Genomic DNA, 72,089 nt, shown 5'->3' with positions numbered 1-72,089 from the left:
CCACCCCTGTGCTTCACGGTTGGGATGGTGKTCTTCGGCTTGCAAGCCTCCCCCTTTTTCCTCCAAACATAAGAATGGTCATTATGGCCAAACAGTTCTATTTTTGTTTCATCAGACCAGAGGACATTTCTCCAAAAAGTATTTGTCCCCATGTTCNAAAAAGTATTTGTCCCCATGTTCAGTTGCAAACCGTAGTCTGGCTTTTTTATGGCGGTTTTGGAGCAGTGGCTTCTTCCTTGCTGAGCGGCCTTTCAGGTTATGTCAATATAGGACACGTTTTACTGTGGATATAGATACTTTTGTACCTGTTTCCTCCAGCATCTTCACAAGGTCCTTTGCTGTTGTTCTGGGATAGATTTGCACTTTTCGCACCAAAGTACGTTCATCTCTAGGAGACAGAATGCGTCTCCTTCCTGAGCGGTATGACGGCTGCGTGGTCCCATGGTGTTTATACTTGCGTGTTGAACGTGGTTCCTTCATGCGTTTGGAAATTGCTCCCAAGGATGAACCAGACTTGTGGAGGTCTACAATTTCTTTTCTGAGGTCTTGGCCTTGAAATACATCCACAGGTACACCTCCAATTTACTCAGATTATGTAAATTAGCCTATCAGAAGCTTCTAAAGCCATGACATCATTTTCTGGAATTTTCCAAGCTGTTTAAAGGCACAGTCAACTTAATGTATGTTAACCTTTTACCCAAAACTATAGTTTGTTAACAAGAAGTTTGTGGAGTGGTTGAAAAACAAGTTTTAATGACACCTACCTAAGTGTATGCAAACTTCCGACTTCAACTGTAGGTGTATAAACAATTACTTTGTACAATATTAATTAAACAATATGTTTGCCTTGGATTGAATTAGAACATATCATGATGTAAATAAATTTTGTTTTGGGTGCGAGTTAAATTTGCACCACTTCTGTAGAATCACCCATATAAGGATATAATGAACCAAACAGTACACATACATGCGTCTCAGGAGTGAGACTGATCTAAACAAACACATGCAGCTGGCCACCTCCCTGTTGTGTGTGTTGTGTGTAAATATTCACTGTGCCAGATGCACAGCTTGTTGGAGCCCAGCTGCACGGACATGATCAAACACGCACAGACACAGACGCATGCACACACACGCGCACACACACACACACACACACCACACACACACACACACACACCAAACGGACTTGTTGCGGATAATAAAATCTATGTGTGATAATGTAATGAACACAAAATGTTCTTTTTCGCGTACGTTTTCATGTACCGAATAAAAATCGAAAGTTAAATGTGTTTCCAACGTATTTTCAACTCTACCGATAGTTTTGTAACAAAAACTGTTGAGTTAAATAGCAAATGTGCCTCCTCTGGTCTTGGCACATGCGCACTAGCCAACAGCTCACAGACACAGTGTGGGTAGGCTAGTCTACATGATGAGATTGTTATGGATAAGAGCGAGAAAAACGTTATTTGCCAAACGGCAGTCAAGCATCGATAATCAAGTCACCAGAATCAGACCCTTGATATGTATTGGAAAGGAGCATCAAGATCACTGTGCACTTATTGGAAAGGAGCATCAAGATCACTGTGCACTTATTGGAAAGGAGCATCAAGATCACTGTGCACTTATTGGAAAGGAGCATCAAGATCCACTGTGCACGTTATGGAAAGGAGCATCAAGATCACTGTGCACTTATTGGAAAGGAGCATCAAGATCACTGTGCACTTATTGGAAAGGAGCATCAAGATCACTGTGCACTTATTGGAAAGGAGCATCAAGATCACTGTGCACTTATTGGAAAGGAGCATCAAGATCACTGTGCACTTATTGGAAAGGAGCATCAAGATCACTGTGCACTTATTGGAAAGGAGCATCAAGATCACTGTGCACTTTTGGAAAGGAGCATCAAGATCACTGTGCACTTATTGGAAAGGAGCATCAAGATCACTGTGCACTTATTGGAAAGGAGCATCAGATCACTGTGCACTTATTGGAAAGAGCATCAAGATCACTGTGCACTTATTGGAAAGGAGCATCAAGATCACTGTGCACTTATTGGAAAGGAGCATCAAGATCACTGTGCACTTATTGGAAAGGAGCATCAAGATCACTGTGCACTTATTGGAAAGGAGCATCAAGATCACTGTGCACTTATTGGAAAGGAGCATCAAGATCACTGTGCACTTATTGGAAAGGAGCATCAAGATCACTGTGCACTTATTGGAAAGGAGCATCAAGATCACTGTGCACTTATTGGAAAGGAGCATCAAGATCACTGTGCACTTATTGAAAGGAGCATCAAGATCACTGTTGCACTTTATTGATAAAGGAGCATCAAATCACTGTGACTTATGGAAAGGAGCATCAGATTCACTGTGACTATTGGAAAGGAGCATCAAGATACTGTGCACTTAGTTTTGGAAAGAGCATCAAGATCACTGTGCACTTATTGGAAAGGAGCATCAAGTTCACTGTGCACTTATTTGGAAAGGAGCATCAAGATCACTGTGCACTTATTGGAAAGGAGCATCAAGATCACTGTGCACTTATTGGAAAGGAGCATCAAGATCACTGTGCACTTTCACCACCCTGTGAAGTTAATCATAAATTATTTCATCTGTAGCCTAATAAACTGGCTGATTTCCTGAGTCGTAGTGGGAGGACCTCACACCATATCATTGCATGATTCAGTTCACTTCGATATGATGGTCATTATATCAATATTTGTGCATAAAGGCGTTTTCACCGCCATTTCTCGCATAATTCATTTTACCGACACAAAACGATCCTACCATGTCTAACGAATAATGCAAATAGTCCGGGTAGCCATTTGATTAGCTGTTCAGGAGTCTCATGGCTTGGGGGTAAAAGCTGATAAGAAGCCTTTTGGACCTAGTCTTGGCGGTCCGGTACCGCTTGCCGTGTGGTAGCAAAGAGAACAGTCTATGACTAGGGTGGCTGGAGTCTTTGGCAATTTTTAGGGCCTTCCCCTGACATAGAGGAATGCCCTATAGAGGTCCTGGATGGAAGGAAGCTTGGCCCCAGTGATGTACTGGGCCGTACGCACTACCCTCTGTAGTGCCTTGTGATCGGACTCCAAGCAGTTGCCAAACCAGGCGGTGATGCAACCAGTCAGGATGCTCTCGATGGTGCAGCTGTAGGACTTTTTGAGGATCTGAGGACCCATGCCAAATCTTTTCAGTGTCCTGAGGGGGAATAGGCGTTGTCGTGCCCTCTTCACGACTGTCTTGGTGTGTTTGGACCATGATAGTTCGTTGGTGATGTGGACACCAAGGAACTTGAAGCTCTCAACCTGCTCCACTACAGCCCCATCTATGAGAATTGGGGCATGCTTGGTCCTCCTTTTCCACAATCATCTCCTTTGTCTTGATCGCATTGAGGGAGAGGTTGTTATCCTGGCACCACACTGCCAGGTCTCTGACCTCCTCCCTACAGGCTGTCTCATTGTTGTCGGTGTTGTGTCGTCGGCAAACTTAATGATGGTGTTGGAGTCGTGCTTGGCCATGCAGTCATGGGTGAACAGGGAGTACAGGAGCGGACTGAGCACAAACCCCTGAGGGGCCCCTGTGTTGAGGATCAGCGTGGCAGATGTGTTGTTACCTACCCTTACCATCTGGTGGTGGCCCGCCAGGAAGTCCAGGATCCAGTTGCAGAGGGAGGTGTTTAGTCCCAGGGTCCTTAGCTTAGTGATGAGCTTTGAGTGCACTGTGGTGTTGAACGCTGAGCTGTAGTCAATGAATAGCATTCTCACATAGGTGTTCCTTTTGTCCAGGTGTAAAAGGGCAGGGTGGAGTGCAATAGAGATTGCATCATCTGTGGATCTGTTGGGGCGACATGCAAATTGTAGTGGGTCTAGGATTTCTGGGATAATGGTGTTGATGTGAGCCATGACCAGCCTTTCAAAGCACTTCATGGCTACAGACGTGAGTGCTACAGGTCGGTAGTCATTTAGGCAGGTTACCTTAGTGTTCTTGGGCCCAGGCGCTATGGTGGTCTGCTTGAAAAATGTTGGTATTACAGAATCGGTCAGGGACAGGTTGAACATGTCAGTGAAGATACTTGCTAGTTGGTCAGCGCATGCTCGGAGTACACGTCCTGGCAATCCGTCTGGCCCTGCGGCCTTGTGAATGTTGACCTGTTTAAAACTGTGGATGGAAATGTGGTTAGTGTCTGATATAGATGCGTAAATCAAGTGCTTTTGTCCTCCCAATATTCACTTTGATTTTCATTGTGTCTTCAGAGTAAGTAGGTGGAAGAATCCCAGCTGTCGAAGAATCCACTACGTCTGCTCCTCTTCCTCACTGGTTTGTTTGAGTGACACTTCATAGTCAGTGAGGTGTTTGTCAGAATTCTCCTCAAAGAGCTGTGGGCCAACGTTCAGACTAGACACCATCAACACAACAACAGCTGTCCTACATGGATCCAGGTGGACCCCAATGAATGTCTGCTAACATTGTGTTATTGCAATCAGGCTCATGCAGCTCTGGAGTATCTGTGTCCTAGATTCAGAGCACTGCCATGCTCCCTCCCTCCTACTCCTCCCCCTCTCTTCCTCTCCTCCCTCACTTCCCTCACCTCTGACCATCTTTCAGTCCCTCCCCTTGTCTCTTCACACCCTCATCCCTTTTCCTTTAGTCTGGTTGGTTAAATATTCCATACTGCTCTCCTTCTCCCTCCTCCCAGTTACTCTATCCCACCTTTCTGTTGTCCTCTCCTTCTCTCCTCCCTCATTGTCTCACTCCCCCCGATTGGCTTGGACACTAACACTGATTCACCACATCCTCCTCCCCACTGCACAATGTAGCCTGAATCAGCACTATCACTGCGTGTGTGTGTGAGAGAGACAGACAGACAGAGACAGAGGATAATTAAGAAGGAGGCTGGGAAAGACAGTAAAGGAGAGAGAGAGGGAGAGAGAGAGGGCAGTTGTCGGCTGCCAACAGTATCATAAGTCAGAGATTTATGGCAGAAACTGATTACAAATTCCGCACTTTGAGTCCACCAGCCTGTCTGTCTCCTGCTGCCAGAGTCGCCTCACCCCCACACATACAGTGCATTTGGAAAGTATTCAGGCGCCTTAACTTTTTCCACATTTTGTTATGTTACAGCCTTATTCTGAAATGTATTAAATAAAACATTTTCCTAATCAATCTACACAAAATACCCCATAATAAAAAAGTGAAAATAAGTTTAAATTTTTTTTTGCAAATGTATTAAAAATAAAAAACAGAAATATCTTATTTACATAAGTATTCAGACCCTTTGCTATGAGACTCGAAATTGAGCTCAGGTTCATCCTGTTTCCAATGATTATCCTTGAGATGTTTCTACAACTTGATTGGAGTCCACCTGTGGTAAATTCAATCGATTGGACATGATTTGGAAAGGCACACACCTGTCTATATAAGGTCCCAAAGTCAGAGCAAAAACCAAGCCATGAGGTCGAAGGAATTGTCCGTAGAGTTCTGAGACAGGGTTGTGTCGAGGCACAGATCTGGGGAAGGGTACCAAAAAATGTCTGCAGCATTGAAGATCCCCAAGAACACAGTGGCCTCCATCATTCTAAATGGAAGAAGTTTGGAACCACCAAGACTCTTCCTAGAGCTGGCTGCCCGGTCAAACTCAGCGATCGAGAGATAAGGGCCTTGGTCAGGGAGGTGACCAAGAACCCAATGGTCACTCTGACAGAGCTCTAGAGTTCCTCTGTGCAGATGGGAGAACCTTCCAGAAGGACAACCATCTCTGCAGCACTCCACCAATCAGGCCTTTATGGTAGAGTGGCCAAACTTCAGCCACTCCTCAGTAAAAGCCTGCTTGGAGTTTGCCGAAAGGCACCTAAAGACTCTCAGAGTATGAGAAACAAGATTTTCTTGTCTGATGAAACCAAGATTGACCTCTTTGGCCTGAATGCCAAGTGTCACGTCTGGAGGAAACCTGGCACCATCCCTACGGTGAAACATGGTGGTGATAGCATCATGCTGTGAGGATGTTTTTCAGCGGCAGGAACTGGGAGACTAGTCAGGATCGAGGCAAAGATGAACGGAGCAAAGTACAGAGAGATCAGACCGAGGCGAAGGTTCACCTTCCAACAGGAGAACAACCCTAAGGACACAGCCAAGACAACACAGGAGTGGCTTCGGGACAAGTCTCTGAATGTCCTTAAGTGGCCCAGCCAGAGCCCGGACTTGAACCCGATCGAACATCTCTGGAGAGACCTGAAAATAGCTGTGCATCAATGCTCCCCATCCAACCTGACAGAGCTTTAGATCTGCAGAGAAGAATGGGAAAAACTCCCCAAATACAGATTTTCCAAGCTTGTAGCGTCATACCCAAGAAGACTCAATGCTGTAATTGCTGCCAAAGGTGCTTCAACAAAGTACTGAGTAAAGGGGCTGCATGCTTATGTAAATGTTATATTTTTATTTTTTATAAATTAGCAAACATTTCTAAAAACCTGTTTTTGTTTTGTCATTATGGGGTATTGTGTGTAGATTGATGAGGGAAAAAAACAATTTAATACATTTTAGAATAAGACTGTAACGCAACAAAATGTGGAAAAAGTCAAGGAGTCTGAATACCGTCCGAAGGCACTGTATACATGCAAACACACACGCACACACTCAGAGGAGAGGAGGCACTCTAAATCGAACACCCTTTCCACCATCTACCCTCCCCTTCCCACCACCTCTTTCTCACCCTCTCCTTTAATCTGTCTGCCCTCACTGGCCCCTTTCCTCACTTTCTATCTCTTCTATACTCTGTTCTTCCGCAGATGTTTCTTCCTCTCCCACTCTCTGTCCTTCATCGTTCTCCACCTGCTTTAGCTCATACTCTCCCTGTCTGGCCTCGTCTCTTTATCCTTCCTGCTCTGCTCTCCCACCAGCAGCCTTGGAGTCACCATCACAACTCTGGATACTGTGATAGTTCAATGGCATCTCCTGTAGCGCTGCAATTCTTGTATAAAATCCATAGGAGACAGATTCTGCCTTGCCAGATGGGGACAGAGGAGGGTCTTACTCAATAAATCACGCAGGCACGCATGCATGCATGCAGGCATGCAAACACACATACACATACACATGCACACAAACAGAATTTACATAATTGATGCTCCAGCCCTGCTAATCTTTGGCTATTTGTCTGCGAGTCTAGGATTACATGTGTTATTAAATACAGAATTCCAAATGAGCCTTGTTAAATAAGAAAGTACTCCCCTTTTAATGAAGCTAATTTATATGGAAATTACACATAATATGCACAATTCAGAAAAAGATTGATCCTCATTGGATGATAGGGAGGAATTAGAGGAAAAGAGCACGAGAGTGATTACTCCTGTCTTTTTAGGGCTGTAATGTTCAGGCAGAACATTATTTGAGGTGTACACAGGCATAAAGGCATGCAGACAGACACAGACAAACACTCACACACACACAAACACCAGGTTTGGGGGCCATGCTAAGAGCTGTTATACTTCAGCCTGGCATGTTTGATGGAGAGTGTATGTGTGAACTGGTGTCCTCCTGACGACCCTGCAGAGCTACAGTCTGATTGTCTGGTTCCCACTGATCCATCATGCTGTCTGATCACTGAGAAAATCCCCTTCACTCTGAAACAAAGCACCATACTGAGACTCTTTAGAACTGAGGTAGAGGTGTGTTTCTGCTCTTTCTCCTTCCCACTCCTTCTTTCTCCTCTCTCTTTTCTCTTTACCTCTCCCTCCCCCACTCTCTCTTTCCATTTCTGCCCTGCACAGATGTGTAGTGTTGGTTTAACTCTACTCAGATAGACTCTATGTCTGAGAGTGTGTGCTTCTGCGTTTCTGTGGTTGACTGTGTGTGAGTGAGTATGTTACTGTGTGTATGTGGTTGACTGTGTATATGTCTTTCTCTCTTTGAGTGTTGATTTATTAATGCAGGTCTAGCTGCCTGCAGATATCCACTCGCAGACTGCTTCGGCCTCTCAGGTGAGAAACTCATCATTGCCCTCTGGTGGGCTAAAGGGTGTAGAAGACATCCAGTCAATGGTAGAAGAAGATGCTTATTGCGGTCCTGTTTTTTTCACATTATCTTGAGGATTGTACCATTCTCCTCTTTTTTACTTTAAGACGGGAAGACTCTAAATATCTGAGGGAAATGAGGGAGGATTCTAGGAGAGGAAACAAGGATCTGAGGAAGCACACGCTTGTTTCACAAGTGCATCATCACACACCAACCTGTTGCCATTATACACACACTCACAAGCGTACACACACTGAAGACTTCATATGGATCCACAATGAAAAATTGTTAAGCGCAAAGGACCCAAGCAAGTTAGCTTGAATAACTAAAACCAAATAAAACCTAATTGAAATGCAGGCCATAATTCCTTAGTTGTGCTTAATTTTGAATGTGTCTCTCGTGTTGTGTGTTTGTGTGTTGCATCCACTCATACATATCCTGGCCCCAAACCCTCCAAATCAAAAGTTTAATCCGAGTTTAGTCAACAGCTTTATTTGTAAGTGCACATTCCAGAACAGAGCAACAACAGATCTGATAAAGGCTGGTGTTTCTTTAACTCTTCACTCAGTTTTTACAAATAGAGAGCTATAAGTCATGTACACACATAAATGATTCCTGCAGCTGCCTACTGTACATCCTCCCCACCCCAGAGCTATAGCTCCTTCTCCGCTAACTGCTGCAGTCCCTAACACGGCCACTAATTTCACTGCTGCTTGTTTTGACCTGTGGGCATTTGTGGTGGTCTGCATCAGGACCCATCACCAACCCTGCAATCCCTTCTACAGCCCCTCCTACTACTACACCACACAGCTTTACATGTGATTGTCCCCACAGCTATAGGCCCAGCAACAGCTCCTACTGCTGCCCCTACAAATAATGGCACCACCCACTTATTAATTTCTGCCAGGACCTCAAGGCAGTTGATGGCCATCATTCAGATGTCGAAGTCAGAGGTGGGAGACTTCAATGTTTGCTTAATTATGATCACCTTCCTGATGATAAGCTCCTTTGTCTTTCTCAACAATTTATTGGTATAGCACCATCCTCTCTACCTTTTCTAGCAGCCCTTTCACCTGCTCTCGGTTGGCGAGGTCTTGGTGAGGTCCTTGTGGTTGAAGATATGGTATCTGTTCTGGCACCTCTTCAGCAGAGCCTTAAGTGCCTTTGGGGACTCCTGTGTACTCTTCTATCTGCATGCCATCCAGAATCTCCTTGTGGTGAAAAGAACCAACCCGTAGTTCTGCTCCACTTTCTCCCTAAAAATCGTAGTAATTTGCCCCACAACCATCTCATCTTCTTCAGTGAAGCGGCCGAGCGGGATGACTACAAAGAAGGCATGGGGGCCAGGGACACACATCTGGCAATCTCAGTGTGGAGGTAATCTGTAGCAACAAAAAAATACACATGTCAAAGGGTAATATTGGAAGCAACACCTGACACAAACCAGAAGGTAGGGCTAGTTAAATATGTTTTCTTCAATGGTTAAGTTATGACAATTTTTCCCCAATGGAATGATGGATTCAGTCAAAGTCCTGTGACAATATTGAAACATAAAATAAATATATGTAGTTATACCTCCTTGAAATGACATATATTTCAGATTTAAATGTTAGCTATTGGTTAACCATTCTCTGCTTTTGCAAACTCTTTTGTAGCTTTTTGTTTCATCAATGATGTAATGAGTAGAGCCTGTAAAGGATTGTTACAATAACTAACAGTTACAATACACACATTTAACACTATTTTCAAGATACAGAAACATTTAGGCCAAAGTAGCTTTGAATCCTGATTGAACCTTTAAAAGCAGTAATGCAATAAAGTTTCACTGTTTAAAGTGTAGCCCGTCCAGATGGTCAGCTATAGATTTCATAGATCGTTTTTAAGTCATTCACAAAATGAAAACAAATGGCTTATATTCATATATTTTTCTAGTGTTCTCTGCTCACCATTTACAAATCATCAGTTACTTGCCCTCAACTAAGGTTGTTACATTAGAGCTACCTATTCTTTAAGAACATACATGTAAAACATGCCATTGCCAAAATAATGTTGCATTTGGTTGCAAAGGACAATATATTACAAAGTACAGACAGGCATGCATACTTACTATATCCAAATTATGTAAAGCAGCAGTATTTTAATCATTGTTCTCTTACCTGTCCTCAAAATGAGGCTTGGACACCTGTTCCCCGTCAGAGAACTTTCCCATGGATTTTCATAGAAATCACCTGACCACAACCTTGCTTTCCTCTTACGTTTTGAGGAGGCAGCGAGAAGAGGATGAGAGGACACAAAGAATAAAGGAAATACTTTTGACATTGAGTCAGTTAGAGCAGGGTTTTCCAAACTCAGTCCCCCCCCCCCACAAAAAAACACAGGACAGAGTTTGGGAAATCCTTAGGTTCGAAGACCTCCTCCTCTTAACTTGAGCCTCTTGTCTGCAATTCTCATAAATAAACAGAAAAATAAGTTAGGGATTCATGAAGTAGAATGTGATGGTAGGCCTACTTTCATCTGAAATTGAACATAAGAAGTCAGTGGGAAGGCAGTCATAGCCATATCAAAATCAGTTAAATGTTTTGCATAAACCCCTGCTGTATGACTGACTATACATTTCCTCTGATATCTTTAGTGTGGGATCATCATTCTAACACTGTCGAGACTGGAATTACACCGTTTTTTCTCTCTCACAATATCTTCAGTTTCAACAGAAATAGAAACAATTCAACTCCTCAACCTTTAAGCAACAAATCACACTGAAGGTGACAGCATCACTCAGGATAGTCAACAACGGCTTTATTCAAACATGAAATAAAGAAAAATACTAACAAAGAAACAAAAAACAGAAATCACAAGGTTTCGCATAAATACATATGGTCCAGAGCATATCAGAGACGACACATTTCAAAAAGGAATATACAAGAACATTTAGACGCAAGCAGCAAAATAACCCAACAAAACAAAGACAGTGCATATAAGCACTCATCTGAAATAATGTAGTGTTTTCTCTGTTCCTGGCTGTTATGAAGCATGTATGCATCTCATCATCTCAAATGCATTAATGGTAGTTGCCACTTAAAGGTTAATATGAAACTAATAAACTATTAGCATGGGTCTTTGCATTGTGTGGACAAATTGCCACCTTACCAGAGATCAAATGGTCATTGCAGTTAAGAGCTAGGTTATAGACATCAGTGCTACAACCCAAAATGCTGACAGTACAGACCGTGGGATCCATTGGTGTCATGCTTCACTACGCTGAATATTTCAATAGTGTGCGTGGTGGTACCAGTGAGAATACAACTCAGAGGGGAATATCATGTCTCCTAACCTGGATGAAGGAGGCTCATGTTACTCAGCCCTTTGCACGGTGTATCATGACAAACTATGATATCAAATCAATCAGTAAAGGAATGGATGAAGGGCAAATGCTCAAGTTAAATACTAGGGCCAGGACAATACCAATACCGCAATACTCGTTAGTATCGTGGCAAGGAAACAAAGCAGGTTTAACTTCTTTAAGAAAACAACCCTAATGTTAGAAACAAACCTCATTATGTTGTCATCCAGTCACATTTATTTTCCAAGCTATAGCACACAATATTTGACATACAGCAGGTTTTTAAAGAACCAAAAGACTTGATCTGCTTCGTGTTTTCATTTTTGCCATGGAAAAAAACCATTGAGATACTGGTATCGTTCCGGCCCAATTAAATACCCCTGCAGCACACACCTTAGAACAATAAAACAAAAAAGAAACATAACAGGATCCTTGCTGATCAAACATTGCTATCTAATTACATGGATAGCAGACCGTTTTATAGTATTCTACTGTAATTACTGCAGAAGACACAGTTTCAGTATAGTGCTTTCAGAGCATCGTCCTATGGCAGAGTGGTTCTTATTTACTAATAAGTCAATACAGGGCCTAATCTATGAAATAGAGTATAAGATTGTGAAACTATGAAATAGGACTAGTTCTCTCACACTGAAATGTGCACCCTGACTTAAAAGGGGAGCAAGCTTTGTCTTTTGATGTATAAAAACAACTCATACCAATAAGAATGGAAAATACTATTCATATATATTTCTGTGTGTGGTGAATATTAGTGAACTTTAACAGTTTTTTCAACTATAAAAATAGCTAAAAAAATCTGACAAGTATTTTTAGTACAGTGTAGCGTTAAATTCATATAGATTATTTTATTTTAAATAGCAGATACATTAAAGTAAAAGGCTGGTATAAAAGTAATCTGCTCCTCCTTTCCTCCTAAGACATTGCCATGTAACAGACTCAAAACAGAACACCAGTCCTCCACACCTTCAACTTACGCTTTAGATAGAGCAGCATGAGGACTGTGTCAAGTCATCTATTTCCTGCCGAAGCAATACTACTACTCAACCTACCAAACAAGCAGCCTGGTCCCAGATCAGTATTTGCTTCAGCCAACTATAATGCTAGTCAGAGAAGTTGGCGAAGCACAAACAGATCTGAGCTCAGGCTAGGAATGGTAACTCGTCCCATTTGTGACAACAGCATTGGGTCTCTACAGGACATAACATAAGTGTCCAATTGCAATGTCCAAATCACTGGACTGGTGGAGCAAGAAGGCCCCTTCAGCCCAAATGTGGCAAACAGAAGTCACAGAATCTATTTCACACAGGACAGGGGTTAAGGAAGGGTCAGGGGTTGTAAGCAAACATCCAATAAGACTTTATATAAAATATAACTCAGTTACCACTCACTGTCTTCATTACAAAAGCCTTTTTTTGTAAATTAACAAAAAAGGTGAAATGAAAACAAGGTAAAGGATTTAAAAGGAAACAAGGGGAGTTGTCTGTCAAGCTCCATGAAGCCACAAGGGCAACAACTTTTTTTAAGTGAAAATGCAAAGACACTAAAGCATGAATCATGCAGAGCCTTCACTTCCTCACACAGTTGGCATAACCACAGGTATAACTAGACACGGCATGCCCCACACACACACACACACACACACACACACACACACACACACACACACACACACACACACACACACACACACACACACACACACACACACACACAACACACACACCAGTCCCATCTGAGAATTAGTCTCTTATAGCCAGACCTTGGGCAACGGCACATTCAAAGATTGCGGAAGTAAGCCGTCTGGCAAGAGAGACTATCTGAGAATGGGATGTACAGTATAATAAGTGGGTGTCTATGGAGGCAGCTGCCTGCCAACATACACCACAGGCGGCCGGTGACACCATAATTGGGGAGGACGGGCTCATAGTAATGGCTGGAACGGATTAATGGAATGGTATTGAACACACCAAATACATATTTTCCATGTGTTTGATACCATTACATTCATTCCATTCTAGCCATTATTATGAGCCGTCCTCCCCTCAGCCTCCTGTGCCATACACCCAGATATAAAAAAGGCAAAAGAAAGAAAAAAGGAAACCCGAGGAGAACTCCATGGCTCACGCCACTGACATTTTAAGGACACTTAAAGGAGGATTGTATCATTTGGGTTGAGACTGAAAGCGTTTCTCTTTGTACCTCGTCTATGCTGGTTATAGAGTTGCCAAAGCATGATATAAAAAAATAAAAGATACAACTGAAATAAATAACTCAACTCTTCCAGTGGATGTGAAAAAAAGGCCACTGAATGCTTCTGAGATGCAAACTCAACGGCTCATCAAAACCTAACCATGACCCTTTAGGCTTAACTCTATAACTTGAGGCATTAATTATTGGCATTGTTCATTAATGAATATAATCTTATCGGAGATTGAAATCCTGAACTGAAACACAAAAACCTCACCTGAACTCCTAAACAAATCCTCCACGTACAGTATCAGTCAAAAAATTTGGACACCTACTCATTCAAGGGTTTTTCTTCATTTTTACTATTTTCTACATTGTACAATAATAGTGAAGCCATCAAAACTATGAAATAACACAAATGGAATCATGTAGTAACCAAACAAAGTGGTTCTTCAAAAAAATGAGATTCTTCAGTGGCCACCCTTTGCCTTGACAGGTTTGCACATTCTTGGCATTCTCTCAACCAGCTTCACCTGGAATGCTTTTCCATGTCTTGAAGGAGTTACCACATACTCATTGGCTGCTTCTCCTTCACTCCGCGGTCCAACTCATCCCAAACCATCTCATTTGGGTTGAGGTCGGGTGATTGTGGCGGCCAGGTCATCTGATGCAGCACTCAGTCACTCTCCTTCTTGGTCAAATAGCCCTTACACAGCCTGGAGGTGTGTTGGGTCATTGTCCTGTTGAAAAACAAATGATAGTCCCACTAAGCGCAAACTAGATGGGAAGACGTCTCGCTGCAGAATGCTGTGCTAGCCATGCTGGTTAAGTGTGACTTGAATTCTAAATAAATCAAAGACAGTGTCACCAGCAAAGCACTCCCACACCATCACACATCCTCCTCCATGCTTCACGGTGGGAACCACACATGCGGAGATCATCCATTCACCTACTCTGCGTCTCACAAAGACACGGCGGTTGGAACCAAAAATCTCAAATTTAGACTCATCAGACCAAAGAACAGATTTCCACCGGTCAAATGTCCATTGCTCGTGTTTCTTGGCCCAAGCAAGTCTCTTCTTCTTATTGCCGTCCTTGAGTAGTGGTTTCCTTGCAGCAATTTGACCATGAAGGCCGGATTCACACAGTCTCCTCTGAACAGTTGGTGTTGAGATGTGTCTGTTACTTGAACTCTGAAGCATTTATTTGGTCTGCAATTTCTGAGGCTGGTAACTCTAATGAACTTATCCTCTGCAGCAGAGGTAACTCTGGGTCTTCCATTCCTGTGGTGGTCCTCATGAGAGCTAGTTTTATCATAGTGCTTAATGGTTTTTGCAACTGCACTTGAATAAACTTTCAAAGTTCTTGACATTTTCTGGATTGATTGACCTTCATGTCTTAAAGTAATGATGGACTGTCATTTCTCTTTGCTTATTTGAGCTGTTCTTGTCATTATATGGACTTGGTTTTTTACCAAATAGGGCTATCTTCTGTTTACCACCCCTACCATGTCAAAACACAACTGACTGGCTCAAGCGTATTAAGGAACGAAATTCCACAAATTATCAAGGCACATCTGTTAATTGAAATGCATTCCAGGTGACTACCTCTTGAAGCTGGTTGAGAGAATGCCAAGAGTGAGCAAAGCTGTCATCAATGCAAAGGGTGGTTACTTTGAAAAATCTAAAATCTAAAATATATTTTGATTTGTTTAACACTTTTTTGGTTACTACATGATTCCATGTGTGTTATTTCATAGTTTTGATGTCTTCACTATTATTCTACAATGTAGAAAATAGTAAAAATAAAGAAAACCGTGAAATGAGTAGGTGTGTCCAAACTTTTGACTGGTACTGTACATCAACGTCAGAATATGGCTGTTAGAGAGTTGGTCAATCTGTGAGACGGGGCTACTCAATGACTAACTACTAACAGTGCCTCAATCCCATAATAGCACAGATTTCATATGGCAAAAGCAAGTAACAATACAGTCATCAAACGGACACTGTTAGGAGTTAATGGTGAGGTCCCTATACAAAACCAATGATATGGTAAAATAAACTTTTAGTCCAACGTTTCACACACTTCTTGTTTTACATGTTTTGTTGAGAACATGAATCGTGACATGCACACTTGCTGTCAAACAGTGCATGTTAAACTTCCTCAGAAACCCAGTTAGAAAGTTTGATTGACTAGGGCCCTGAAGCTGGATGCAATCGCTACAGATAATTCCTCTCCAAAAATGACTTTTTGACCAATTATCTATCCAGTTACTTCCCACTTCCTCTCTCTCAAGCAACATCATTTGAGTGGGAGAGATTTAGCACAGACACACCTTGCCCAAAAGGCCAGCCCAGAGTGGCTTAGGGCCAAACCCCTAAACACAGCACAAGCAGTGGGGCAGTTGGTGGGGCACACACGGGTAGCGGATTCATACTTTAAAACATTTAACATTTGACCCTGCCCTGCTTACATCCCATCCACAGAAAGAACAACTGAACACAAACATATGAGGTCATCAAAACAAACAAAAACATAACTATTAAAACATAGGTTCTAACACAAAAGAGACAGTTAAGGTTGTTTTGGGGAATAAAAAATGTAAGTGATGAAAAGACAAAATGTCACATTGAGAATAGCCCCCTCACTTCTCCTCAGCTCCATCCCTCCATTCTCTCCCTCCAACTCTATGAGGCTTTGGCTTTTCTCACACGGGGTGACGTCTTGTCATCGGACTTCACCACACCGTTGGCAGAACCTACTAACAAAACAAACAAGAACAACATGTCAGAAACATATCTGCATCACAGAGTTGTAATGGCTGGAGGTGGGTGTTCCAAGTGGGCAGGGGCGGCGGCGGACTCACCCCGGGCCAGGTCCTTCTTGTGGGGCTTGCTCTTTGGGCTGAAAGCCTTCTTCTTGGAGGCCTGGCTCTGGCTGTGCTCCCTCCACTTCTTCAACTGGAAGTTGATGAACTTCCACATCATCCAGGCCTGGGTCAGGCAAATGGCAGCCAGGCACGTCATCCTGAGAGGCAAGGGGGGAAACATTATGAAGACCAGCCATGAGCAATGACAGGCGTTTTACTTTCTTTGATAGATGAAAAGTTCAAACTTGCTCTCAAGGGCCAAATCAGAGGAGGTAACAGGGCAAATTACGCAATCTTAAGAAACATGACTTGCCTAATGGTAAGCACATTGAAGTTGCCTTTTGCCAGTGAGAAACCCTGGTTCTCTGCGCGGGGCAGTCCGAAGCCAAAAGTCAGTACGGAGAGGGTGAGGGTAAGGAGGCGAGCGATGACGAAAAGTAGCGCCCACAGAGTGAAACTGGAAAAGAAAAGAGAATCTGAGTTAGTCACCATGGCAACAACAGTGACATCTTCCATGGGCTCACGTAAGACACTATCGGTTATTCAAATCAATCAGTTTAGTCCGATAAGGGAGGAAAAGCTCCCATTGTATCACACACGTGACTTGCTGAAGGTGAAAATAATACAAATTAAATTCAAAACCTCTCTCTGTATGCAGGTTTTATTCCCAACTTTTCCCCTCCTTGTATTGACTGGTATGAAAATGGAGGGGGTGTCCAGCATACAATTCATACATACCCCTTCTGCTTGTTCTCGTCACTGAAGTAGAAGAGGCGTGAGGCGTGGAACAGGAGCTCCACCAGGTAGTGAGGTACCAGCAGCACCAGGCCCAGCCGGTGGAGGCTGAACACAGGAAGTCCGCAAACACCAGGGGAAACAGATAACAGACCTTCATCAGATTACATTTTCTGTCCAGGGATTAACAGTACTGAACTACTCAATAAAATTAAATATTATTCACATTTGCAGGAGGAAGCATCTTTAAAAGTTGTCCAGAAGATAGAAGCGATGATTTATGCATATCTACCATAAAAGGGCCTATAATTGATCCATGCAATGCAATTATGAGTGGCACTACTTCCAATATTGTTGTTTAGTATGTTTGGGCAAAATGGTTCTGTTACAGTCTAATGCTACGTAAATGCTTGAATTGAATAGTACTATATGTACTGTATCAACTGGTAATTTTCCATAGCTGTCCAGTACCCTCTTCACACACTGCACAAAGGAGGGATTTGCTGCTGACTCCTTATCGATCGGGCACTAGATGCCCAGCTCAAGGCCAAATTCTTCTTCTAACTGAAAATAACGCATCACTCCCCTCAGTCATGTAGGCTGTGAGAACTGGTTAGAATATGTTCTTGTTTGTACAATGCTTTAAGGAAGTGGAGCCAAGTCCCCCTAATCTCTCATGTAAGCTTGCTTTCCCCTAGGAAAGGCAATCAGCTCTGAGTAGAATAAGTATATAATGACTGTGTGATTCTGTAACTTTTGAGTTCTTCTCCGGTTCATCCTGAGAGTGATCTCTCTTGCAATTGATTGAATAAACTCCTATTGCTGATAAGTTCTGCCTGATTCCTGGAATGAGTTTTCCTCAACAAGTAGGTGTCCTCCCATCGATTAGAAATATTAAGGTTGTTTTTTGGGGTAAGACCACCACCACGAGGGCTGTTCGAGAGAGGATACGGAAAGAAGACAGGGAAAAGTGATTCAGCCCACAACATCAGCAGGGGAAAATGATACATCATAACAGTGAAGCCATTTGCAAAAAAAAATGGAATGACCTCCTTCCTTCCCTATACTCCTGTCAGTCATGCCCAGTGATCAGAAAGAGGTATGTGGAGCACTAGGATCAAATTAAAGCCCTACGCTGCTTTTACCCATCTTCCAGACCAGTGGTCTTGAAGGAGAGGAACTGAGTAACAGAAGGCCATTAAAATAGTATTGGGTCAAGGAGGTTCAGAGGCCAGCTAAAACAGTTAGAGGTACTTCTGATGATTATACTACTTTGATAGGATATCACGACTACCTTGATTACTGCTGAACTTTTCCACAGTCACTTTCACACAACAATGAGTTTGTCAAACTTGACCTGGATGTAGGAAGATTAAAAAGGTTGCCTGTATGGGAGGTATTTTGAGGACAAGGCAAATACATTCATACAGGTTTACAACTAACCCCACCCATCACCAAACTCTCTCCGGGGAAACCGTGCATTCGGAAAGTACTCAGACCCCTTCACTTTTTACACATTTTGTTACGTTACAGCCTTATTCTAAAATTAATTAAATACATTTTTTCGTCATTAATCTACACACAATACCCAATAATGACAAGGCGAAAACAGGTTTAGAAATTTCTGCAAATTTATAAAAAAATAAATACCTTATTTACATAAGTATTCAGAACCTTTGCTATTTGACTCGAAATTGAGCTCAGGCACATCCTGTTTCCATTGATCTTCCTTGAGATGTTTCTACAACTTGATTGGAGTCCACCTGTGGTAAATTCAATTGATTGGACATGATTTGGAAAGGCACACACCAGTCAATAGTTGACAGTGCATGTCAGAGCAAAAACCAAGTCATGACGTTGAAGGAATTGTCCATAGAGCTCCGAGACTGGATTGTGTCGAGGCACAGATCTAAGGAAGGGAACCAAAAAATGTCTGCAGCATTGAAGGTCTCCAAGAACAAAGTAGCATACATCATTCTTAAATTGAAGAAGTTTGGAACTACCAAGACTCTTCCTAGAGCTCGCCGCCCGGCTAAACGGAACAATCGGGGAAGAAGGGCTTTGGTCAGGGAGGTGACCAAGAACCCAATGGTTACTCTGACAGAACTCCAGAGTTCCTCTGTGGAGATGGGAGAACCTTCCAGAAGTACAACCATCTCTGCAGCACTCCACCAATCAGGCCTTTATGGTAGAGTGGCCAGACGGATGCCACTCCTCAGTAAAAGTCACATGACAGCCCGCTTGGAGTTTGCCAAAAGGCACCAAAATAACTCAGACCATGAGAAACAAGATTCTCTGGACTGATGAAACCAAGACGGAACGCTTTGCCCTGAATGCCAAGCGTCATGTCTGGAGGAAACCTGGCACCATCCCTATGGTGAAGCATGGTGGTGGCAGCATCATGCTGTGGGGGTGTTTTTCAGCGACAGGGACTGGGATACTAGTCAGGATCGAGGGAAAGATGAACGGAGCAAAGTACAGAGAGATCATTGATGAAAACCTACTGAGGAAAAAGACAACGACCCTAAGCACACAGCCAAGACAACACAGGAGTGGCTTTTGGACAAGTCTCTGAATGTTCTTGAGTGGCACAGCCAGAGTACGGACTTGAACCCAATCGAACATCTCTGGAGAGACCTGAAAATAGCTGTGCAGCGACACTCCCAATCCAACCTGACAGAGATTGAGATAATCTTCAGAGAATAATGGGAGGAACTCCCCAAATACAGGTGTAGCCAAGCTTGTAGCATCATACCCAAGAAGACTCAAGGCTGTAATTTCTGCCAAAGGTGTTTCAACAAAGTACTGAGTAAAGGGTCTGAATAGTTATGTAAATGTAATATCTGTTTCTTATTTTTATAAATTAGCAAAAATGTCTAAACCTGTTTTTGCTTCATCATTATGGGGTATTGTGTGTAGATTGAGAGAAATAAGGCTGTAACCTAACAAAATGTGGAAAAAGTTAATTGGTCTGAATACTTTTCGAAGGTACTGTATATATAGTACCAGTCAAAAGTTTGGACACACCTACTCATTCAAGGGTTCGTCTTTATTTTTTACTATGTTCTACATTGTAGAATAATAGTGAAGACATCAAAACTATGACATAACACATGGAATCATGAAGTAACCAAAAAAAGTGTTAAACAAATCAAAATATATTCAAAGTAGCCACCCTTTGCCTTGATGACAGCTTTACACACTCTGCATTTTCTCAACTAGCTTCATGAGGTAGTCACCTAGAATGAATTTCAATTAACAGGTGTGCCTTGTTAAAAGTCAGTTTTTGGAATTTCTTTCCTTCTTTATGCGTTTGAGGACCGCCACAGGAAAGGAAGACCCAGTTACCTCTGCAGCAGGTAACTGGAACTAGAGTAACTAGAGTTAACTGCACCTCAGAAATTGCAGCCTGCCTCCCGGGTGGCGCAGTGATCTAGGGCACTGCATCGCAGCGCTAGCTGTGCCACCAGAGTCTCTGGGTTCGCGCCCAGGCTCTGTCTCAGCCGGCCGCGACCGGGAGGTCCGTGGGGCGACGCACAATTGGCCTAGCATCGTCCGGGTTAGGGAGGGTTTGGCCGGTAGGGATATACTTGTCTCATCGCGCTCCAGCGACTCCTGTGGTGGGCCGTGCGCAGTGCGCGCTAACCAAGGGGGCCGGGTGCACGGTGTTTCCTCCGACACATTGGTGCGGCTGGCTTCCGGGTTGGAGGAAGCAGTGTGTTAAGAAGCAGTGCGGCTTGGTTGGGTTGTGCTTCGGAGGACGCATGGCTTTCGACCTTCGTCTCTCCCGAGCTCGTACGGGAGTTGTAGCGATGAGACAAGATAGTAATTACTAGCGATTGGATACCACGAAAATTGGGGAGAAAAGGGGGTAAAATGTATTTTAAAAAAAGAAAAAAAAGAAGAAATTGCAGCCTAAATAAAATGTTTCAAGTAACAGACACATCAACATCAACTGTTCAGAGGAAACTGCGTGAATAAGGCCTTCATGGTCGAATTGCTGCAAAGAAACCACTACTAAAGGACACCAATAATAAGAAGAGACTTGCTTGGGGCAAGAAACACGAGCAATAGATATTTGTCTGGTGGAAATCTGTCTTTTGGTCTGAGGAGTCTAAATTTGAGGTTTTTGGCTCCAATCGACGTGTCTTTGTGAGACGCAGAGTAGGTGAACGGATGATCTCCGCATTTGAGTTTCCCACCGTGAAGCATGGAGCTGGTGTGATGGTGTGGGAGTGCTTTGCTGGTGACACTGTGATTTATTTAGAATTCAAGGCACACTTATGGCACACAGCATGGCTACCGCAGCATTCTGCAGTGACACGCCATCCCATCTGGTTTGCACTTAGTGGGACTATAATTTGTTTTTTTAACAAGAAAATGACCCAACCCACCTCCAGGCTGCGTAAGGGCTATTTGACCAAGAAGGAGAGTGACTGAGTGCTGCATCAGATGACCTGGTCTCTAAGAGCGTCTGCTAAATGACTTAAATGTAAATGTAAATGTACAATCACCCGACCTCAACCCAAATGAGATGGTATGGGATGAGTTGGACCGCAGAGTGAAGGAAAAGCAGCCAACAAGTGCTCAGCATATGTGGGAACTCCTTCAAGACTGTTGGAAAAGCATTCCAGGTGAATCTGGTTGAGAGAATGCCAAGAGTGTACAAAGCTGTCATCAAGGCAAAGGGTGGCTTTTTTGGTTACTACATGATTCCATGTGTTATTTCATAGTTTTGATGTCTTCACTATTATTCTACAATGTAGAAAACAGTAAAAATAAAGAAAAACCCTTGAATGAGTAGATGTTCTAAAACTTTTGACTGTGTATGTTTATGTTAGCTATGACATGCTGTGGCTGTGGTTTGAGTGTCTTAATGCCTATTGGTCCACATATTTCATTATAGTGATTATGTTCCCCCATAATCTATATAATATATATGTTTATAGATGTGTTGTGTATTTTATGTATTGATGGAGGGCTCTTCCGTAAAAGTATTGATGCAGGGCTCACCCCCTGCTAAAATAAAAATAAAATAAGTAATAGTAATCTTGAGTTATGATTTATTTTTATTTTTATCCTCAATAGTGGTAGAGGTGACCTCTGGGAGCCAACTCCAAAGAGACCACACTCAAGTCCTCCATCCCCCACTCACTCAAACGTAGGAACTGGTTCCTCCAGTCTGACCCCTGCTGCCGTCTCTGGCTCCACACCCACCCGGCCATCTAGACGTGTGAAGAGGCCAGCTCAGAAGTGGAGGAGGGCCAGTGCACTAGGGGCAACTACCACTGAGGGAGAGGAGGTTGGCACACTGTGCTAGAGGATGATGTGGAGTCACTTCCACCATCATGTCGACCTAAAAGGCAGCCAGGACCTCAGCTGAACATGACTGGAAAGTACAGCCCCCTTCATCTTTGTGTGTAAACTTAAATTTTTTATTACCCTAGCATGTGTATTTTCTCTATATTTATCGACTTGAAAATGTATCAACTGACCAATTCAGCCACTTGGGTACATTTGGGCAAACTCGTGAGGGACACCTGTGAGACTTCATACAAAATATTATGTAGCTCTCTCCTTCTTGAATGTATCAGTCTGTTGTCCTGTTGTGGACAACATCTAAATTATCCCCAGCTTCCTCTCTCAATGTATGGCCTTTCTTTTGCAATAAAAATAGAAAACGCATGTTTTTTTTTGTTTGTTTTATCTTTTACCAGATCTAATGTGTTATATTCTCCTACATTAATTTCACATCTCCACATTCAAATTGTTTCCTTTCAAATAGTACCAAGAATATGCATATCCTTGCATCAGGTCCTAGGGTACAGACAGTTAGATTTGGGTATGTAATTTTAGGTGGAAATTGAGATGAAGGTTCCTATCCCGAAGAGGTTTTAAAGTGCATAAGTAAGGAAGTGCTGAACGGTAGCTCCATTCATAGTCTTTATCTTCTTATCTAACCACTTCCCTGAGATGACGCACACTCACTTTAAGATGTAGGCACCGGTGATGTGGAAGACGTAAAGACAAATGTAATAGAGCTGGCGGGGAATATCCTCCTGAAACACACAAGCAGGAAAGAGCCTTTATTAATGACTGCTGTATCAGTGTAGGTGTGTGGCACAGCAGCTTCAGTGCCACATGACTTTTACAGTCACAAATGGGTTTGTAAGAGGAGAATAAAGAATATGAACCATGTATTGCAACAATGGGGAATTACAGAATCACAAGATGTATCCTTCCATGTTTAAATGACAGATGTGTCATCTTTAGGACCTAACCCAAGGTGTGATCATGCACCCTTACCTTTCGCACTTTCTGGAAGTACAGCTCAGGAAGGCCATGGAGCCAGTATGCGATTTGGCAAATGTAGAAGAACTTCACCTGAAAGCTGCAGAGAGGGTAGGTTACAGGCAGGCAGAGATCCGGTCTATCTATGCAGGGAGCGAGTGGATATGATTTTATTTATTTCACCTTTATTTAACCAGGTAGGCTAGCTGAGAACAAGTTCTCATTTGCAACTGCGACCTGGCCAAGATAAAGCACAGCAATTCGACACATACAACAACAGAGTTACACATGGAATAAACAAAACATACAGTCAATAATACAGTAGAAAAATAAGTCTATATACAATGTGAGCAAATGAGGTGAGATAAGGGAGGTAAAGGCAAAAAAAGGCCATGGTGGCAAGGTAAATACAATATAGCAAGTAAAACACAGGAATGGTAGATTTGCAGTGGAAGAATGTGCAAAGTAGAAATAGAAATAATGGGGTGCAAAGCAGCAAAATAAATAAATAAATACAGTAGGGGAAGAGGTAGTTGTTTGGGCTAAAKTATARATGGGCTATGTACAGGTGYAGTAATMTGTGAGCTGCTCTGACAGCTGGTGCTTAAAGCTAGTGAGGGAGATAAGTGTTTCCAGCTTCAGAGATTTTTGCAGTTCGTTCCAGTCATTGGCAGCAGAGAACTGGAAGGAAAGACGACCAAAGGAGGAATTGGCTTTTGGGGTGACCAGTGAGATATACCTGCTGGAGCGTGTGCTACGAGTGAGTGCTACTAGTGATGGGACATGAACGTTTGATCATGATAACTTAGATCCTGTTACATGCATTTACAAACATGATTTTCAAAGATAGATGAAAGTCCATCAATAAGAAAAATGTATGTAACCTGGGAGAAAATATTCAGTTCACAATCTATGCATTCCTGCTTCAACTATTTCCCCTAATAAAATGGATTGAAATAACACCTCTTTACACAATGAGAAATGAGGAGAGGGATGGAAAAGACAGACACTTAGCGCTGTGTGTCTAGCTTGAGTAAAACATCACATTTGGAATAAATATTTTAGGGAAACATGATGTCTAAAATGGAATTGATGAGACTGCCGGACAGTGTCCTCCCATGCTCAATATTAGGGCTGCAATCCACCCTGGGTCACTAAGGCCTTTCCACTGTGCCAACTCAAAAATCTGAGCCGTCACAGAACACTTGTGGGGAATTATTGTGTTCTAGAATGCTTGGTAACTCCCCAAAAAGTTGTGATGAAAACAGTACTAACCCTGTCCCTCTGACATTGAACATTGAAATAATGAATGAGTGACCCGAAGGCGTAAAATGTATGTATAAATCCTTACTTACACCATGTGGGTGTGTGGGTAGCCCTCCCATAAGAAAGTAGGATTTGTCGCAAATTCCTCCTAACAGATAAGAGAGACGGCATGAGCCAAAGAACAAATACAACGGGATGGACCGCTTGTCTTGTCTTCACATAATATTCCAAGGCTCCTGGCAGCGTTTCATTGGTCTTCTTACCGCTGTTAAGATGCTGCAGCCCCAGATGAAGGACAATAAGTAGAAGGCAGCAAGCTGTCCCGATTCATTGAACTTGCTATGTTTGGTTTTCGACAGGTGCAACCGCCTATTCATTTTCTGAAATCAGAGAGAATAGGACATGAGATATGCATACCGACGAAGAGAAACGTGTCTGTTATCATTTGTTGTGGGCTGTGTAAGAGAAAGAAGTGGCCGTGGAGGATACTATTTGACTGCCTAAGAGGATGAGAAGGATAAGACTGCTAAGAGAGACAAGGCCAGACCTTAAGTTATGATCACACTTGGGCTGGAAAAGAGGGGGAGAGACACGCACAAACACAGACAGTGACTATGTGTTCTGTAGATTAACTACCTATACAGATATCCTCCTTTCTCTCTCAGTCACACACGTGCATGCACACACACGCACGCACACACACACACACACACAAACAGGGGTCTGTGTGCAGAGACACTCACATCGAGAATGTATTCCTGTATTAAGGCGTGGAGTATGACAGCAATGAGTAGGTAGAAGAACACAGTGGCTATGTCTTTAGGACCGTACTGGTACAGGTTCACTTGCTCAGCCCTCTCATCTGATAACATACAGATGAACAAAAAACAACTTGGTCAATGGCTTCAAATACAAGGTACTAGATACATGCACTAAATACTGTAAAATTATATTACATTTTAGAAATAAATACAAAGAAATATGTCAGCAGCATCCCACTGCTGGCTTGGCTCTGAAGCTAAGCAGGGTTGGTCCTGGTCAGTCCTTGGATGGGAGACCAGATGCTGGGCCAGTAGGAGGCACTCTTTCCTCTGGTCTAAAAAAATATATATACATACCCCAATGTGCCAGGGCAGTGATTGGGGACATTACCCTGTGTAGGGTACCATCAATCGGATGAAATGTTTAATGGGTGTCCTGACACTAAAGATCCCATGGCACTTATCGTAAGAGCAGAGGTGTTAAATTCCCAACCTGGCCACCTAATCATCTCCCTTGTAACTATTCCCCATGTCATTGCTGTAAATGAGAATGCGTCAACTTACTTGGTAAAATAACTACTAATAAAAATTATGTAAACTTACCAAGACTTTGAGTCACATTGTATTGAACGGTGATGAACATGATGGCAAACTTTGCTGTGACCTGCAATAAATGAAAGATATCAAATAGAAGCAATGTTGTAGCAAAAGGTCTTGTCATGGTACTTTGTAACAAGAGTGGTTCTTCCTGATAATGCAGATACATAGGAGTCAATCACAATAAAATGTTTGCGATTATTGTGGATAGCCAGATTAATATAATGGTTCGATTAAAACCGATACATGCTTTGCAAGAACGATTTCCCTAATAATCCTATTTACATGAATACATCTGAAACCAGGCTACCTGATGGCACTCTGAGAACTGCTGAAAATCTCCAATCAAAATAAACGTTCTACCACAGCGAACATGTTATTTTTGGGAAACAAATGTTGTTCTGATTTCAAACATATGACGTGTATATGTGAAAACTACTTCTAAGACGCATACATTCAGTTGTTCTTAACATACTTCACTCGTGCTAAAGGGAGGCTCGCTCGGTTGGTGCTAGCACATGCCCAGACCAAATACACCGCTGGAACGCCATTAGGGTGTTTACATGATTTAATAATTCGAAAGATTGCCCAGAAAACAAGGTGTTGTAATTGCCGTATGTTTACTTCAATTTTGACCTTAATAAGATTAAGATAAGAGTACGGCGTTTACATGACTATTGCATAATCTGCCTACTGCCATAATCAGTTTAATATCTGATTATTAGTGTGTATGTAAACGTACTCAATGAGACTGACATATTGGATGGGGAATTGGCTAGATAGCCAACATGCGATCGTGTTTCATTTTCAGAACAAGTTGCCTAGCAGGCTAACTTAGATAGCAAGTTCAGTTAACAGCAACAAGCACTCAATTGATTACGTTTYTGTAGACTTGAATGAGAGTTGGGTAATGTAAACAATCCCCATCGTTTACTGTCACATGCATGGATGTGATAGCAAACTGGCTAGCGCTATCTATCCATTTGGTAATATTAGATAGCTAGCTAGTTGGTGTGACATGCTAGCTGACCAGCAACTATTTAGCACAGTGTGCATCCTGTCTTTCTTGGCAATCGGTGTGACATATGAGAAGGGAGACGCTTGCGCCCAGTCCCCTTTGAGTCTTGCTGACGTTGTCATCACAGTTCAGACGAGGCGTTTTCTTATATACTGTGCAGCATACATTCCATGGTTTAACACTGTACCTCGAACATCAGGCCGAGGAGAATTATCATAGCCACACATGAAACCATATCCGCGTGATTCTGGATCACGAACTCGTGGCTCAGCACCGGCGGGCTCTTGTTCTTCTTTCGGAAACCCATGGCTGACCGATACAGCTCTCCCTACCTGCCGCTATTCAGTCACTCGCAGCCCCCGCTTGCATTCAGATGCAAACTGTCCTATTTTGCTCCCGCCACTACTGCCAGTTCACGGTGTAAATTGCCGTTCATGTGTTAACTAGCTTAGAAACGATAAAAATGTACACAACACCACGCACTTTGTTACTGGCCAGTCAAAAGTCCCCTCCCAGTTCGGTTCCTACACTCAAGAACCGCCCATTGACGTAGATAGAAAATCCCGCCTCGTTGAACTCATGGTTGACACTATGCTGAACAAATCACGTGCAAGGGAATTGGTGGAGGAGGTGTCGGTTTCCTATCAAGTCAATTAGGGGATTCGATTAATCTGGCACAGGGTGAAAATTGATTGCATTCGTCTTGGACCCGGGCTGCCTCCCGGGCGTGAGCCAGGTGCCCCGCTCAAAGCCCACGGTGAAGTCTGCTCCACACAAAAGTGACGCAGTTAAGCACGAGGAGTAATGAGTAGGATTCTATGTTTTCGCATGCAAAATTTATTGCTTTTGATAAAAACGCTTTATCTGCCTTCCCAATGAAAACTAGTTTGAAAATATATGTTATGGAAAAGTGGTTTATGTTTCTGCAGGATGCATGTCACGGACCATGCACCGGTGCCCCAAGGTTCAGTGTAATCGAATCCGCCCAATCAATGTTGAGGGAAAGAAGGGATACCTCCAAGCCATCTTTCATTCCGTCCAGTCAGATTTTATTTTATATACATATCTTCATTATCGGGTACGTATTGATTGTTTTACGTGAAATACCATTTATTCCTTTAGTTTTAGCAAAATAAAGCGTGTAAAATAGGAAATATTTCTCAATGTGAATCAGGAAACGGTTGTTATTATTAACGTCAGCAGCTAGTTAGCTAGCTAACGTTAGCTAGTTACTGTAGCCAACAAAGCCCACTACGCAAAGGAAGTAGCTAGTGGTGATGGTGAACCCGTTTGATATAACTACGTAGTTACACTTTACAAGTCTGTTAAGTATATGGAATTGTACAGCCTAAAGGAACCAACCTAGGTAACTAGGTACACATTAGTGTAATCCTACTGTCAATGATGGTACAATCTTTCATCCTGGCTTGTCACTCATTCAGCCACTCCTGACCCCAGCCTTCACATTCAATAATAACACAATTATGTATTTTAGTATAGGCTGTCAAACCATATTGATATGAGCTGTTATGGTATAATTTGGCTCTGCCATATCATTTGTACAAATGCCAGGATTTATAAATATGTCCATTTCTGTATCAATATGTCCTTTTTGTAAGTGGAGTACCGAGTAGCTACAGTCATGGATGACATTTTCTGTACACTTAACTTTTTAAACCTAGCTAACTGTTAACTGTTCCGGAAACATTACACAATGGTCAAGGTACCAGGAGTACGAGCTGATTGAAAACCAATCAATATAGACCTAGTCCTTTCGACAACATTTGTCATACAAATTTGTCAAACAAATGTTTCACAGTAACCCGGCCAAGTTCCCTAACAGAGCAAGCGGCAAAAAGGCACAGTGTGAATAACCAATAACCCTCTGGTCTAACAGTTGACCTTTTAGGCAAGACACCGCACAAATAGTTCAGCGTATGTCCATCTATCTAGGCTAGACAGTTGTCACATTAGCATGGTTGGGGCTGACAAATATGTCAGATAAGTATTCATATAGAGGCAGGTGTGAAGAGTCACCGGTGGAAATCGTGAACCTGTGAGGGCCAGGGGCGTCTGAATCTGTCTGACGTTATTCTCATTTTATTCACTAGAGGACAGCATTGCACGTGCTTGGATTGTGTTATGAAACCAATGACTTCTGTGTTCTTCCAGCCCCAATTCTCCACCAAGCACACATGTCATGTGCTCACAACAACATATCCTTTCAAAAGGGAAAGGGGGATACCTAGTCAGTTGTACAACTGAATGCCTTCAACTGAAATGTTTCTTCCACATTTAACCCAACCCCTCTGAATCAGAGAGGTGCGGGGGGCTGCCTTAATCGACATCCAGGTCATCGGCGCCCGGGGAACAGTAACTGCCTTGCTCAGAGGCAGAACGACAGATTTTTACCTTGTCAGCTCAGGGATTCGATCCAGCAACCTTTCGGTTACTGGCCCAACGCTCTAACCACTAGGCTACCTGCCGGAAAGGCTATAATGATATAGCCTAATGGCTTTGCTATTCACATATCTGCACCTGCGGTAAGGATAGTGGCAGATGGTGAAGCACAGTGAAGAGTAGTAGAAGTTACAAGCACAGAGTGTTAGGCTCAGACACACCAATAGCGTTTGCTGGCGAGAATATTTAGCACCTCTGAACGAAATTTGAGAACCAAGTGCGCAACGATTTTACATTTGGAATTGTGTGAAAAATGTGACAGAGAAACAGAAAAACGCAGATCCACATTCATTGTGCGAGCCTTAGTTACCATTTCTTGTAACCTCTGTGTTGGGAGTGTGCCTGGTGAGCTATTAAACCTACTCCAATTGACAAACTGGTCTGTCTGCGAGTTAACAATAACAGACAGGTGCTGTTACCCAGGTACAGTGAATTATTGATGATTTTCACGAAGCACATGATGCAAGCGGGAGGTTCCTTGGAACACACGTACACGCACATACTGTCATTTGTTCTGGTCTGGCATTACAAAATGTCTCCCCTTTTCCTAACTTTCTTTAATGTAATAAGTGCTACTTCAACCTCAATTGTAAGACCAGAAATTAGCCTATATGTTATGGATTAGCCTTAATAATACTCCAGAACAATAACCATCCACAGAATAGAATGTTAAACAGCACTACAACAAACATAACACTGTGCCCCAAAATTAGCGATTACGGGTAGTGTTTATAACGGGTCAGAAATAGATTCAGCCGAGGGCCGAATTTTGTCGGAGTGGATCGTCTGGGGCCGGAATATATATATAGTAATTTGTACACTTCAAACTGACCACAAGTCAGCCAAAAAATAGATTGTTATTTTCAAATACAATCATTTCATGCCTTGATTACATTGAGACACAATCACGCCTCATTTAAATAAATTGGAATACTTGGAACAGATTTCCTAAATTACCTTTTTTGGGGGGCTGGTGATTTAGTCTTTTTTTTAAAAACCGAAAACAACCCCCAAACTACTCTGGGGCGCCCCCAAAAAATCACAAATGAGCCTGTTGCTGACCCCTGGTATATAACAATATTAACCTATTGTATGTATTTATTTTTCAATTCTTTTTTGCCTAAAAAGTATTGGCCGTTTTTTTGTTGTGTATTTTTTAGACCAAGCCCATAAATTGCTTTCTTTTGAATTTTATTAATATTTATTACAGAATATTTGTAACTCGTTTCTTTTATGTTAATCTTGTTGTTTTTATATGATCTGGATTTACCATTCAGTTTTTTCTTTTAATTCCACTTATATTACAGGGAAACATTCCCTGGTCTAATTCCACTTATATTCCAGGGAAACATTCCCTGGTCTACATTTTAAATTGTGTGCAATTTCTCCAGGCCTTGGTTGTAGTTTTGGTGAAGAACGAGCCTATGTGCCCTCTCTCCCCTGAAGGCGGTTGAGAAGAAGGGAGGGGTTTAGACAAAGGCCTTCTCTACAAAAATGGAGGTTACAACAGAGCAGCCCCGCTGTCTGTTTTTCATTTAGTAGATGCTGCCATTTCTACTATATAATCTGTGAAAATAACACAACTTGCACCAGATGCAACCTTAGGAAACAGTATTACATTGTTGTGTGTCTGTTATTTTGTGATTTGGGCCTAGCTCTCTCTCTTTTTTTTATCTCCATGTCTCTCCTGCACTCAGAGCTGCTTCTGCTTGCGCTGAACAAAGATAATTACTCAGGAAACCCTTCGGCCAATCGGATGCGGTCTTACATCCCGCCTGTGACAAAGGGGCCAGTCAGGGCCTGGCTACCATCAGACAGGCCTGATCGCCTTGCCTGAAGAACGGAGCCTTCCCCGGCTGAGAGTGTCCTCCATGTTTTATAAGTGTTGCCATAACAGTGTGTCAGGCAGCCATGCATCCACAGAGGTAAGCCCTGTCTTTATTTTGACTCTAATTACAACATTCCTTTCTCCTTCTCTGTTGTGTGACTGTTGCTGTGCAAATCTGAATGTGAATACCTGAAAATCACAGATTGCTTTCCCAAAGGAGTGGGGTGGGGGGGCTTTGGGGGCAGGGGAGGCCTTGCAAGGCCCCCTGTACCACAGAGAGCTTAGGTGGGGTTGGGTTAGGACTCTGCTCTCTCTGTCTGTCTTGTGTGTGTGTGTGTGTGTGTGTGTGTGTGTGTGTGTGTGTGTGTGTGTGTGTGTGTGTGTGTGTGTGTGTGTGTTGTGTGTGTGTGTGTGTGTGTGTGTTTGTGTGTGTGTGTGTGTGTGTGTGTGCAGGCAGGCAGGCAGGCAGGCAGGCTCACATGTGTTCCCCAGACATCTAGGCTGCCATGCGGTGGACTGCAGAGTGGACCATGGCAAATCCTTGTTTTCCTTGTCTTTTTTATAATGCAAAAGAGAGTAAGCTACAAATGGGCAATCTCTTATCTATCTCTTCTCTGCTGTGCCATCCTTGTGTTTCATGGCACACATGGCTGGGGGATGGGTGGCTGAGGAGGACTAGTGGGGTGGCGGGATTGGGGGGGTGTTATGTATCTTTTGTTGTTGTGATCTAGTGTGTCACGCCAGGCCAGGGAGAATGGTCGTGGGGAAACACATGTGCCTGTTAGACTGACCGGGGCGGGGGGTCTCCAGACGCTGATAGCTAACTCAACACTGGTTTCTTACAGTAAGTAGTGTGTGGGGGGACAAAATTAATACTTTCATAATTAATATCTGCAGATTTTCCCGAGTGGCGCAGCGGTCTAAGGCACTGCATCTCAGTGCTAGAGGCATCACTACAGACCCTGGTTTTATTCCAGGTTATATCACAACTGGCTGGGATTGGGCGGCGCACAATTGGCCCAGCGTCGTCCGGGTTAGGGTTTGGCCGGGGTAGGTCGTCATTGTAAATAAGAATTTGTTCTTAACTGACTTGTCTAGTTAAATAAAAAATGTAATACAAAAATATGAAAGAGAATTCTTCACCAATTGACGCAAATACGAACAAAGCAGCGACTACCTGCCTCATATGGCTAAATTCATTTCCAGTCTCACCCTCATCAGAACTGAGTCATCAGAGTTCATTCAGTGTTCCTAACCAAAAATGGAGGGTCTGAGGGAAATTGGTACATTTCATTCTTCCACACATTTGTAGCCCTGTGTAATCTAGTTGTTTTGAAGCTCATGGAATATGGGGTCTCAATTTACGGCCAAAGGCCTCCAGTTTACAGGCCAGTGCTACGTTGACTCTGTAGCACTCATCCTTGTAAAGCGGCTTCTTCTGCTCTGTGCCTCAAACAGTGGCCATTTTGTGTTAGAAACTGAGTGTCCCTCTGGGTAATGCTCTACTCATGTCATTACAAATCAAACTGCCACCCAGAGAAACATTACATTTTTAGTGATTGTTGATTGTGTGTATCTTGTTTGTGTGATGGTTTGTTTGACTTCAGCTCAACTCATACTTGTCTGTATTTGTGTGCTTGTGTTCTTTTCCCCCCCTTGCACTGCTCGGGCCTCTCACCTATTTATAGCTGTAGAGACAAAAACACCATTGATCTGCTGCTTCATTTAAATGCCTGGTTTGACGTTTCTGAAATACTTGTGTTAAGATAATCATGTCCCCTATTGTAAGTAGGTTATAGAAACTGCATATCTGACTCTCAATTCACAAGAATCCTTTTTGGTAGCATTTTATAGTACTGTTTCCACAGGTGTTTAATAGGACATTACTTTATGGTTCTTAATTCAAATAATGAATCACAATTAATAACTAGCCCCTTCCCTACCTGTTTCCTAATAGTGCCTAAAAGTAAATGTTTGCATGAATCAGAAAGTCATTCATAGGTTCTAATTATGTAATTAGTTACCATGGCACGGCAGATCTTAAAATCCACATTTTACTTTGATATGTCTACAATTCTAGAAAAATGAATGTATATTATTAGTTATGAGCTAACTTTGGTGTCAAATCTATATTAGAATTTCTACATCCTCACTATCAACCACCTTGGTTTGGCTCTATACAAAGCATGTTCTAATTACAGTATGTGAATGGCACATCAACCACCATTACGTTAGCTTCCTCTTTTACTGTGGTTCATGAAAGGATGGGGGATGGGTGGCGCAGCGCTCTAAGGCACTGCATCTCAGTGCAAGAGGCGTTACTACAGTACCTGGTTTGAATCCAGGCTGTATTACATCCGGCCATGATTGGGAGTCCCATAGGGCGGCGCACAATTGGCCCAGCGCCGTACGGGTTTGGCCGGGTAGGCCGTCATTGTAAATAAGAATTGTTCTTAACTGACTTGCCTAGTTAAATAAAAAAGTAAAACATTTCAGTACACTCATGGACAAAGCCAAAGTGATCCAACACCCCCGGAAAAAAAGAAATTGACATAATTTTGAACAATCATTGGGTGAGCTTGGAGATGTGTATAAATTCACGTTGAGCTCCATTAGCGTTATGTTAGTGGTAGGCCTAATGTTAGTAATCTGGTGACAGGTTATCTTTAGGCAGTCCTCTGGGGTTGCTGGGGTTAGCTGAGGCAGCATTGCTCGTAAATTGGACACCAGGCTTTTAAATGGTCTGCTTGTGATTTACTGCCTCCTAACCACAAAGAACAACTCAAAAACCCTCTTCTAAAATCTCTACCCATTCGCTCGGTCGCAATCAAAACAGACTGACAACCTTTTAAACCGAGGTGAAATTACACTGTTTTAATGCATAGGGAATCTGCATTGCAGCAGAAAATGTGTTTTAAGGAAGAAAGAAGCCTGCGCACAGCGAGTCATGTGGCATACCACAGCCGACCAATCCGGTCCCGCCCTGCAGAGCCTCCAGCCAATTACAGCAGCAGTTGAGGTTAAAGATTGACAATCGCAGTGAGAGCAGTGGCTTCTGGAAAATTCTACAGCCATCTTTGTTTCATCTCCCCCAGCCCAGTGTAAAAATCAGRCTGAAGGATTTTTCTTACATATTCTGTGGTATAAGACAAGGTATGCTACTAAGTGTGAATTATTTCTGATGAAGAACAAAAATGGACAAAAATTCATCATGTGTATAATGAATCTTATCTTTTTGCAGTGATTATAGTATGAAATGCAGGCAAAAGCATAGAACCTATTTCTGCAAGACTGTGCCTAAAACTAGTGGTTTCATATTGTCTTGAGCAAACGGTAAATTTAATCTTGACGGTGTTGTTTGTGCGTTATGTCCCTCAGTCGGTCTTCTCTCTGGAGGTCAGGGGCTGCAGGGTGACAAGGGCGCCACGTTGTTTCTCCATCAACAATACTGATCCTCAGTGGATTCAAGGACACCAACACAAAGCATTCAACGAAACAACCCTGCTTTCATGGCACTAATTACAGAGCAGGAACCCAGACCCTCTCTCTGCACTAGACACAACTGTGTTGCATGAGACGGAGAGACAGTGTATTCTCCCCAGGGATAGGTCCTAAGTTTGCCAGATGTCTTTATTCTTATAATCAAACTATTTATCTTTCTTATTATTATGCCTAATTATTATTTGACAGCAGTGGGCACAGTAAAAGTGAAACTGAAGATGGGGGTTACAATGGATAACTGATTTCCAATTAGCTGGATTTCTTCTCTCTCTCTCTCGTCTGTCTCTCGTCGGTCTCCCTCCTGTTGTACTCGGCAGTGACAGTGGTTTGGCTTAACTGTGTTTTGATGTTTGGATGTTGAGCTGTAATCTCCACGGATCTCCTGGTCCTCGTGTGTGTGCCTGGAGCCTCGGTCGGCATGGGGGAGAGGGGGGAGGGGAGTCGGCTGTGGCCTCCATTTTCTGTGACGAGAGAACCCTGCTCTGCCTCTGCTCGCCTGTCTCTGAGGATCCAGTGGAATCTCAAGGCACAGATTCAATGTGTGTGTTTTTTTTCTTCTATCAGCTATTAATCCTTGGGTGGTGTTTGCCAATGTTATCCTGAATTTTGGTTGTCTGGAATATTCACAGATACTGAAGATTTTTTTGCTATCTGTTCTCCTGTGATTCTGACAGGTTTCAGGAATTCTGCTCCTGGTCTGAAATGCCCTCTGGAAGAACATAGGATGACTAAACAATCTGCTTAGCTAGATGCTACAGGATCAGGTGGTTCTTGTGTCACTCTGGCTGCTCGGTGGGCCTATTTTTGAGTGAATAACGAGTGTGAACCTTGGCTTACTGCTGGGTTGCATGATTAAAGTGCTCAGTCCTCTCACAGTGCTCTCGCTGGTAGGACACGTAGCACAGAGAGTTGGCTAACATGTGCACTCTTTCATGTGGGCCTCGTTCGTTTTTTTGTTCTGTGCCCGGAACAGGAAGGCCCTGAAGGGCAGCATGTCTAAACAAGACAAGACTCATATGCTGGATACTATTAGATTTTTCTTCCATTTGTATCTTCTTGATCTTCTCTCGTTATCCAGATGGCATTATGGGTGATTTCATGCCTCAGTCTTTTTGATAATGGCGATTAAGCCTAGTGATTTATTGATTGAGACTTCTCATGTGGATGTGGTGACAGGGTTGTTAAGCATTACCTTAGGTTTATGAATGATCAGTGTCATGGACTTGGTTTGATGAGCAGGACGTCAAGGTTTACAGTGCGTGTTAATGAGGGTGGCTTTATTGGCTTAGTAGATTTAGTTAATGGCCTCTCACAGTGGTAGTCATGCTTGGGTGCATCAATGGCTACCCTCAGCTCTGGCTCTGGAGCATTGTGCCTCTCCTTTTTCTACTCTGTCCTTTTTGTCTTCCAGATCAATGACCATGATGGATGTGGATTCTGAAGAATATATCAACTCTAATCTTATCCAAATCTTTGTCTCAAATGTTCCTCTGAGAACATCTATAACATTCCCACTTGTCCACTTCTTGAACATTTTTTTCTTCTAGATCTAGTGCTGAATATTAGCTTATTAGGCTACCTGTACCTAGACGTTCTCCTGTCACCAGGGGCAGGGCATTGGGTCTGGTTCAGCGTGTGACCTGTGTTGGATCCTGAGGATTATTTTCTTTAAGCGTACGATGAATACGACTACATCCTTGGAACGAGGCCCTCAGTGGCCCTGACAAAGGAGGGGCTGAACTCTCAAAGAACCCCATTCATCACCAAGGATCCCTCCTTTCTTCTCCTCATTTCTCTTCCTGAGAGGGAATTAGAGGAGAGCAAAACCAAAGACACAAAAAGCTCCAGGCTTTGATTTGGCCGTTTCTGTAAATGGAAGAGGCTATACTTAACATTTTTGTACAATATTGTTTGTTATTGATATGATTTGCTGTGGAAATCTTATTTCAGCTGTTAAGAACAGGCTAGTTAACAGATCTATGTAACAGGTAAAAACCTGTAGCTAGCTAGTCAGACTAAGGTTGACTCTGTAGAGCTTACTGAAGTGATCTGGTGCAGTGGGTTTCTATACTGAACAAAAATATAAACGCAACATGTAAAGTATTGGTTCAATGTTTCATGAGCTGAAATAAAAGATCCCAGAACTTTAAAAGGCCACTCTAAAATGTGCAGTTTTGTCACACAACACAATGCCACAGATGTCTCAAGTTTTGAGGGAGCATGCAATTGGCATGCTGACTACAGGAATGTCCACCAGAACTGTTGCCAGATAATTTAATGTTAATTTCTATACCATAAGCCGTCTCCGTCATTTTAGAGAATTTGGCAGTACGTCCAACCGACCTCACAATCGTGTTACCACTCCAGCCCAGGACATCCACATCCGGCTTCTTTACCTGCGGGATCGTCTGAGACGAGCCACCCAGACAGCTGATGAAACTGAGTATTTCTCTATGTCATAAAGCCCTTTTGTGGGGAAAAACGAATTCTGATTGGCTGGGCTTGGCTGCCCAGTTGGTGGGCCTGGCTCCCAAGTGAGTGGGTCTATGCCCTCCCAGGCCCACGCAAAGTTGCGCCCCTGACCAGTCGTGAAATCCATAGATTAGGGCCTAAAGAATGTATTAAATTGACTGAGTTCCTTATATCAACTGTAACTCAGTAAAATCATTGAAATTGTTGCATTTATTTTTGTTCAGTATAGAAATAGCCAGTTGTGAGAGCTGGGGTTTGAGCGGCTACCAAAAATCACCTTTTTACACTCTCATCCATGACTGTCTGAGGCAATCTTCTGTGAGTCACCGTCCATTTTGAAGGTGAAAACCCTTTTGTGACGTAGCCTACGCATTTGTTGAAGTCTTTTTGTAATCATTGAAACTCCCAAAATGTGTTTAAGGCGTTGCTCTTTTGAATGAGCTTGCATTGTACAGAAAGATCTTTTTTAGTGTAGGTAGGTGGGCAAATGGGAATGCAAACAAACTCGTCAATGCATGGCCCTCATCAGGACTGAAGCCCTCGTCTCTCCATTGTGTCCTGGAGGACAGGAGCACACAGCCTACTCGGTTGGATGGCCTTATTTGTTGTGCTGAAGCACAAGTGTTGCGTTTTATTGCAACACTTGTGCAAGCTGAATAAAGAGGACCTGTTGCCATGGAGATTCTCCAGTGGCACCCCATGGAACACAAACTCCCAACGTCTAAAGTTTATCCTACTGTGATTACCAATGATTATAGACATGCATAGGAAGATATGATTACACTGAAAAAAAATGTGGTTGTCATTTAGCAGACTCTTATCGAGAGCGACTTACAATTCGTGATCAAGTCAATTCTGTGCCACATCGGTTGCGCCTTAGATTTGGTAACATTAGTAACCTACTGATGTTTCTCAATAAAGCTGATGAGGTAACCACAATGGAAACCTGCTGAAACTCTGGTGACTTTGTCCCCTGGGACCCTGCCTTAGGTGGTGTTCCACTTGTTTACTGTGTGACAGGATTTGTTTTGTGAACACTGTTTGTGTCTGACTCTCCTCCTTTCATTCTGTGCTGTGCAGTCTGGCTGAGGACGAGGTACAGACGGAGTCGGATGTGGTAGAGGGGATGGATGTGGCACTGCGATCCAAAGGTAAGAACAAGGCCCTGCATGCTAAGACCAATGTTGTATTTTGAGAAGACCACTTATTCTAGTATTCTTCTTCTAGTGTTTATCTTACCGTTAAACATACTTGTTGTTTGATGTTGATCTCATGGAGCTACACAGAGCAACCATTGTGCCATTCAGTTAAAACCGTATCACCACTACCTCTGAGGTTGTTGCACGGGTTCAGCCTCACCATCACGTGCTGTGGATGTTAGCCTAAGTCACCATTTAGGAGGCATCCTTCACACGTGATCACTATCACAGGGCCCAACCACACTGACTTAACATATGACATTTGTTGCCAGATTGGGAAACCAAGCAGTAGGGTTTGGTGACGAAAATCCCTTATCTGGTTGGATTCAGTATTCCTGGGCAATCACCACCGTATTAAGTCTCTCAATGAAGGGGTTCTGCTAACAAAAAGAATGCTTGAGGATTTACACTGCCTTTGACCTTCAATGACCCCCCATCTGAGTGTCATTGTGTAGAGTGGCCTGGGACTGGGAGTGCCTCTGCCGCTGTAGCCTTTCATGCCAGGGATCTAGTCTCTGTCCTTCTAGGATTCCTATTAGCTGCTACTCTCTGTGTTGTATGTATGGTTACCTGGTGTCCCCTCTGCTCATGTCACTAGTGTCTGACCCCGGGTCAGCAGAGCGGGTGCTGGCGACTCAGAAGAGGAAAGTGTCCAGCCCAACCCACTCCTCCAACGGCCACTACCCCTCAGACACCTCCCCCAGCCCCCTGAAGAAGAAGAAGAAACCTGGAGCCGTCCACAGCAACAACAAAGACCAGGTGGGGTGGAGGGGGGGGGGGGTGTAGTTTGTGACTGTGTGCGCTTGTGTAAGTGTGCTTGTGTGTGCACCTGTGCATGACTGATTGTGCACCTGTGCATGACTGATTGTGCTTCCAGGTTTAAATGAAAGACTCTGCTTCATGTTCTGTGGTCGGATGCATTTGTTCATATCCCAAAAATGTCTAACATATATTGATGATTGACTATTAAGATGATTTATCTGCCTGCTGATTAATCATGATAACTGTTTATAGAGTGGAATACTTTTTTTAAACTGCCTTTTTTGGAAAGAGTAGATATGCCTGCCAAATATGCTTGTTTGTGTTGTGAATGCTTTGTTTTACATGTATGACATGATTCAACCCCAAGTACAAACTTTTGAATTCAGTTCCACTGACAATGAACATGTCACACATTCTGAACAGTCACATAGATATGTGCTGACTAGTATTGTGTCTTGTTCACTGATTGGCTGATGTGGGTTGATGCGGTGTCAAGCATGATACCCAACACAAAACTGGTTATTGGTCYACCAGGGAAAGTCATCAATGAAATTGCACATTGCAAGTCTGACAACATAAAAAGATGACAATAACACAAACTTACGGTTTAGATCAAGAACAATGACATTACTATCGTATAGGCCTACATTGATATTGACTAGACCAACTAAACAGTCTTGTGTTTGGTGCCTGCCTTATTTTGCATTACATGTTGCTTATTACCCTGCCTTACTTGCCACTTTGTGATTATCTGTGTGTTTCTGTTGCACTGCACCTTTTGTGTTTTGTTTTCTGCGTGTGTTTTGAAACCCGCCCCCTGTTTCTCTTGCCTGCATTTCAGTCAGAACTAAGACATGGTCCCTTTTACTATGTGAAGCAGTCATCACTCACCACAGACCCTGTTGATGTTGTCCCGCAGGACAGCAGGAATGACTTCTACTGCTGGCTGTGCCACCGCGAGGGCCAGGTGCTCTGCTGTGAGCTCTGCCCGAGGGTGTACCACGCCAAGTGCCTCAAACTGCCAGCAGAGCCCGAGGGTGACTGGTTCTGTCCAGAGTGTGAGGTACTCACTCACGTGTGTGCCGTGCCGTGTGGGTGTGTAGGTGTATATACGTGTGCAAGCGGTGTGGGAGTGTTCCAGGCACATTCTCGCTTAACCACTAGCTTAATGTCCGCTTGCTCTTTGGGGTGTCAGGTGATGGGGTTGGAGGCAGGCTTGGGGTCAATTCCAATTGGACTCTGCATTCTAGTAAAAAAATTAAAATAAACATATTATCCTATAATAATGGTACTACACGTGGTACTTCCCAATTATGTAATTTAAATGGAATGGACCCCAGGCCTGTTTAGATGGGGCTAACATAAAGTGGGCAGGATCTTTATCGTCCCTCTCTAGATGGATGTTGCCTCTGAGGACTAGTACCACAGTCTACTATAGATGATGACATACTGTAGATGCATAGTTAATAGCCAGCCCAGCAACCTACTGTGAGTGGTTGTGTTTACCCAGCTACTATTTGTCAATGGTACATTGTCCTGACTTTGTCATTTTTCCAGAAAATCACAGTAGCAGAGTGCATAGAGACACAGAGCAAGGCCATGACTATGCTAACGATAGAACAGCTGTCCTACCTGCTGAAGTTTGCCCTCCAGAAGATGAAACAGCCGGGGGTAAGTTAGTGAAAGTCTCTCATGTCCTCTAGGTGCCCACTGTGGGCTAGAGATGGGTCTATCGCTTCTGTTGTTTATGAGAGTTGAACTAATACTTGTTTCTTCTGTGGGCAGACTGAGCCCTTCTGGAAGCCTGTGGCTCTGGAGCAGCACCCTGACTATGCTGAGTACATATACCACCCAATGGACCTCGCAACACTAGAGAAGGTACCATTACATTCACATTTCAGTCATTTAGCAGACGTTTATCCATTCCTGACTTGGAGCCCTCTAATAGCAAGGCAATGATGAGCTTTTTGAGTCTATAAATCATGGTCTACAGATAATACAGTGCCTTCAGAAAGTATTCACAAGCCTTAATTTTTTCCACATTTTGTTGTGTTGCCTGAATTTTAAATTGATTACATTTAGATTTTGTCACTGGCCTACACAAAATAACCCATAATGTCAAAGTGGAATTATGTTTTAAGAAATGTTTACTAATTAATAAAAATGAAGAGCTAATATGTTTTGAGTCTAAGTATTCCACCCATTTGTTATGGCAAGCCTAAATACACTGAACAAAAATATAAACGCAACAATTTCAGTTCATATCAATCAATTGAAATAAATAAATTAGGCCCAAATCTAAGGGTTTCACATGAGTGGGAATACAGATATGTATACGTTGGTCACAGATACCTAAAAAATAAAATTGGTAGGAGCGTTGATCAGAAAACCAGTCCGTATCTGGTGTAACCACCATTTTCCTCATACAGTGCATAGAGTTGATCTGGCTGTTGATTGTGGCCTGTGGAATGGCTGTGTGAAGTTGCTGGATATTGGCGGGAACTGGAACACGCTGTCGATCCAGAGCATCCCAAACATGCTCTATTTATTTGTTTATTTCACCTTTATTTAACCAGGTAGGCTAGCTGAGAACAAGTTCTCATTTACAATTGCGACCTGGCCAAGATAAAGCAAAGCAGTTCGACACATACAACAACACAGAGTTACACATGGAATAAACAAAACATACAGTCAATAATACAGTAGAAAAATAAGTCTATATACAATGTGAGCAAATGAGGTGAGATAAGGGAGGTAAAGGCAAAAAAAAAGGCCATGGTGGCGAAGTAAATACAATATAGCAAGTAAAACACTGGAATGGTAGATTTGCAGTGGAAGAATGTGCAAAGTAAAGATAGAAATAATGGGGTGCAAAGGAGCAAAATAAATAAATAAATACAGTAGGGGGAGAGGTAATTGTTTGGGCTAAATTATAGATGGGCTATGTACAGGTGCAGTAATCTGTGAGCTGCTCTGACAGCTGGTGCTTAAAGCTAGTGAGGGAGATAAGTGTTTCCAGTTTCAGAGATTTTTGCAGTTCATTCCAGTCATTGGCAGCAGAGAACTGGAAGGAGAGCTAAATGAAGAATTGGTTTTGGGGATGACCAGAGAGATATACCTGCTGGAGCGCGTGCTACAGGTGGGTGCTGCTATGGTGACCAGCGAGCTGAGATAAGGGGGGACTTTACCTAGCAGGGTCTTGTAGATGACCTGGAGCCAGTGGGTTTGGCGACGAGTATGAAGCGAGGGCCAGCCAACGAGAGCGTACAGGTCGCAGTGGTGGTGAGTAGTATATGGGGCTTTGGTGACAAAACGGATGGCACTGAGATAGACTGCATCCAATTTATTGAGTAGGGTATTGGAGGCTATTTTGTAAATGACATCGCCGAAGTCGAGGATCGGTAGGATGGTCAGTTTTACGAGGGTATGTCTGGCAGCATGAGTGAAGGATGCTTTGTTGCGAAATAGGAAGCCAATTCTAGATTTAACTTTGGATTGGAGATGTTTGATGTGAGTCTGGAAGGAGAGTTTACAGTCTAACCAGACACCTAGGTATTTGTAGTTGTCCACATATTCTATGTCAGAACCGTCCAGAGTAGTGATGTTGGACGGGCGGGCAGGTGCAGGCAGCGATCGGTTGAAGAGCATGCATTTAGTTTTACTTGTATTTAAGAGCAATTGGAGGCCACGGAAGGAGAGTTGTATGGCATTGAACCTCGTCTGGAGGGTTGTTAACACAGTGTCCAAAGAATTGCCAGAAGTATACAGAATGGTGTCGTCTGCGTATCACTAATAATTAATAGTTGTACCTACTGTTTTTGCTATGATCACTGATCTGGCTTTCAGGTGTGTCTATAAAATGTACTTTTTGTTACATTTAACCATAACCATGCATAATGCACATTCACTAACAATGTAGCAGGTATTATAGTCAATTAACACCAATTTCATAAATAATCTCACAAGCACAAGCCCATGTGCTAGTGAGAAGTCAGCTAATATTTATATTTTAAGTTTAGCCAACTTGGATCAAAGATATAATTTCACACACTCTGAATTCAGCTAACAAGGCAAAATAGTTGAATTGTTATGAACACAACCTTCTGTCCGTCTCCAACTGTTTGAACAGCATGCTAGTCTGTCCACTTTGTTCAGATGTTGAAATCAAGTGGCTTACCTTATTTCTCAGAATGAGAATGAGTTGCCAATTCATTATATAATTGTTTTATGCTTATTGCAGATTTATTAAACAGTCATTCAAAACAGCTAGTATAACAATCTTTATTTGACAAAAATGCTGCTAGCGATACGTGGCACCATAAGACAAACTGAGACAAACTGAGCATACATTTTCTAGAATGACTGTTCATTGGTATGTCCGTTTTAGTAGTGTCTGCTCTTGCTCGAAATTTGAGGAGTTGAAACAAACAGGGTATGGTTCGAAAGATTAACTTCTCCTATTACAGTAAAATAATGTCTCAATATGTTTCAGTGTCCATATGACCCATTCTGTTGGATCAAACCTCAAATGCAAATGGCGAGTTAAAACCATTTTGTCAGAGAGGTAGAAGTGATCTCTCATCTTTATTGTTGTGGTAGGGGGAGTGGCTTGGGAGAAAGAGACGAACCGAGAGGTTTCACTCTTGCCAAAAATCTGTCAAAATAAGCCCAAAGCGTTTCTAACACAAGGCCAAATATACACTGGAGTTGCTTAGAAAGACGACATTGAATGTTCCTGAATGGCCTAGTTACAGTTTTGACTTAAATCATCTTGAAAATCTATGGCAAGACTTAAATTGTTGTTTAGAAATGATCAACAACCAACTTGACAGAGTTTGAAGAATCTTAAAAAGAATAATGTGCAAATATTATTTGTACAATCCAGGTGTGCAAAGATCTTAGACTTAACCAGAAAGACTCACTCACAGCTGTAATCACTGCCAAAGGTGATTCTAACATGTATTGACTCTGGGTGTGAATACTTATGTAAATTCGATATTTCTGTATTTCATTTTCAATCAATTTGCAAAAATGTCTAAAACCATGTTTTCACTTTGTCATTATGAGGTATTGTGTGTAGATGGCGTTGTTTAAATATTCCCCATGTAATGTTAATGGGGCGCTAACATAGCTGCCATAGAATTTTGTCATGTAAATGCATCATTATGCAGAAACATTTAAAGTGTCAATCAGCAGTTAAAACAATAAAGCGTATTCACCACCATTTGTTTTGTTAAAAAGCAGGGGGGATGGGGCTGGAGAAATGTACCACCCTCAAATTCAAAGACAGAGCTATGGCTGCAAGGACTGACCATCCATGATATCAAAATTATAGTTTTAACCATGTTTTTCGGCCAGACAGTGTTTGTTTACATTTACTTTGTTTACAAACATTGGAGTAAAACAAGCTTATATTTTGGGTTCTGATGGGGAACGACAGTTGAACTTAGCTCATGATCCATTTATAAATTATGTTCTTCAAGAATCAATAGGTACATAATATTATTAAGTCCAAAAATGGATGTAGCAATTGCTGATCGCCACTTTTAATGGCCCAACCATTGAGATCCTATTCAATTATTCTAAATCCTAGTTCAATGGGCCCAACTCTCTAAATACATGGCTCTGGTGTAATCAAATCATATTTTCTCTGCTATATTGGTAGAATATGAAAAAGAAAATGTATGGCTGCACAGAATCCTTCTTGGCTGACATGAAATGGATCTTACACAACTGCATCATCTACAATGGAGGTAGGTCAAAAACACATGTTTAAGACGGTTTCCTCACTATACTGCTTGCAACATGCTTTGGAAATTAAACTTGGCTCTTACAAACATGTTTGTTCCAGGAAATCACAAACTAACAGCAACAGCAAAGGTTGTTGTGAAGATCTGTGAACACGAAGTGAGTATCATTTTTACATGATGACTGAAATGCCATTCAGTGGTGTGTTTGTTTTCTCCTTTCTAAATGTATTTCAGTAATGTGGAAAATGCTGTTTGTTTCAGGTGAATGAAATTGAGGTCTGTCCGGAGTGCTACCTGTCCTCGTGCCAAAAGAGGGACAACTGGTTTTGCGAGCCATGTGTAAGACAAATGTTTCCTCATCTTCTTTTGCAAAGGACATTTTATGGATATAAATGTAAATGTTTGTCCTGTGACTTAGGTCACAATTCGATTTGTCCTGAAGACAAATGTAGATTAGCCTAAATGAAATGTTTACGCTGTTTTATCTGACCGTGCCCCCGGTCTGCCCCCCCTCTCAGGGTCACCCACACCCCCTGGTATGGGCAAAGTTGAAGGGCTTCCCCTTCTGGCCAGCCAAAGCACTGCGGGAGAAGGACGGACAGGTGGACGCACGCTTCTTTGGACAGCATGACAGGTGAGCCTTGCTATTTAATGAAAGTGGCGGATGGAAGGGACTTTTCATAGTAATTACTGAAGTACTGTTTGCGTTCGTATGGTATTGGACTCCTCTGAAGGTAGTCATAGGTCTCTCTGCTTATCCTACTCCTAACTTGTCTCTCTGTGTTTTTTCTCTGCAGGGCGTGGGTTCCCATTAACAATTGCTACCTCATTTCCAAGGAGATTCCCTTCTCTGTGAAGAAGACCAAGAGCATCTTCAACAGCGCCATGCAGGAGATGGAGGTCTATGTGGAGAACATCCGCAAGAAGTTTGGGGTGTTCAACTACGCCCCCTTCCGCACCCCCTACACGCCCAACAACCAGCTTCAGATGCTGCTGGACCCGGCCAACCCCGACGCAGGGACCGTGAAGACGGAGAAACCTGACAAGATGCGCTTCAACTTCGACATGACCGCATCTCCCAAGATGCTCTTGGGCAAGAGCTCTCTGTCGAGCGGGATGGGGCGGAGGATCTCTCTCACGGACATGCCTCGCTCTCCCATGAGCACCAACTCGTCTGTACACACAGGTTCTGACGTGGAGCAGGATGGGATGGAGAGAGGGCCTAGGAACCCCCCATTCCACTACAGCGCTGGGGAGGAGTCTATGGACTATACCGGTAATTAACATGCTCCTGAATCTAACGCATCATATAACTAACACAGTATAGTCACATTCAAAACACAGGTTAGGATCAAGTCTCAAACCATTTGTGGAGGTTAAAGTGTTATGCGTTATGGCCTCAGCATCCCCTGCCTCAGTGAAGATGGGCCATGCAGGCAGCATGACGGGCAGCCCCAAGCCCTTCTCCCCTGGTCTGGTGCCCAAACAGGAGAGGGCCCCGGGCACAGGCAGCATCCTCAACCTCAACCTGGGTGAGTCCCATCTAACCCCACCCCCTTATGTAGCACCTTGTCTTGTGCTGTCTGTTTGGTTTGGGCAGGGGTGGGTAAACTACAGCCCGGCGGGAGGTTTGAGTATAGATTTAATTTTTTACATTTTGGGTTATGATTAGTAAATTATTATTTGGGGTAATAAAAAAAAAAAGTAAAACCCACTCCGCACGTGAACGTCTAAAACTATATAGTATGTACAAATTATTATGAAGCTATATATTTTCAAATTACTGCACATTTTCTGGCCCGCAAATTGATTTTGACATACAAATTGTTTTTTTGTTTTTTTATCGCGATGTGGCCCTTGAGCCGCCCCTGGGTTAGGGGTTATGTTTTGGTTGAGGTTGAGTTTTAATGTCAGGGTTCATAATGTTAAGTTCATGTTTTAAGTATCCCTATATTTCTGTTATTACGGGGCTATCACTCAGTCAAGAGCGCGCAGGCGCAGGAAGTTTGTTTGTTGTTGAACCTGGCCTTGAGTGTAATGGCTACCTTGTAGTGTGTTCATATGGTAGAGTAAATTTTGTTAAACTGGAACCTTGTCGTTGAGTCATTTCGAATTAACATTGGTAGCAGAGGATGGCTTCTAACTACAACGTGCCACCTCGCTTCGACGAGAAGAGGTCGTACGAAAGTTGGAAAAATGAACTGGGAATCTGGACACGCGTTACTAATCTGGACGCGAAAAAGCAAGCACTTGCGGTGGTATTATCACTCGAGGGAAGAGCGAGAGATACAGCACTGGAAATATCCGTTGAGGATTTGAACAAGGATGACGGTATGGGAACTTTGATCACAGCACTGGATTCTGTATTTCTTAAAGAAGAGAAAGACCGTGCCTACGAGGCATATTCAAACTTTGACAGTGTTACGAGAGATATTTCGGTTGCAATGGCGGACTACATCATTGATTTCGAACAGAAATACAATAGAATGCGCAAGTACGACATGGTTCTCCCAGATGCAGTGTTAGCTTTCAAGTTGCTAGATACTGCCTGTCTAGATGGTAGGGAGAAACAGTTGGCTTTGACTGCTTGTACTGTGCTGACTTTTGCATCTATGAAGTCGGCACTAAAAAGAATATTTGGTGAGAAGACGTCTGTCGCGCCAATAACAGATGGAATGCAAGTGAGTGACGCAGCATATTACACCGAGCAGCACAGAAAAGGCGCCAACAAGTCACGTTCTCAAGACAACCAGAAGAGGGCGCCATTTCCCGGCACAAATCCACTGGACACATATGGAAGGAGATCAAAATGTGCAATTTGTCAAAGCACTTACCATTGGGTTAAAGACTGTCCTCATAAAAATGAACAAGTTAAACTAACAGAGGAAAATGTAAACACAGAGATAGAGCAGTGTAACATTACACTGTTTTCAAATGAATCTGATACTGAGATTTTTATAGTTGAATCCTTAGGATCTGCTGTGATTGATACTGCATGTACACGGACAGTGTGTGGTGCAAAATGGCTTGATAGCCATGTAGGTGAACTAAATATGAAAGAAGTACAAAAATATGATTGACACACCAAGCAAAAGAGCTTTCAAATTTGGAGATGGAGAATTGTCCATTCTACCAAGAGAGTTAAGATACCAGCAAAAATTGGTCAGACTAAGTGTCACATTGAAACAGGAGTGGTCCCTACAGATATCCCCTTACTATTAAGCAAAGCTTCCCTCAAGAAGGCAGAGCCTGTACTAGACATAAAAAATGACAAGGCAGTGATGTTTAAAACAACCAGTGACTCTTGAACTTACTACCTCAGGCCACTATTGTGTAAACATTTTAGACAAAGACATCTCACAGGAGTCCATGCAAAAATGAGATCTGACAGACCACAGAGCACATGGAGATTCTGACAGTCACAGAGAACATGAGCACTAAAGAAAACACAAAGTATTGCAAAAGCTTTACAAAACAGTTTGGGCATGATACAGTTGACAGACTTCAGGAAGTTTACTCAGCAGTTCAGCGAATAATGATGATGAGAAGTACGGAACTGGAAACAAAGTGTACTACAAACGAGTGACTGTCAAGAGTGGAAAGGACCGGAGTAGTCATTGGTCAAGATGGTTGGTGATATTGTGAGGCCACGAAGGCATGATGTCAGGGTGCATCACTCAAGATTGCGGAAAGTAAAATGATCAACAAGATAGAGGGCTGTAGCTGAGAAATCAGTCTCCTAATGAAAATGGACAAAAAGGACACATAACAGACACAAACCTACCAGATTCACATCCAATGATATGGACACTGAAAACTGACACAGGAAATGGAGCAGAGACCTTTAACCATGCCACAGGTAATACTATTGAGCGTTCAAATGAGGAAAACATTCAACAGCCATATGTGTTAAGAGAACATGGTTGTTCCAATCTGAAAACAGGACAAACTGTTAAATACATGGACAGAGAAAGTGGTATTCCACATACAGCAACCGTCATTGAACAAGCAGGAAAAGTTAAACACAAGAACTGGTACAACTTGCAGTACTCTGAACCAGCTACACTTTCTGGTACAACAGGGTCAGCTGACCTGTCACTTGTAGATAATATCAAATTGAATCAATGGAAAATCGAGAAAAACAGAATGACATCAAAATGATGAGTACTTGAAACAAAGGACGTGTCATTTGACTCAGCTAGCTAGATGAGCTCAGTAATTGGAGGAAAATTGAGTGTTTGAGGAAGTCAAAGACATTGGCCAAAAGTGCGTATCAACAAGGTGGGTGTGTACCCTTAAAGAATCCTTAACTGGAATAGTGCCCAAAGCACGTCTAGTGGCTAGAGGTTTTGAGGGCTGGCTGCTAAAGAACTCCCAAAAGACACACTGACATCAGAGTCACTCAGATTGCTGATGTCAGTGATCTGCCAGAAAAAATGGAAACTTAATTCCATAGACATCAAATCTGGATTTTTGCAGGGAACAGAGCTGTCAAGGGACATTCACACCGACCTCCGCCTGAAGCTAAGGGTGAAGGAACACTGTGGAAACTAAAAAAGTGTGTGTATGGACTGGCAGATGGATCACTCTACTGGTACAACAAAGTCAAGGCAACAATGCTGAATACAGTGGAAAAATGTCACAAGTGGATCCTGCAGTCTCTATTGGCTTGATCAAGACTGTAATGTGACTGGAGTACTTGCCTGTCATGTTGATGACTTTATCTGGGGTGGCTCACAGACCTTTGCTTCAACTGTGATTCCACACCTCAAAGGTTTTCTAGGTTGGCCGTGGAGGAGCATGATCATTTTTGTTATGTTGGCATAGAGTTTATTACAGTTGATGGAAAAATACTGATGCAACAGGAGAGCTATATCAAGAATCTTCAACCCATCCACATGGATTCTTCAAGAGCCGTACAAAGGAATTCCCCTCTATGTGGAATTTAAGCGGTCAATTGAGGTCAAAGATAGGACAAATTTTATGGCTGCGAGACAGAGTAGACCTGGTTTGATGGTTGCAACTTGGCATCTAACACAAAACACACCACTGTACAAACCATTCATGAGGCAAACAAAGTGTTCGTAAACTGAAATCACAACAAGTGACTTTAATGTTTCAGCATGTTGGAAAAGATGACTCTTTGAAAACTGGTTGTCTCAGTGATGCTTCGCTAGGTTATCACTGGTGGACAAAATGGCACTTCCTACCTGTAGTTGTGTTCACTGACAACTACTCATTAGTTGATGCTGTGAAGTCAACCAAGTCTGTCACAGAGAAAAAGACTTTGAGATTAGCAGCATCAAGGAACTTATTCAAGCGACAGAGAAATCCAGCGGATTCTGTGGTCGACCACAAAGGAACAGCTCCCTTTTTAGTCTGACTAAAAAGGGAGCATCCGGTCTTGTGCTCCTACAGGCTCTCGCTCCTACAGGCTCTCAGTAATGGAAAGTGGCAGCTTGAGTAATACAAATAAAAACTGTCACACAACCCATTTGTAATGGGGATCTTGAATAATACTTGGACATTTAATTATGTTGTTGATGTTTTTTTTTGTCTTTAAAGAAAAGGGGGAGATTGTTAAGTTCATGTTTTAAGTATCCCTATATTTCTGTTATTACGGGGCTATCACTCAGTCAAGAGCGCGCAGGCGCAGGAAGTTTGTTTGTTGTTGAACCTGGCCTTGAGTGTAATGGCTACCTTGTAGTGTGTTCATATAGTAGAGTAAACTTTGTTAAACTGGAACCTTGTCGTTGAGTCATTTCGAATTAACACATAAGGTCATGAAAAGTCATGGAATTTTTTTATTATGTTTTCCAGGCCTGGAAAGTTTTAGGAAAATGATCAAATCCCAAAAGTTTTTGAAAAGTCATGGAAATTAATTAAATAATTTCTGTTAATGTAAATAATTTAGGCACAGTTGAAAAAAATATTTGATCAATCACATAAAATCAACATATCAGACAGGATCGGAATATGACACTTCAGTGCATATGTGTGTGTGTGTGCGCAAGCGTCACCTGCATGTGTGCGAGTGTGCCTTGCTCAAGGAGACAGACAGTCGGACATTACATTCCCTCTATGATTGCAGCAGTAGGTAGGCCTAGCCTATAAAATATGATAGAGAACAGACTAATTGGGTAGCCAATTCAAAACATATATTGTAGCCTGGCCAGTTAACTAGAGAGAGAACTGTTTAGTTGTTATTAGTCATGTCCCAAAAAACGTTCCACCTACACTCGCGAATAAGGCCATAAAAAGTGTCATACAAATTATTAATTTAAATTATTATTTTTGACGAAACTAACAATTAACTTTGTCATTGTATTAGTTGGGATTCTTTTTAATCTCGATGAATCGAGTCATGTTAATCAAAATAATAATGTGTGAATTGTGATCCGTAGTTTTATGAACTGGTTTTGTAGATACTTCCAGTTGATTTGGGCATCCGATGTATGAGAAATTGCACGTCAATAGGTACTAATCAGCCTGCAAAGTAAACACTTCTAAGGTAGCTAAGAGAAATATGACTAAACTAGAAAAGGTGAATTTCCTGAAGAAAATTTGTGGGCTTGTTTCAGCTGAATAAAAAGATTAGTAACGACCATACAGTTAGCCATTTGATCTTTGATATATTGAATGAGCACATTATTGTATAAAGGTATAAAACATATTTGGTTGCAATGTTTTACATCAAGGGTGGTCAACCATCCTCCAGAAGAACTACTGGGTGTGCAGGCTTTTGTTCCAGTCCCCCTCTAACAAAACACATTTTAGAAATGAGCTGCTCAACTGAACCTTGATAAACTGACTTTTATGTGTATGATCCAGTACCTCTCCAGACTGAGGGAAAGGGGATACCTAGTCAGTTGCACAACTTAATGCATTCAACCGAAAATCTGTCTTCCGCATTTAACCCAACACCTCGGATTGACCCCATGTGTATTAATCAGTTGCCTAATAGGTATTCTACTTGGTGGGGGGGTTAAGTGCCTTGCACAACAACAGGAAATGGTACATGGGATCAGAGAGCAGCTTCCCAGTGTCGGTACTACATTTATGCTTACTTTTTTTGTACATAGAGACGCCACAAATTGTTGGTCATGTAAATTTGGTTAAAAGTAATGGAGAAGTCATGAAATTCCATCTGTCAAAATGTATATGAAACCTATAGTGTTGTTTGTCACAGATCGTGTGAAGGCTGAGATGGACCTGAAGGAGCTCAGTGAGACAGTACAACAACAACAACAGGGGTCATCACTCCTCCTCACCACCCCCAAGAGACCCACGAGGAGCCTGGACAAGACCATCGAGAGCTGCAAGGCCCAACTAGGTACACACATACGCTCACACACTTTCACACACCATCCATGAATTGTGTCTAGAGCAGGGATTGGCAACTCCAGTCCTCGGGGCCGGAGTGGTGTCACCCTTTTCCCCATCCCTAGCAAACACAGCTGATTTTAAACTAATTGCATTCTAAACTGAAGATCTATATTATTGGAGTCAGATGTGTTAGCTGGGGCTGGGGCAAAAGTGTGACACCAATCAGGTCCCAGAGGACTGGAGTTGCCCATCCCTAGTCTAGAGGAACAAATTTGAAGACCTATAAATGATACGCTCATGTTCATCATCTATTAATTCTATGATTTATATGTTGTTTCTTTATTCCTGTGCAGGCATTGATGAGATCTCTGAGGACGTATACAAGGGTGTGGAACACAGTGACTCTGAGGATTCCGAAAAGTCAGACTCCAGCAACAGCGAGTACCTTAGCGACGAGGAGCACAGACCGAAGAGCGCCGCCCATGACGACAAGGACAAAGCAGAGAGGGAGTCTAGGAAGAGGCCCAAGGCAAGCACACCGGTAGAGGACAAGGGGGCAGTCACAGGGACCAGGGATAAAAAAAACTCTGAAGCTCTGCTCAAAGACAGACATGGCTGCAATGGTCCAGAGAGAGATTCCCGGGAGAAGCTCATGACTCCCCAGACTCAGGCCCCCACAGACAGGCCCAAGGCCCTAGAGGCGGGTAGGGCAGGCGCACCCCGGGCCCTTGCTGGCCCAGACCAGGACTCCGACTCAGAGAGGGAGCTGGTGATTGACCTGGGGGATGAGCAGGGGGGCAGAGACCGTAAGAGAGCCAGGAGGGAGCCAGGGGCTGTAGCCGCTAAGCCCACGAAGGAGCCCCCTGGCACCAAGCTGGAAGGTGAGGGCTCATTTCAAGTCTTGTTTATTTTGTTTTGTGTACTCTAGTTGCTTCGTATGATAATTTTTTGAGAGACTGAGGCCTAAAGGCTCATCAGAAGGGAGGGAAATACTGTTTGTTCTGTCTTTATTTAATCAATGTATTTTTTTCTCTGACCAGGCAAATTCCCCACCGCAGTGACCCCCTCTCTGGCCTCCGCCACCTCGTCCAACCCCAAAGACCCCAGTCAGCCGCTCATCAACCCCACACTCAACCTGTCCTCTAGCCAGCCCAACACGGCCTTCACCACCACCCCTGCAGCTCCCACCCCAGCCCCCACTCTCTCCTCCACAGCTGCCTCAGCCCAGTCGGCAGCGAAGAAACAGCGCCCCCTGCTGCCCAAAGAGACGGCTCAGGCAGTGCAGAGGGCAGTAGTGTGGAACCCCGCCAACAAGTTCCAGACGTCCTCCCAGAAGTGGCCCATGCAGCAGGAGGAGCAGTCGGCTGGGCCAAACCAGACACAGGTTCCTGTTCCTGTCCAGGCTCCGACGCAGACGCAGGCACAGACACGCAGCCCACAGCAGCTTCAGTCACAGCAGCATTTGCAGGCATCCTCCAGTACACGTTACCAGACCAGACAGGCAGCAAAAGGTACATAGAAACCCAGTCCACTAAACACAACTCCCCAACATCTGTGAACACATACATAATCATCTCATATTAGTTCATATGAGCTGAATTGTAGTTTTCTTTCATTCCTCATTCCTCTTCTGTGGTTTACAGCCGTGCAGCCTAAAGATGGTCCCCAGACCTCCACCTCATCAGTTACCTTGGTCACCTCTGGTGCCTCCTCCACCTCTTCCTCGTCTTACCTGGCAGGAGACTTCCAGATCCCCACAGCTTCAGCAGATGTGGCAGCTGACATCGCAAAGTACACCAGCAAAGTGAGTTAGCCTGATGCTATATGTCTAAACAGAATAAATAGATAGAAACTTTACAGGGGAAAGTTTATTGATTCACAGATTATATTTGTGTTATATTGATATGGAAAGTTACCTGACTGATCAATCTGTGAATTGTTATAATCTCACCTGATCTCTTCAGATGATGGACACGATTAAAGGGACGATGACAGAAATCTACAACGACCTTTCCAAAAGCTCTTCAGGAAACACAATCGCAGAGGTGAGTGCTGGTGAAGAGACTTTAGGTTGAGTCTATAACATAAGTAAACTTCTCTCCTGTCTCACTGCATTGTGATAACTGTTGAATATATTTGCCCAGATCCGGCGGCTGAGGATAGAGATAGAGAAGCTTCAGTGGCTACATCAGCAAGAGCTGTCGGAGATGAAACACAATCTTGGTTTGTTATACTTGCCCTTTCCTTAAAAATATAATAATCTTTTAGGTTGGTATCATTGTGAGTGTACAAAACAATAAGAACACCTTCCTAATATTGAGTTGTACCCCCCCCCCCTTTGCCCCCAGAACAGCCTCAATTAGTCAGGGCATGGACTCTACAAGGTGTCTAAAGCGTTCCACAAGGATGCTGGCCCATGTTGACTCCATTGCAAGTTAGCTGGATGCCCTTTGTGTGGTGGACCATTCTTGATACATACAGGAAACTGTTGAACGTGAAAGACCCGGCAGCGTTGCAGTTCTTGACACAAACCGGTGCGCCTGGCACCTACCACCATACCCCATTCAAAGGCACTTAAATATTTTGTCTTGCCCATTCACCCTCTGAATGGCACACAGACAATCCATGTCTCAATTATCTCAATGCTTAAAAATCCTCCCCTTCATTTACACTGATTTGAAGTGGATTTCTGACATCCACGTCTTTGGCGCCCGGGGAACAGTGGGTTGGTTAACTGCCTTGCTCAGGGGCAGAATGACAGATTTTTACCTTGTCAGCTTGGGGATTCGATCAGGGAACCTTCCGCTTATGGCTCTAACCACTAGGCTACCTGCCATTCCTAATGTTTTGTACACTGTACTGTATGTTTGTCTTTGTCAGCCAATTCATGTGTGTATGAGATGGACTAATGTGTTATCTTATCTATGTGTTTTTAACATTTTAATAACGCAAGTGTGTGCATTATAGCTGTGTTTCTAATATACTCATTCAATGCATGTGTTGTAAGAATTTTATAAAACACATGCATAGTACACATTTGTATCCATGTGTTACATTCATATTCATTCATTATATTCGATATCAAGTTAATTCTATTCATAGATTTTCTAAATGTGTCATGTCCTGTAGAGCTGACTATGGCAGAGATGAGGCAGAGTCTGGAGCAGGAGAGGGAGCGTCTGGTGGCGGAGGTGAAGAAGCAGATGGAGGTGGAGAAACTGCAGGCGGTGGATGAGACCAAGAAGAAGCAGTGGTGTGCGAACTGCAGGAAGGAGGCCATCTTCTACTGCTGCTGGAACACCAGCTACTGTGACTACCCCTGCCAGCAAGCCCACTGGCCAGAACACATGAAGTCCTGCACACAGTCAGGTATAATAATAATTTAGTTATTACACACACAAAAAACGTAATTTGCACCAAAAATGTCCTATGCGTCAACATTTCTGAAAAACCCCACTCCAGGGTTTTTTCTTGATTATAAAGGGGCTTAGTTGGTGGGCGTTTACAAATCTCTCCAAAGAGCTGATTTATTTTTGCAGTTTTAAAGCTAATTTCCTGCAGTTCTACAATGCTGGCATGGAGCGGAGAGGAAATGTTGCAGTTTTCAAGCTAGTTTCCTGCAATTCTATGTATTTTTACATGGATAATGCAGTGTTATTTTGCTCAAACATGATAACTAAATGATGAATCATGATAACGTCCTCTCACTGTCAACTGTGTTTATTTTCAGCAAACTTCACATATGTAAATATTTGTATGAACATAAAAAGATTCAACAACTGAGACATAAACTGAACAACTTCCATAGACATGTGACTAACAGAAATTGAATAATGTGTCCCTGTACAAAGGGGAGGGGTCAAAATCAAAAGTAACAGTCAGTATCTGGTGTGGCCACCAGCTGCATTAAGTACTGCAGTGCATCTCCTCCTCATGGACTGCACCATATTTGCCAGTTCTTGCTGTGAGATGTTATCCCACTCTTCCACCAAGGCATCTGTAAGTTCCTGGACATTTTTGAGGGCCCTAGCCCTCACCCTCCGATCCAACAGGTCCCAGACGTGCTCAATGGGATTGAGATCCGGGCTCTTCGCTGGCCATGGCAGAACACTGACATTCCTGTCTTGCAGGAAATCACGCACAGAATGAGCAGTATAGCTGGTGGCATTGTCATGCTGGAGGGTCATGTCAGGATGAGCCTGCAGGAAGGGTACCATATGAGAGAGGAGGATGTCTTCCCTGTAAAGCACAGCGTTGAAATTGCCTGCAATGACAACAAGCTCAGTCCGATGATGCTGTGACACACCACCCCAGACCATGACGGACCCTCCACCTCCAAATCGATCCCGCTCCAGAGTACAGGCCTCGGTGTAATGCTCATTCCTTCGATGATAAACGCGAATCCGACCATCACCCCTGGTGAGACAAAACCGTGAGCACTTTTTGCCAGTCCTGTCTGGTCCAGCGACGGTGGGTTTGTGCCCATAGGCGACGTTGTTGCCGGTGATGACCTGCCTGACCACAGGCCTACAAGCCCTCAGTCCAGCCTCTCTCAGCCTATTGCGGACAGTCTGAGCACTGATGGAGGGATTGTGCGTTCCTGGTGTAACTCGGGCAGCTTCTGTTGCCATCCTGTACCTGTCCCGCAGGTGTGATGTTCAGATGTAACGATCAGCTGTCCGCCCTGTCTCCCTGTTGCGCTGTCTTAGGCGTCTCACAGTACGGACATTGCAATTTATTGCCCTGGCCACATCTGCAGTCCTCATGCCTCCTTGCAGCATGCCTCAGGCACATTCACGCAGATGAGCAGGGACATCTTTCTTTTGGTGTTTTTCAGAGTCAGTAGAAAGGCCTCTTTAGTGTCCTAAGTTTTCATAACTGTGACCTTAACCTCTCTAGGGTATCGTCAACAGCCAGTGAAACTGCAGGGCGCCAAATTCAAAACAACAGAAATCCCATAATTAGAATTCCTCAAACATACATGTATTTTACATCATTTTAAAGATACACTTGTTGTAAATCCAGCCACAGTGTCCGATTTCAAATATGCTTTACGACGAAAGCAAACCAAACGTTTATGTTAGGTGGGTGCCTATTCACAGAAAAACACAGCCATTTTTCCAGCCAAAGAGAGGAGTCACAAAAAGCAGAAATAGATAAAATTAATCACTAACCTTTGATGATCTTCATCAGATGACACTAATAGGACTTCATGTTACACAATACATGTATGTTTTGTTCGGTAAAGTTCATATTTATATCCAAAAATCTCAGTTTACATTGGCGCGTTATGTTCAGTAGTTCCAAAACATCCAGTGATTTTGCAGAGCCACATCAATTTACAGAAATAGTCATCATAAATGTTGATGAAAATACAAGTGTTACACATTGAATTTTAGATCCACTTCTCCTTAATGCAACCGCATTGTCAGATTTCAAAATAACTTTATGGAAAAAGCAAACCATGCAATAATCTGAGTACGGCGCTCAGACGACAAATCAACCCAAAGAGATATCCGCCATGTTGGAGTCAACAGAAGTCAGAAATAGCATTATAAATATTCACTTACCTTTGATGATCTTCATCAGAATGCACTCCCAGGAATCCCAGTTCCACAAGAAATGTTTGTTTTGTTCGATAATGTCCATCATTTATGTCCAAATTCCTCCTTGTTGTTCGCGCCTTCAGTACACAATCTAAACTCACGACGCGCGTGCAAGTCCAGCGGACGGAAAGTACGGACGGAAAGTCGAAAAAGTTTTGTTACAGTTCGTAGAAACATGTCAAACGATGTATAGAATCAATCTTTAGGATGTTTTTAACATAAATCTTCAATAATGTTCCAACCGGAGAATTCCTTTGTCTTCAGAAAAGCAAATAGAACAGAGCTCGCTCTCACGTGAACGAGCGTCACGAGCTCAAAGCATTCTGCCAGACCTCTGACTCATTCCCCTCTCATTCGGCCCCACTTTACAGTAGAAGCATCAGACAAGGTTCTAAAGACTGTTGACATCTAGTGGAAGCCTTAGGAAGTGCAACATGACCACATTTCCACTGTATCTTGGATAAGCAAAGAGTTGAAAAACTACAAACCTCAGATTTCCCACTTCCTGGTTGGATTTTTTTCTCAGGTTTTTGCCAGCCATATGAGTTCTGTTATACTCACAGACGTCATTCAAACAGTTTTAGAAACTTCAGAGTGTTTTCTATCCAAATCTACTAATAATATGCATATCCTAGGATCTGGGCCTGAGTAGCAGGCAGTTTACTCTGGGCACGCTTTTCATCCGGACATGAAAATACTGCCGCCTACCCCAAAGAAGTTAAGACACTAACAGCTTACAGACGGTAGGCAATTAACGACCGTTCCACAGGTGCATGTTCATTAATTGTTTATGGTTCTTTGAACAAGCATGGGAAACAGTGTTTAAACCCTTTACAATGAAGATCTGTGAAGTTATTTGGATTTTTACGAATTGTCTTTGAAAGACAGGGTCCTGAAAAAGGGACGTTTCTTTTTTTGCTGAGTTTATTAAATTAATTGTTTTGGGAATTTAATTCTGCCTGACTGTCTAGTTTTTATTTAGGTGATTGTTAGTAGAGATGCACGATATATCAGTTAACATATTGGAATCAGACGATATTAGCTAAAAATGGCAACATCGGTATCGGCCGATGTTTAGTATAACGCCCGATGTGCAAAACCGATGTCAAAGCTGACGTTCATACCTATATAACAAAGGTACATGATGTAATGATGCCAAGCAAAATGTTGCGCTATACGTGCAACACGGCATTCCTAAACTAGCCCACAATGTCTGCTGTGTGGATCGAACAGTCAACAAGTCAAGCAGTCATTTGAAAGAGTAACAAAATGTCAGCAATACAACTCAAAGGTGAAAGCCAAGATAATGGAATTCATTGCCCTTGTCAATCAACCGTTTTCTGTTGTGGGTGATGTTGGCTTTTGCCTACTGGTTGAGCACCGGTTAACACTACAAAGTGTGCTATTTTTCAGATGTTGCCCTACCAGAGTTACACAGTAATAGTGTCACTGCTATTAGCTTCACGACATACATACTATGGAACTCCATTTGGGTCTTTGCGTGTCAAAAAATATACAGTGACACTGTCAAAGCTCTACAACAAAGTCAGCAAACACCGGCCACGAACGATGTGTTTACAATACCGCGTTGGTAATAAACCATCATTTGTTTGACCGCAACTTCTGGGGTAGCTAGCTTTAGCTTGGTACGTAGCTAGCCTGAAAACAATGACCAGTAGAAACTGCAGTCATTTTCATTATTCTTAGCAATGATTTAGGAATCCTTGTGAGTAAGAATTAGCTAGGTTGCCACTTGTTGTTTGCCTATTGAAATTGAACTTCAGTTCATGAAAATAAATAGCTAGCCAGCTACTTAACCCTGTTGCCCAAAGCTAACGTTATAAGCAGCCAGCTAGCTTCATCTGGCTTGAGAGGCTCGACCGGACCGGTTTATGTGTTGTGAAGCTAGCCACAATAAGGATTAGGCACAATAGTGGAATTTGCAGTTTGCCTTCAAAATAGAGATATGTCATTGACAGTGAAGCAAATAAATACAAATAGTAGAATTATGCCATACTTTTATTTTGAAGGCTAACCGCAAAGTCCACTTGTGGCTTATCCTTATTGTGACTAGCTTCACATAGATGGGTTCGACCACCATTAATCAAATAAGAACTGTCTTATAAATTAGGGTTATTTTAGATGATGACACCTAGCTATATAGTTAGCTAGCTAACTATATAGCTACTGAAACAGATTGTCGTTTTGCTATGTTTTTGGGGAAGAACATTGTTCGCATTCATGAGCTTTTTTTTATGACCAACACTGTAGGTGCGCAAGACGACGCTGGGCCAATTGTGTGCCGCCCTATGGGACTCCCAAATCAAATTTTATTTGTCACATACACATGGTTAGCAGATGTTAATGCGAGTGTAGCGAAATGCTTGTGCTTCTAGTTCTGACAATGCAGTAATAACCAACGAGTAATCTAACCTAACAATTCCACAACTACTACCTTATACACACAAGTGTAAAGGGATAAAGAATATGTACATAAAGATATATGAATAAGTGATGGTACAGAATGGCATAGGCAAGATGCAGTAGATGGTATCGAGTACAGTATATACATATGAGATGAGTAATGTAGGGTATGTAAACTTTAAAGTGGCTAGTGATACATGTATTACATAAAGATGGCAAGATGCAGTAGATGTTATAGAGTACAGTATATACATATACATTATATTAAGTGGCATTGTTTAAAGTGGCTAGTGATACATTTTTTATCAATTCCCATCAATTTCCATTATTAAAGTTAGCTGGAGTTGAGTCAGTATGTTGGCAGCAGCCACTCAATGTTAGTGGTGGCTGTTTAACAGTCTGATGGCCTTGAGATAGAAGCTGTTTTTCAGTCTCTCGGTCCCTGCTTTGATGCACCTGTACTGACCTCGCCTTCTGGATGAAAAAAAATCACGGCCGGATGTGATACAGCCTGGATTCTAACCAGGGACTGTAGTGACGCCTCTTGCACTGAGATGCAGTGCCTTTGACCGCTGCATCCATGTGTGTCTTTAACTATTTAACTGTACTAGAATGCTTTAAAGGCCGCAAAAAAAATGATCTGTATAGTTTCTTTTTGGCAAGGAAAATATTGGATATCGGTATCGGCCAAAAATGTTATATCGGTGCATCACTAATTGTTAGTTCTCAAAGATTATTATATTCACAAATATATAGGTCAATTTTTCCATCCCGGAAAATATATTTTAAAAAATATATACCATTTTGGACTTACGTGACCCGAATAAACTCTTAGGCGGCCCACCCAAGGATTACAATGGCAGAAAAGTCCCTGCTCTCGCACAAACAAAACCATACACATCGTCTTTCTCTGTATTTTACTATCTAAACTTGTATCATGTTCCGACAGCAACAGCTTCTCAACAGGAACCAGAGGTGGAGTCAACCTCTGACCCCTCAGCCAAACCACCAGGTCCCTCTTCCAGTGACCAGCCCCCCTCTGGTACAGCATCTGCCCACACAGACAAAGGCTCCTCTCCTACCTGCAGCGTGGACAAGTGCAAGGACAGTGCCTCTGTTACTGTGCCCTAACCACTACACTGCACTCACAGATTTTTACTCTACAATCCTACATTCTGTTAAATGTATGTATCTGTCGGAAAGGGACTAGAGGATATGTACAATAGACCAAGTCTCTCTGCGACCAACTAATCTGGGAATGTCGAGCAAATCTCAGTATGACCACAGAGGCAATTAAACCACCAAACACCCTCAACCTCTCCTAGTCAGGCTCAGGGCTTTTAAATGCCATGGACACTCTTTGCATGAAGGCCTGCTCCTCTGTGATTCAGCTGACTCGCCCTGTCTCTCGATTTGTTCAATGTCTGCTTCGTGATCCGATATTTCAAGCCATCCTTCATCCTCCTCAAAGTCTGTGCCCTAGACTGAAGGAGTCACTTACCTTGTCCTTGTGACTGTATTTCATCTGGATGTAATACATTTTCATTACCTCTCTCCTTTCATCCCCATTTGATGTCCCTCTTACCACCTACCTTAACGCTATAGGTATCTACAGGAGAACACATCAAAAGATCAGACATCAAAGCTTTCTGTATTCTGACAGCAATCTTAAAGGAAAACTCCACCCAAAAACTATCTTTTGGTATTTGTTTCATTAGTCCATGGTTCATATAGTCCCAAAATGTTTTGCATGTCAGCAATCAAGTTTAAGATATGTAAATGTAAAAATACAGAAATACAGCCGGTATGATGCTGCGTATTGCATCATTTGGGTGGAATTTTCCTTTAGACAATCTTAAACTGTGATGCTGCTCTTTAAAATATACCCCAAGTCTTTATAGTTATTTGCCAACGGAAGTGAAATAGCATATTATTGGGCCAGCCATTTTTGGGACACCCAACAGATTTAAAATGTCAATTCTACATTGTCAATACAGTTTAAAATATTTCATAATTTAGTAAGTTGTCATTAAGTTATCAATCACTCCCCCTGTGTGTTCATTATTGGTTCATACTCATATTATATAGTAACTCAGTATTTACATAGAATTTAACCAACTGTGATGTATAAAAAAACAACATAAAATGGCTAAAACTGTACAATGTTTTTGTAAGAAGACACATGGACAATATTTATAGTGCTACAACAAGCATATGAGGTTCTCTTTTTTTATAGCACTGTTTGTGAATGTTCCAAGTGTCTTGAAACAGCTCGACTCTGGAAAACAGTTGTATTTGAAAATGCATTATAAGACTTCATATGAATGTCACTAGGACCCTCTGTTCGGACTCTGTCAGATCTATTTCTCTCATCTACCTTCGTTGTTGTTGTGGTTACTCAACAATTTAAGCCTATTCCAAAATTACTTCGGACTATGATAAAGCGTGTTGGAGGGTAAAGGAAACTACAAAAGTCACTATTATACTGAGCATGTTTATTTGTCCCCTTTTTTGTCTCACGTGCTCTTGTTTACATATTGTACATACAGTAAATGGATTGTTAATGTCTTTAAGAAAACAATTAAAACAGGTCTGACCAATCTGTCTTGTGAAAGTGTTTTCTTGGAATAAGTGGGCTTTGTTGCCACCTGCTGTCCTACTGGTAACAGTATTTAATGGTTTAGCTTAGTAGCATTTGTTGGTGTGCTCAAATTCAAAGCTAGGCTATACAGCGTTTGTTTTTAATTTGATTGTTTACAAACATTGGAGTAAAACAAACTTATGTTTTGGATTCTGATGGTGGTACGACAATTGAATTTAGCTCATGAGGCATTTATACGTTATATTGTTCAGGAATCAATAGGTGTGTGTGTGTGTGTATATATACACTGCTCAAAAAAATAAAGGGAACACTTAAACAACACAATGTAACTCCAAGTCAATCACACTTCTGTGAAATCAAACTGTCCACTTAGGAAGCAACACTGATTGACAATAAATTTCACATGCTGTTGTGCAAATGGAATAGACAAAAGGTGGAAATTATAGGCAATTAGCAAGACACCCCCAATAAAGGAGTGGTTCTGCAGGTGGTGACCACAGACCACTTCTCAGTTCCTATGCTTCCTGGCTGATGTTTTGGTCACTTTTGAATGCTGGTGGTGCTTTCACTCTAGTGGTAGCATGAGACGGAGTCTACAACCCACACAAGTGGCTCAGGTAGTGCAGCTCATCCAGGATGGCACATCAATGCGAGCTGTGGCAAGAAGGTTTGCTGTGTCTGTCAGCGTAGTGTCCAGAGCATGGAGGCGCTACCAGGAGACAGGCCAGTACATCAGGAGACGTGGAGGAGGCCGTAGGAGGGCAACAACCCAGCAGCAGGACCGCTACCTCCGCTTTTGTGCAAGGAGGAGCACTGCCAGAGCCCTGCAAAATGACCTCCAGCAGGCCACAAATGTGCATGTGTCAGCATATGGTCTCACAAGGGGTCTGAGGATCTCATCTCGGTACCTAATGGCAGTCAGGCTACCTCTGGCGAGCACATGGAGGGCTGTGCGGCCCCACAAAGAAATGCCACCCCACACCATGACTGACCCACCGCCAAACCAGTCATGCTGGAGGATGTTGCAGGCAGCAGAACGTTCTCCACGGCGTCTCCAGACTCTGTCACGTCTGTCACATGTGCTCATGTGCTCAGTGTGAACCTGCTTTCATCTGTGAAGAGCACAGGGAGCCAGTGGCGAATTTGCCAATCTTTAAAATGGAGATCACCTCAGGGTGGTGAGGAGGAATCTACCATGTCAGGAAGCAACTTTACAATTTTTGGTATTCAGGTTTCACTCAGACGTTGTAAGCTTTGTTTTACTATTGACAGTTATAGCTGAGTTCGGGGATGGTTTTAAAATTTTCTCCCCTTAAATATAAGTAATCTGATTTATTTGTTTCAGTCTGTGAATTATTGGTGTAGGGTTAGCTGGTCTTGGACTGACTGGTCTTGGAACTGTGACAACGGGCAGCCTCACCCCGCTTGGCTCTGTGGGATATGTAGTGATTGTGCCAACACAGCCAGTACACAGCAGTGATGGTCGGTCGGTAACGTTTAAGATGAGGGAGGACTATTTTTTATTTATGAGCATGGCCTTATTTCTATTACAGCACATTGGATGACTGTCATTCATATTCCATTCACCCAGCTCACTGTAACATCGATAGGTTTAGGCTACTACATGATATTCAAATTTTCCCTATACCCATCATGAGGTTGCTACAAATACATTTTTGAGTAATCAAGGTGACAAACAGTGACACATTCAAAACCGCCTTGCACACTCTTGCCTGCATCTAGCTGATCTGGGGTGTAATCATTAGTCCAACAGTTGTAAACGAGAGTTTCTATTGGACAAATTCAGGTATGTTTATCCCCATTTTGTTCCATTTGCTTCCATTTTTAGAAGGAAAAAAAACTGAATCGGCAGAATGAATACACCCCTGATCACATGCAAACACAGTTCACTTTCATAGCAGCCACATACAAACAGCATGATCAGTTTGCTCGTTGTATAATTCCTTCTCACATCTATACGCTCTCCTCTCACCTTTTCCCTTCGCTTGTGGACTTCAGTGCACAACACATCAGCTGTCTATGACCAGGCAAAAAAAACTTTCCAATCCAAACCTTTATATCATAACGCTAACCGCTACACAAAGCCTACATCGTTGTCACCATATTACCTAACATTATAGTCAACATAGCTACTAGAACTAATGCATTGGTAAACTCGCCACAATCATGCAGTCAGTTTAGCAGTTACACCGGCAGGCCCCGGTGGCAATACATTTATAAAAGCTTACCTTGACTTGAAATAATTCCAGTGTTGGATAGCCATAGCCAGCTAGCTAACATAGCATACCTCTCTGTTTGAGCCAGGTGTTTGAGTAGGCTAAACTAGCTAGCTGCATTTTTAAATAAAATAATTTGTTCAAAACTGTTAAACTATTTTCTGTCTCTCTTTGTCAACTAGAACCACATTTTATGCACTGCAGTGCTAGCTAGCTGTAGCTTCTGCTTTCAGTACTACATTCATTCTCTGATCCTTTGATTGGATGGACAACATGTCAGTTAATGCTCCAAGAGCTCTGATTGGTTGGAGGACGTCCTCCGGAAGTTGTCAAAATTACTGTTTAAGTCTATGGAAGGGTGTGAGAACCATGTGCGTCCTAGGTTTTGTATTGAAGTCAATGTACCCAGAGGAGGACGGAAACTAGATGTCCCCTGGCTACACCATGGCCACTACCCTACAGAGTGCTGTTGAGGCTACTTTAGACGATCATTGCAAAACTGTGTTTTAATGAATTATTTGGTGACGTTAATATACAGTGCATTCGGAAAGTATTCAGACCCCTTGACTTTTTCCAAATTTTGTTACATTATAGCCTTATTCTAAAATKTATTAAATAGTTTTTTCCCTCAAATCTACACACCATAATCAAATCAGATTTTATTGGTCACACACTTGTTTAACAGATGTTATTGTGGGTGTAGCGAAATGCTTGTGTTTCTAGCTCCGACAGTGCAGTAATATCTAACAAGTAATATCTAACAGTTTCACAACATATACCCAATACACACAAATCTAAGTAAAGGAATGGAATTAAGAATATATAAATACATGGACGAGCAATGTCAGAGCGGCATAGACTAAGATACAGTAGAATAGAATTGAATACAATATATAAATATGAGATAAGTAATGCAAAATATGTAAACATTGTTAAAGTGACTAGTGATCCATTTATTCAAGTGGTCAGTGATTTCAGGTCTATATAGGCAGCAGCCTCTAATGTGCTAGTGATGGCTATTTAACAGTCTGATGGCCTTGAGATGGAAGCTGTTTTTCAGTCTCTCGGACCCAGCTTTGATGCACCTGTACTGACCTCACCTTCTGGATGATAGAAGGGTGAACAGGCAGTGGCTCGGGTGGTTGTTGTCCTTGATCTTTTTGGCCTTCCTGTGACAGCGGGTGCTGTAGGTGTCCTGGAGAGCAGGTAGTTTGCCCCCGGTGATGCGTTGGGCAGACCGCACTACCCTCTGGAGAGCCCTGCGGTTGYGGGCGGTGCAGTAGCCGTACCAGACGGTGATACAGCCTGACATGATGCTCTCAATTGTGCATCTGTAAAAGTTTGTGAGGGTTTTAGACAAAGACAAATTTCTTCAGCCTTCTGAGGTTTGAGTGGTGCTGTTGTGCCTTCTTCACCATGCTGTCTGTGTGGGTGAACCATTTCAGTTTGTGTACGCCGAGGAACGTGAAGCTTTCCACCTTCTCCACTGCGGTACCGTCGATGTGGATAGTGGGGTGCTCCCTCTGCTGTTTCCTGAAGTCCACGATCATCTCCTTTGTTTTGTTGACGTTGAGTGAGAGGTTATTTTCCTGGCACCACACTCCCAGAGCCCTCACCTCCTCCCTGTAGGCTGTCTCATCATTGTTGGTAATCAAGCCTACTACTGTTGTGTCGTCTGCAAACTTGATGATTGAGTTGGAGGCATGCATGGCCACGCAGTCATGGGTGAACAGCGAGTACWGGAGGGGGCTGAACACACACCCTTTTGGGGCTCCAGTGTTGAGGATCAGCGAAGTGGAGGTGTTGTTCCCAATACCCCATAATGACAAAGCTAAAACAGAAAGAAAAAAAAAGAAATATAACATTTACATAAGTATTCAAACCCTTTACTCAGTACTTTGTTGAAGCACCTTTGGCAGCGATTACAGCCTTAAGTCTTCTTGGGTATGACGCTACAAGCTTGGCACACCTGTATTTGGGGAGTTTCTCCCATTCTTTCTCTGCAGATCCTCTGTAGCTCTGTCAGGTTGGATGGGGAGCGTCGCTACACAACTATTTTCAGGTCTCTCCAGAGATGTTCGATTGGGTTCAAGTCCGGGCTCTGGGTGGGCCACTCAAGGACATTCAGAGACTTGTCCCGACGCCACTCCTGCATTGTCTTGGCTGTGTGCTTAGGGTCGTTATCCTGTTGGAAGGTAAACCTTTGCCCCAGTCTGAGGTCCTGAGCACTCTGGAGCAGGTTTTCATCAAGGATCTCTCTGTACTTTGCTCCGTTCATCTTTCCCTCAATCCTGACTAGTCTCCCAGTCCCTGCCGCTGGAAAACATCCCCACAGCATGATGCTGTTACCACCATGCTTCACCGTAGGGATGGAGCCAGGTTTCTTCCAGATGTGACGCTTGGCATTCAGGCCAAAGAGTTCAATCTTGGTTTCATCAGACCAGAGAATCTTGTTTTCTCATGGTCTGAGAGTCCTTTAGGTGAATTTTGTTATACTCCAAGCGGGCTGTCATGTTACTGAGGAGTGGCCTCCGTCTGGCCACTCTAGCTCAATTTCGAGTCTCATAGCAAAGGGTCTGAATACTTATGTAAATAAGGTATTTCTGTTTTTTAGTTTTAATACATTTGCAAAAATGTCTAAAAACCTGTTTTCGCTTTGTCATTATAAGGGTATTGTGTGTAGATTGATTAGGGGGGGGGGGGGGGAATAATTGTATCTATTTTAGAATAAGGCTGTAACCTAACAAAATGTGGAAAAAGTCAAGTGGTCTGAATACTTTCTGAATGCACTGTATTTAGTATAGTTTTATCTCAAAAGGATAACTTATTGAATGTTTCACTATTTTTATGAAATTCACTGAGGATGATAGTCCTCCCATTTCCCTTCTGAGGATTCTCCACTGCATCTTGTACCCATAACCTTTTTTCAACTGACTTATCTGTGATTAAATTAAACTTGATTAATATAATGTAGCGACCCGCACAGACAGCTGTGTGTTATGTGTTAGGCTAGGAGGTGGTTGTGTTGTACTGACCAGTACCCGGTGTCGCGGGGTCCGACATGTCAATCAACCTGCTATCTGCCAATCACGGGAATGCCTGGAATGTTCTGATGCCGGGCATCCTGGTGGTTGGCGGAGTGGCGTGGAGGGGGGTTGGGCAGGGGGGTGGAGCATTGGAAGTTAAGACCAGGTTCAGCCTTTGTTCTCTCTCTCTTACGTCTGGCTTCACAAGAGAAGGTCACGATTGGCTTGTGGGTTATCTGTCATCTATTTGGCGTGTGCTACGCCCAAACAGTAGCCTGTGTAAAGTTGGTTTAATAAACCGTCAATTCGCAAACTCAAGCCTCTGTCTGGACAATTGTTCATTTATGATCTAGTCAGGTCATTACATTGGGTTCAGAAGTAAAAAGTTGATACAAGTTAGCCAGCTAGCTAGCTGACTTATGTGGCTAGCTACCGTAGGTGAGAACGGGGATTGAAAATGCTTCGAGGGAATCCGAAAGTGAAGGTGGAGGTAGGGGACTATTATGGCCAAGGAGTGCGTGTGAATGGACTCGGGGGTTCTGTCTGAGGAGATCGCCAGGGCGTCGGAGCGCAGAGGCCGCTTGAGGGAGGACGTAGAGCGATGGAAGCTGAAGCGGGCATGAGTGCTTCGTCGACTGTATTTCGCGTGGATTCTGCGTGGGGCGGACCGAAGTGGTGACGTCGACGCGGCGTGACGAGGAATCTGGGGCTCAGGATGTAAACAAACATGGCGGCGCCCAGTTCCCGGCTGCGTCCGTATCTGTTAAGACCCGAAATATTCCGGTAAGGCGGATTGGGAAGCTTTTCATGCTCAGTTTGAACTGTTAGCTCATTTTAGGGGTGGTCGGATGAAGAAAGGGCACTGCAGTTGGCTTTATGCCTCACGGATGAAGCTCTGGCCTGTTTGATATTGATTAGCCCCGAGGACAGGCATGATTATGTGCTTTAGTGGGAGCACTGAGGAGGCGCTATGACAGTGTGTACAGCCCGGGCTACTGCGCTCCGAACTGAGTAATAGACGCAGGCAGCCTGGAGAGCCTCTACGGGTGCTAGCTAATGACATTGAGAGCCTCTCTCGGCGGGCATATGCTCACATGCCCCCTCCGTGCAGAGCGAGCTAGCACGGGACCAGTTCATACAGGCGCTCTCTCCTACGGAGCTGCGCATACAGACCCGCTGGCTCATCCTGAGTCATTGCAGACAGCCTTGGAGATGGCTTTGGAGAGGGAGCTGGTGTGGCTGGGCTTCAGCTGGGGCTTTGGTGGGGTGCAGGAGACACACCCTCTGTGCGAGCTGGGGGGCAGAGCAGCCCGGAGCCGGAAAAGCCTGCTTGTGGTGGCCGAAATGACAAAACTCATTCGTGCTGTGTCGCTACAGGCGGCACGAAACACACGCCCTGGTCCCAGGGTCTGCTGGGGTTGTGGCCAGCCAGGCCATCTGCGCCGAGATTGCCCCATGTCCCCCAGAGCTCAGGGAAACGGCTCGGGTCCGCATAGACCGGGTAGTGCGGACCCCTGTCTTTTCTATCCCAACCACCATCATCTTCAGGAGGAGCCCACCGGCACAGACGGGGAAGCAAGGCTCCACTTCCCCCAGAAGCAGACGAGGGCAAGCGGATGGAGCCTGTTGTTGTGGTGGCCGGACCTGTGTTGGGGACTTTTGTCATGTCCCTGTCACTGTGGAGGGGTGCCCTGCTCCGCCCTGGTGGACACTGGGTCCACAGTAACCCTGGTGAGGCCAGATATTGTGCCAGGTTGGACTCAGTGTGAGCCTACAACTGTGCAGCTCCGCACAGTCACAGGTGAGCTGGCACCCATGAAAGGAAGGGAATAATGACTCTGACAGTAGGGGGCAGGACTGTGCGTCATCCTGTGTGGGTGGCGGCTGTGCAGGACCCTTGTATCCTGGGGTTGGACTTTCTTAGGAGCACAGGCTGCCAGTTAGACCTAAATAGGGGCACACTGAGCTTCCAGGGAGGGACGGAAGTCACCATGGCCCCCCCTAATGTCACATTCACTCAACCCAACAAACCCTTTACTCCAACAGTTAAAGCAGCAGAGACTCATGGCTGCGCCCCTCCCCCACAGCTGTGTGTGACTTTTCCCCAGTCCCCTGTCACCTACGGCGGTGTGTTACATTCCCAGCTACCTCCATGACACAGCCTCTGTGAGCCCGGGCCGCACCCCCCAGCCCAGCTACCCCAGATGGGAGAGGAGAGGACACTGTCTGCAGTGAGGGAGATATGGGAGGAACTGTGTTGGTCTGACCCGAGCAGCAGGAACGGTTGTGGCAGTTGCTGTTTGAATTCAGAGACAGCTTTGCGTTGAGTGAGGAAGAGGTGGGTCAGACTCATCTGGTGCAGCATGAGATCGACACAGGTGATGCTCGACCCATCAAGATGCGTCCCCGCCGTATCCGCTGGCACGCCAGGAGGCGGCAGACAAGGCTGTGTTGGAGATGCAGCGGGCAGACTTCATTGAGCCCTCAGACAGCCCCTGGGCGGCGCCAGTCGTCATGGTTCCGAAGAAGGGGGGCAAGCTGAGGTTCTGTGCGGACTACAGGCGGCTGAATGAGGTAACCAGGAAGGACTCATACCCCATACCACGTATCGATGAGTCGCTGGACCTGGTTAGGGGGTCCTCCTGGTTCCCTCACTAGACCTCCGCAGTGGCTACTGGCAGGTGCCCCTCTCCCCAGAGGCCAGAGCCAAAACTGCGTTCTCCACTAACAGAGGACACTGGCAGTTCAAGGTCCTGTGCTTTGGCCTGTGCAACGCTCCAGCTACTTTTGAGCGTTTGATGGACAGGGTGCTGGATGGCATCCCCCGACAGCAGTGTCTGGTATACCTCGATGACATCCTGGCCCATGGCAGCTCCTTCCAGTCAGCCCTGGGGGCGCTACGGCGTGTGCTGGAGAGGGTGGCTGCCGCAGGTCTGAAGCTCCACCCCGAGAAGTGCCACTTCATGAGGAGAGAGGTGTCCTTCTTGGGCCACCGAGTGGGGAAGGAGGGATCAGCACCATGGAGGACAAGGTAGGGGCTGTCAGAGACTGGCCCCCCCACCGACCAGCGTCAGCTGAAGAGCTTCCTGGGCCTGGCCTCGTACTACAGGAGGTTTGTACGGAGCTTCTCAAGCGTGCTGCTCCACTGAACCGCCTGCTGCCGAAGGACAAGGCTTTCACTTGGACAGTGGAGTGTGAGGAGCGTTCAACCCTCAAACGTGCACTGATCGAGGCCCCCGTGCTCGCCCCCCTGACCTCACCTTGCCCTTTATCCTGGACACAGACGCGAGCAATGTGGGCATGGTGGGGTGCTGCCCAGGTGGGGCCAGAGGGGGAGAGAGTGGTGGCGTACTTCAGCAAAACATTTGACAAACATGAGCGCCGCTACTGTGTCACCCGGCGGGAGCTCTTGGCTGTTGTGGCTTCCGTCAAACACTTCAAGTACTACCTGGGTGGTCTGCCCTTTACTGTAAGGACTGACCACTCTGCTCTCCAGTGCGTCATGTCTTTCAGAGAGCCAGAGGGGCAGGTGGCACGCTGGTTGGAGGAGCTTCAGCCGTATGACTTCACGGTGGTGCACAGCGAGGGGCACGCCACTCCAACGCCGACGCCATGTCCCGTCGGCCCTGTACTGCAGACGGCTGCCGCCACTGTGAACGGAAGAGGGACGGGAGAGAGAGCTGCTGCGGGCAGAGGAGGGTGTCTGTGCCACAGGTGTCGGGCGAGCGGGCCTGTCTGCTGTGAGCTGCGGACTGTCGACGTGGCTGATGGCGGCAGCAGCAGGGACGGGACACAGACC

The 72,089-nt window shown here is 43.6% G+C and overlaps 2 protein-coding genes across 7 annotated transcripts; one reads left to right on the top strand and one right to left on the bottom strand.

Annotated features, from left to right (window-relative positions):
• Positions 1 to 13,385: 13,385 nt before the first annotated feature.
• On the bottom strand, positions 13,386 to 27,617 carry LOC111977191 (translocating chain-associated membrane protein 1-like 1). 5 transcript variants are annotated; one of them, XM_024006540.2, is made up of 12 exons: positions 27,285 to 27,617; positions 26,086 to 26,146; positions 25,465 to 25,583; positions 24,985 to 25,101; positions 24,811 to 24,869; positions 23,471 to 23,594; positions 23,153 to 23,223; positions 17,168 to 17,272; positions 16,743 to 16,886; positions 16,427 to 16,587; positions 16,209 to 16,321; positions 13,386 to 14,300 (listed from the first exon to the last, which is right to left on the bottom strand). In XM_024006540.2, exons 1-11 carry the CDS (start codon positions 27,402 to 27,404, stop codon positions 16,248 to 16,250), a joined length of 1,155 nt encoding a protein of 384 aa, XP_023862308.1. In that variant the 5' UTR covers positions 27,405 to 27,617; the 3' UTR covers positions 13,386 to 14,300; positions 16,209 to 16,247. The 5 variants fall into 5 exon arrangements, with proteins under 5 accessions (XP_023862308.1, XP_023862307.1, XP_023862309.1 ...); XM_024006539.2 differs by having other exon boundaries at positions 13,386 to 16,321; XM_024006541.2 differs by having other exon boundaries at positions 13,386 to 16,318.
• A 452-nt stretch (positions 27,618 to 28,069) lies between these two features.
• On the top strand, positions 28,070 to 63,025 carry LOC111976503 (MYND-type zinc finger-containing chromatin reader ZMYND8). 2 transcript variants are annotated; one of them, XM_024005359.2, is made up of 21 exons: positions 28,070 to 28,175; positions 31,255 to 31,482; positions 38,439 to 38,509; positions 39,156 to 39,316; positions 40,239 to 40,382; positions 40,877 to 40,990; positions 41,105 to 41,197; positions 44,985 to 45,072; positions 45,171 to 45,226; positions 45,331 to 45,408; positions 45,588 to 45,703; positions 45,867 to 46,345; positions 46,473 to 46,601; positions 52,259 to 52,402; positions 52,749 to 53,276; positions 53,436 to 53,906; positions 54,039 to 54,199; positions 54,360 to 54,440; positions 54,540 to 54,618; positions 55,525 to 55,764; positions 61,375 to 63,025. In XM_024005359.2, exons 2-21 carry the CDS (start codon positions 31,469 to 31,471, stop codon positions 61,554 to 61,556), a joined length of 3,429 nt encoding a protein of 1,142 aa, XP_023861127.1. In that variant the 5' UTR covers positions 28,070 to 28,175; positions 31,255 to 31,468; the 3' UTR covers positions 61,557 to 63,025. The 2 variants fall into 2 exon arrangements, with proteins under 2 accessions (XP_023861127.1, XP_023861125.1); XM_024005357.2 differs by having other exon boundaries at positions 40,161 to 40,382.
• Positions 63,026 to 72,089: the final 9,064 nt, after the last annotated feature.

Source organism: Salvelinus sp. IW2-2015, linkage group LG17 (genome assembly GCF_002910315.2).
Source record: "Salvelinus sp. IW2-2015 linkage group LG17, ASM291031v2, whole genome shotgun sequence".
Classification (NCBI taxonomy): Eukaryota; Metazoa; Chordata; class Actinopteri; order Salmoniformes; family Salmonidae; genus Salvelinus; species Salvelinus sp. IW2-2015.
Note: the sequence above shows the minus strand (reverse complement) of the source record. Positions and strands in the feature narration are given on the sequence as shown.

Bases quoted from the DNA above. Each gene is read 5' to 3' on its own strand.
- LOC111977191 (XM_024006539.2), bottom strand. From the start codon at position 27,404: ATGGGTTTCCGAAAGAAGAACAAGAGCCCGCCGGTGCTGAGCCACGAG. The intron at 26,147-27,284 runs GTACAGTGTTAA...CATTTATTGCAG, and splicing joins TCCTCGGCCTGATGTTCGAG to GTCACAGCAAAGTTTGCCAT. The intron at 17,273-23,152 runs GTGAGTGTGCGT...TCCTGTGTTCAG, and splicing joins ACCGGTGCCTACATCTTAAA to CCTCCACCGGCTGGGCCTGG.
- LOC111976503 (XM_024005357.2), top strand. The intron at 52,403-52,748 runs GTACACACATAC...ATTCCTGTGCAG, and splicing joins GAGCTGCAAGGCCCAACTAG to GCATTGATGAGATCTCTGAG. The intron at 54,200-54,359 runs GTGAGTTAGCCT...TGATCTCTTCAG, and splicing joins TCGCAAAGTACACCAGCAAA to ATGATGGACACGATTAAAGG.